The sequence below is a fragment of the Chenopodium album genome, chromosome 8 (genome assembly GCF_948465745.1).
Source record: "Chenopodium album chromosome 8, dcCheAlbu1.1, whole genome shotgun sequence".
Lineage (NCBI taxonomy): Eukaryota > Viridiplantae > Streptophyta > Magnoliopsida > Caryophyllales > Amaranthaceae > Chenopodium > Chenopodium album.
The window spans coordinates 42473229-42545317 of record NC_137841.1 but is presented as its reverse complement, the minus strand read 5'-3'; the positions used below and the strand labels follow the sequence as shown (position 1 = coordinate 42545317).

The 72089-nt window shown below is 40.0% G+C and overlaps 1 long non-coding RNA gene and 2 other non-coding genes across 3 annotated transcripts; all 3 read right to left on the bottom strand.

The window, feature by feature from the left end:
- Positions 1–24162: 24162 nt before the first annotated feature.
- On the bottom strand, positions 24163–33204 carry LOC145556061 (uncharacterized). Its single transcript, XR_014091703.1, has 7 exons — positions 33104–33204; positions 32893–33027; positions 32739–32803; positions 32598–32655; positions 25993–26232; positions 25358–25885; positions 24163–24274 (listed from the first exon to the last, which is right to left on the bottom strand). It is a non-coding gene; the product is annotated as an uncharacterized LOC145556061 (long non-coding RNA).
- A 4471-nt stretch (positions 33205–37675) lies between these two features.
- LOC145556936 (small nucleolar RNA R71) lies at positions 37676–37782 on the bottom strand. The gene has a single exon (XR_014092027.1). It is a non-coding gene; the product is annotated as a small nucleolar RNA R71 (small nucleolar RNA).
- Positions 37783–51594: 13812 nt separating this feature from the next.
- On the bottom strand, positions 51595–51700 carry LOC145556987 (small nucleolar RNA R71). Its single transcript, XR_014092071.1, has one exon. It is a non-coding gene; the product is annotated as a small nucleolar RNA R71 (small nucleolar RNA).
- Positions 51701–72089: the final 20389 nt, after the last annotated feature.

The following is a 72089-nucleotide window of genomic DNA, read 5'->3' as shown; positions in this document are numbered from 1 at the left end:
GTCACTAATTATTCAAGAATTAAATTGGTATGTTTGTTTGATTGAATAATTATTGTTGATTGACTTATTACGCTTTGAGAGTCATCACCAAGTCTAATAATATGTAATTAACGTAAAGTGAAAGAGATTACGCACCAAAACTCTTGGAACGTATATACCTTGAGTATGAACAATGGGGGGAGTTATGGGGTTTTATATTTAACCATACCTTCTAATGGAGTACCAGACGTTGTATATTCCTTTTTTATTTATTATTATGCGCAGGAATTCCGCCACCTTTTAGTGGTTTTGTCGCTGGCACGGTTAGCTCCCGTGTCAGTTAACCTTAAATTTATTTGGGGGAGGTTAGGAGGTGGAAACTCGTTCGATTTGTAATCAACGCAAAATGAATTAATTAGTGTCTAGTCATTGTGTCTTGTTGATTGGCGTGTGTACTTGTGAATAGGTGCAATGAGGTAAGTGTGTGTTGATAGGTGAAAGCATGTTAGTGTGGCTAATTTACGCTTATGTACTCAGCTTTGCTGATTGTGTGTGTTTGTGTATTTGGCCATGTCTTTATCTTGGCCTTATGATGACCCATTTTTAATGGAGAGTAGTGGAAACAAGTAGAGATAAACTTTTCAGGTATTGAAGCTTGATCATGATGGGGCATGAGAGAAGAGTGAATCTTACTAGTTTTCATTAGGTTACAAGGTGTTTTATGCTTTTTTTATTTATGATATATTTTGTGTGGACTAACATAAAGGTTTGGTTTTGGGAACGGTTTTTGAATAAGGGCCTTTAATGGTTCCAAGTTGTAGTTTGATTTTATTTGACTTGTTCGTTTGGTTTTAAACTTCATTTTCGTTTGGTTGACTTTGAGTTGACTTCTTTAATCGGTTTTTAATTTTGAGTCTTCCGCTGTGTATCTTTGAAAATGGCCTTAGCCGTTTTCACGGTGGCGGTAATGTCTTAGTTATTCCTAAATCGTATTTTTAAAAGAGTAGAATAGGTATTTAAAGGAAAGGAATTTCTAGGGTGTTACATGCCGTTACGTTCAGGGTAATTTTACCAAGAGCTTGACGTCGAGTGTTGTCGTAGGACCTTATTCCTTGTGTAGACGGAGTTAAATCTTCATCCCTTATGCCTAGCATCCTCGCAGTTCTAAGTGGACAGACATTGATGGCCGATCCATTGTCTACAAGAGTCATAGGAACATTCATTCTCTTGCAAACTACTGTGAGGTTTAATGCCTTGTAATGTTTGTCACCTTCTGGAGGTAAATCTTTGTCAGAAAAGCTGATCAAATTAATTGGACTAGGAAGATCACTTGTGAGGAAGTTGGCTAACCCCTCAGGAGTAGTGTCAGAATCTATCCCTATTTTGTCCAAGGCATTCGTTACAGCCAACCTATGTTCTCGGGATGTCGCCAAAAGTTTCCATACGTTCATCTCAACTTTTGTCTTCTTAAACTTCTTAACAGTATCATTGTCTTTAATGATAGGTATGGGAACTTGTTGTGCGGTCGGCATAGGTTGTGTTGAAATGGGAGGTTGCATTCTCCCGGATCTTGTGAGTACGTCTATCAATGAGTCTTCTTCGGCCCAAAAGTCATCCATGGCGTATGACATAGAAGGTGGCGATCCTACTATGTCTTTTAGATAGACATCTTCTTCATCACTGTCCCAAACTCCATTAATGGTTGCATCGTCTTCTTGTGGAACTTGGACTAGTTTCTTTTCATCAATCATTTTCTGAACTAAATCCTTAAATTTAAAACAGCTTTCGATAGTGTGACCCCCTGATTGATGATACTGACAGTAATACCTATCTGTTCTTTTCAATGATTCGAATGGTCTTGGTTCGAGAGGTTTGATCTCGCCACTCTCGAAAAGCATTTCGAACATTTGTGCATATGGGATCCCAATTGGAGTGTAAATTCTATTACTCTTCCGGGGTCTTTCAGTGACTTGTAAAGGAAAACGCTTTGCCTCATAAGTCGTTCTCATGGGTGTAAATTCTCTCTTGGGTTCATCTTTCAGGAGTGGAACCTCGTCATATTTCTTTTGAAGTTCCTTTATAGCTTTGAGAGTTTCACGTAGCAAGCGCGACCCTTCAATCATAGACAGTGTGAGCGAATGTATGTCTTCTTTACTCGCCGGTTCTAGAAGGCTATCCATGGCATCGAAGAATATCTTCTCGTCTTCTTCAATGACATGGATTTCTTTGACAGGTTTAATGAGAGACGAGGGGTCAACCTCGTTTTCCTCATCAGAGATAGCCAAGGCATGAGCGAGAGGTGTATTATCAATGCTTGGCTTCTTACTGGCAGGGGGCAATGGCAGCTTGTTGTTATCGATTAAGTCTTGGATAGCTTCTTTAAGCTTCCAACAATTTTCGGTGAGATGGCCCCTACCTTGGTGATACTTACAGTGTGCATTGGGGTTCCAATTTGCTGACCTCTTTTCGACTGGTGGGTCCCCAAATGGTCCAATAGGAGTTATAAGACCTTTTGCATTTAATCGATCAAATGCGGTGTCATAACTCATGCCAATAGGAGTAAAGTTTCTCCTAAATGGTTTCTTTTGTCCTTGATTGTTCATAGCAAGGACTTCTCCTAAATTAAAAGTGCTAACGTTGTTTGAGTGGGTGGTTTTGGAAGAAGAAGGATTGTCGTTCTTCTTCCCTTTCCAGCCAATGTTGGAGTTATTGTTGGCAGCTTTTAACTTAGCCAGGTCGTCTTCAATATTGATCCCAATGTCGTAGACGGCCTTAAAGGTATGGAGATTATTTTGATACTTGAGATGCTTGAAATACTTTTCTTAAAGGTTCTTGATGAACATCCTTACAGACTCTTTTTCACTTGGCACCTCAATCATCTTAGCTGAGATTTCCCTCCATTTGTTAAAGAAAGAGGTGAAGCCTTCGTTCTCTTTCTGCTTGAGGATCTCAAGTTCCCTATGGTCAGTCTCAACTTGAATGTTGCACTTGTATCTATCAACGAAAGCGTTTGCTATGGACTCCCAGGTAGAGGTCTTTTCTTTCTCGAGAGAAAAGAACCATTGTTGGCAAACGGTCTCGAGAGATAGTGAGAACAGAGAGGGGAAAACCTTCTTATTGATACCCTTAATACTCATTATTGTTTCGAATGCTCTTAAATGAAAATAAGGATTATCAGTTGCTCTGAATTTCAGGATGTCGTTGGCATTGAACTTCTGCGGAAGAAGATCTTTGTCCACCGAGACCCCTTGTGAAGTAAGCCCTTGAAACTTGTAGTCGCTAGATAGCTTTCTTAGACTTTCTTGCATGAGGTCCATCTGTTGTTGTTTCACGGGATCATCGATCTTAAGTGTGAGGAGCTTCAGTGTTTCAGTCACGGTAACCAGTTGGTTCCTAAGCTCATTGACTTCTTCTTGTGTTGCCATTATGGTCTTATCTTTCCTCTTACGAGCTATGGGTTTGTCGAAAAGTTGGACTTGTACGAAGAGGTTGTCTTTGATTAACCGTCCTTCCTTTCTTGACCACACGCTGTAATTTAAACCATTTTGCGTTTTAATTACTTGACTCAAATCGACTTGACTTTACAGTTTTTTTTGTAAAAAGAAAATAAAAAATGGGTGCATAATTTTTTTAGGCAAAAATAATGTACATATATTTAGGGAACTAAGTATAGTTTTTAAATTGGAGGATTAATATCTGACTTACCTCCCTAAAAAAATGACGGAAAAAACGTGCATGCAAGACTCCCTTAGACGTGGTTTAAGTGTGTGTATTGGTGTGTGCGTTGAGTGTAAGTGACACGTTTGGACTCTTGTTTAAGACCATGGGACTTAGTGCCTAAACTCGATTAATGACTCAACCAAGTACTATTGACAGCGAAAATTAACCGAATTAATTAGCAAACTGGTTAATTAGACACTAGGTGATGACTTGACCAATAATCCGAACTGTCGGCAAAACGACAGGACTGGCGTCGCACTGTGTAGTGTAGCACCAGAAAACAGAGCTGTCACCAGGCGCCACACTCCACAGAGTGGCGCTACAGTCCAGACTTGGGCGCCAATGCTGGAGCTTCAATCTGGGACTGTTTTCGGTGTTATTAATAAACAGGCGTATGCCTAAAGTCGTACTAGGTCGATTCTGATTAGAAAATTGGACTTTATTGACTCAAATTAATTAATTAATTAATTAGGCAAAGTTCTGTAAGTCATTAATTTATTTAATCTCAACATAAGTCAAACAAATGGTTAAGAAAACATAGAATATATGCACAACAAATAATGCACAATTAGTCAAGTAGGCACAATATGATGCAATGAGTTTGCAACCTAACCATGGCTCTAGTTCTCTAAAGTTCGGGATATGGTTTAGTCAATAGAGGGTCCATGGTTAATTGTCCGGATGCACCGCGCTGAAGCCTAACCGTGAAGGGTTGGCGCGAGTGGATGGGAAACCGCGAGTTTTAGAAAAAAAAACTCGCTTCCATGGTTTGGTGAATTTCAACATTCTCGGATGTACCCTTTGTTGCTCAGAGCGTTCAATCAGGTAGATGGAGCATGAATTCCCAGAGGGTTATTGATGGGCGTTAGAACGGTCGCACATTCCATACTCAATCAAACACATTTATTAACAAATACCTTACAAACCAAGCATAATGACAAGTAAGAGTTCGGTCCACAAGGAACGGGATATGGTTGCTAAAGATCTTAACACTTAAGCTAATTCAAAGTCAATGGTGAATTGGGGTTTGTCAAGAAGACAAAAAAACTATGGTTCTAAATCAATGGATTAAGGACACTAGGGAATGGGATCCACTCAACCAAGGCAATTAGGCAAACGGGGAGCAAAATAGACAAGGTATAGCAAGGACAATATGTAAAATCAACCTCATGCAATTAGAAAACAACTCACACTACTAAACTTAGATTCCTCATTAGTCTAGCAATAGATGATACATAATCAAATTGCAATAAGTAAAGACATACTCAATTTACATTCCCATGTCAAACTAAGCATATCATGCTATCAAGCTCCTAAGTCAAGGGTAGCTAATCCTATCATTGAAGAACTAACAAGCAATCTCATATAATCAATTTAATTGCAATACAAACATCAATGCTTCTCCCACATTTGCATAATTAACCCAAAAGGTTGAGCTTCACCCAACCCCTAGCAAGTAGACTACTCACAACTCATATTTATCAACATGCAAACAAGTATTAGGGTTCTAACTTCTTCAATAATTGGGGAAAAGTGATTAACAATTGAAATAACTATCATCCAATAAAAAATTATCAAGAACTAAGAAGATTTAAATATCATGCAATAACAAATAAAATCAGAAATTGAATGGAGAAAAGTAGAAGGAAGTTACTAATTGAGGCTTGAAATTGTTGAATACAAAGTGCCAATCTTGAGAAACAAACTTGAAACCAACTATTACAATGATTGAATTGATGAAAATTAAGCTAAATTAACTAAAAGGAATGTTTCAAACTAAGAGGAGTCTCTAAAAACTAGGCTATTTCTGTCTCTCCCACAAATGAACTAAAGGGGAAGTATTTATACTCTCCGAAACACATAAGGAAATCCGTCAAATGAAAACGGATTCCCAGCGAAGGAGCGCCCGCTCCATCTGAAGAGCGCCCGCTCCACGGCCAGGAGCGCCCGCTCCAGAATGTTGCGCGCCCTCTCCAGCTGTCTTCAGAATACATACAATTTTAAAAGTTTGGGGAGGAGCACCCGCTCCACGGCCAGGAGCGCCCGCTCCTCACAGGGTGCACTTGACATTAAGTTTGGCAGAAACTTGGCAGAAGGTTTGGAGCGCCCGCTCCTGAGGGGTGCACACCCGCTCCAGCTGGAGCGCCCTCTCCATTCTCAATTTTCCTTGCCTTGAACACAAACCATGCACCGAATGCTTGCCAAATTGAGTCCATAGACCTGCAAAACATGGACAAACTCAAACCAAGAAGGGGAAAGCCGAGACAAAACATTTTCATTCAAAAACGGGTTAGAAAGAGGGGAAATGAATGCAAAATCGGGTCTAAATTGACACATTAAGTGGTCAAATAAACCACTTATCAGTTATGTCCATATGTAGAACACATATGGGTTACAGAAAAGTGAGAAAAAATTCAATCAGGAAGTAGGATCGAGCAAACAATACGAAAAACTGGTCGAAATTAGAACGCATATTTCTGGCTCGATATTGGAAGAATTTGGCGCCAGCAAGCAGAGCTTGGCGCCAAATTTTAGCTGTAGCGCCTGGCGCCAATTCTGGCGTCTGACGCTACAGTTAAAAATATGGCGCCAATCCTCTGGCCGCTGACGCTAATTCCTACATGCCTCAGCAGCTTTCTGTGCTCGATAAAATTTTCCAGTTTCGCACAGTGTTATTTCGGTCCTAGTTGTGAAAGATATTTCTCAAATTTGCTACGTGTAAAATCCTATGTTTTTAACTCATTACGGATGGTCTTTCCAATGAGATCTTTTTTATGCATATGACAATAATGTTAATCAAAATTACGCACATGAAATACTTAGAACGTTTCGAGTCTCATCCACTCATTCTAAATCATTGCCGAAACAAATTCAGGAATTAAAATAGAAATCCTCCCAGGTGGAGTCGCCAAAAACTGTAGGGAATATTTCAAGCATTAATCCCCTAGCTTTAACCCCACTGTGATCATACACTAAAGTACGGTGGCGTCCAAAAGGGAAGAAGATAGAGCAAAAGAGCCGCCAACAAGTTTTAGGAACTTGTAAACCGTTCACAGGGTGAAGGTTACACCCCTTAACGATCCAAGAGATCGTCAACTCCATAAGGTCATGAACCAAATAGGTTCGGGGATGAAGGTACAAATCAAACCTAAAAGAGATTGAACCTTGACAAGGGGAAAACTAGGTCGTTATCTAATATTCCCTCGGTCAAACTAAATTTATAAACACTTAACAAACCTAAATACGGGTATAGAGGCAAGTCAAGGGTCGAACCCAAAGGAACGGTAATGTTCAAGCACTTTAAATTATGCGCCTAAGCTAGGTCGAATACGAAGGTAAGAGAGAATACTAACAACTAACAAAACAAGTAACCAAGGAAATAAAACACTAGGAACGGGGTTCAACAAGTAATCATGTCAATTGCAACAACTTGGGAAGAGCATGCCAATCAAAGGTTGTGAGAACTAAATGATAAGAGCAATCAATAGGAATCAAAGAGCTATCTCCTAATTGTTAAGCTAGGGTTCACTATGAATAACAAACTAAGAGAATAACAATCAAAACCAATTGATAATTGCAATTCCTAAATCAATTGTTCATGTCATTAGCAATTACAATGCAATCTAGCATAATTCTCAAGGCCTAATTGAATTACACACATGCAAACCTTCATTAATCACTTTAATCTCAACAATTAATCAACACAATTCCAAAATTAATCACAATTAATCAATCATACAAGTTTCACCCAATTCCTAGACAACAACTACTCAAACAACATCATCAAATCAACTATCAACTATAGAGAACAAGAATCAACAAAATATCAAGAACAATTACTCTAATCAAACATCCAATATCAAAATCAAACCAAACAAACATCAAATTAAACAAAGAAATTGAATGAGATAGAGTTTAGAAATGCTCGTTGATAATTAAGAAGATCTCCAACACAATTGTCACACTTGCATCTTCAATCTCTCAATCACCATTGAAATTCCTCACTTTCTCTCTCTAAAACTACTCCTAATCTAGCCTAATCTAGAGAGAGAAGCTCTCAACCTAAGACAGAGAAAACTAAGCTAATTCAGAAAATAGAATAATATTTGGTTCTAATTATCCCCAAAAATGGGTATTTAAACTAAGCTAAGAAAAATAATAAAAGAAAGAAAATAAAATAAATAAACTAAGAAAAGGAAAATAGAAATTCAGAAAGGAAAAATAAGTTAAGAAAAGAAATAAGAAAAAGAGAAATAAAATAAAAAGGAAAAGGAAAAGAAATAAATAAAAATAAAAGGAAAAGAAAAAGAAAATAAATCCCCAAAAAAAATGAAAACAAATCAGACCCTCTAACTCCCCTCCTTTTCCTTTCGTGGCTGCTCTGAATTTCATCATTGAAGGCCATCACCATCATCACCGTCCATCAATCATCATCAACTCCAATCATCACCGCTCATCTTCATCATCTATCATCAAGCATCAATCAAGGCCGTTGGTCTTCTTTAAAAAAATCACGTGAGAAGCTTGTGATACGGTTCAAAATTAACCCAGAAAGCCGCGCCCGCGGTGGTCTAAGCCGCACCCTCTCCAGAGCCACCGCGTCCGCGGGAAGACCTCGGGACAACCGCGGCTACTTACTGCCTGATTTGAGGCATCAAGCCCGCGTCCGCTCCTCTCACACCCGAGCCCTCGGGGAATTCCAATTGAATTGGGGGAAATAAAGGAGGTTGCGAGAGGTGGTTCAAGGATGGTGAAGTCGGGGCTGAACTGGTGGCTGTTGTTTACGTGGTTGAGGAGGTAAAGTTGTTGTGGCTTGGATGGTGATTTGTGTGGTGGTGGAGTGCGTGTTGGTGGCTGGTTTGATGGAGGAAATAATGGGGCTGCAGTTGCGGAAGAAGGTGCGTGGTGATAAGGGGGTTGATTTGGTGTTGATGCGGTGTGTAATTGTGATGGCGAGGAGATTAAGAGCTGCACGAATTGGTGATTAAGGTGGCTGATTTGTGTTTGCTGGTGGTGGAGTGTGCGTGAGAGGGGGCAGCAGCTATGGCATTTGATTGGAGGTGATTGGAGTAGAGAAGCAGATTGTGGTGTAGGTGGTAATTTGTTGGAGTGTGTTGCGGGATGTTGGTGGTTGTGGTGTTGGCTGGGAGCAGGGGAGATCGGTGAGTGGTAGTTGTTGTTGTCGTTGGTGATTGACATTAAGGGAGTGATTTGGTGAAGGGGGCAAGGGAAGTAATTGGTGTGGTGAAGGATAAGAAATGGTGGGGTGAAGGAATGTTGGCAGCAGAAGGGATAAGACAATATTGGCTTGTTTTCGTTGCAACACTTAAGTGATTTTGAAGCTAAGACCTCGAAACATCAAGCTTGAACATCGGAACTCCGAATATGACAATGTAACTCGTGTCTTGTCCCGAGCAATCACCTACACAAACAACCGAACATGAGGGAGAAAAAAAGACAAATAAAATAAAATAAATAAAAGAAAAATAAATAAAAGAAATAAAACTAAAACTACGAATTAAGGACTAAAGTAATGAAAAACACATAAAAACTAAACAAAACTCAAAATGAGTTATTAAAATGGAAAACCAAATATAACTAAGAAAAATATAGGAAAATAATGAAAGAAAATAGAGAAAAAGAACCTAAATCTTATTCTTTTGAGCGCCATAAATGACGCTCATCAAATTCCCCCAAGCTAAACTTTGCTCGTCCTCGAGCAAAATAAAATCCAACCCAAGGAAAAATGATGAATTTATTCAAGCAAAGAAAGAAACAAGAAAGATAGAGGATGAGAATATACACTAACTCACTTTCGTAGGAATCACGGTCAATTTTAGCAACTAAAGACAAGCCATTTAAACCCCTAGATCGCCCTAGAGGACGAGTGATGCTCTCGTAAGGGTATCCTAAGAGTTTAACCATAACTCTCATAATAATACAAACAAGGCAAAGCATGAAAAAGAAAACAAAATACAAGAAAAGCAAACAAATGTTCATGAAAGGACTCTTGCAAATGTACAAGCACAAGTGAATGCAAATCTTTCTAAGCAAGTAAGGGAGTGCACGCTATAAGATACCTACGGTTGATTGAAACATAAATATGCTAAGCATAGGAACTAGTTATCACACTCCACTTTCATCCCAAACGATCTTACCGCGTTCCCCCTACTAATCTCATATCTCCCCTTAGTGAGCATCTCATAGATTCCGCGAAGGAACCGGAAAAATATCAAATTTTTGGGCTACTCGACATCTTGACTTCGCATCCCCTTTCCTTAGGCAATGACCCATGATTCCCTCCCCCGAATAGTGACTCAACTTTCTAGGTTGAAAGGTCTTTCCCCAAGGTTGTAACGTAAGGCATAAAGGGTGAAGGTAGGCTAAAATTTAAAATTTGGCGGTTTTCCTAAAAAGTGAAGCAAAAGGGTGATCAATCCTTAACAACACGATCAAGAAATCACCAAACAAATTAAAAGCAACACCCCCAAGCTTATTTGAAGCTATACTCACAAGAAATATATACAAAAAGCGTAAACGCTTCTCCCCTAAGCTTAAATGAAGCATTGTCCTCAATGCTTAGAAGGAGAAAAGAATACATCAAAATATTTTTGAATTTTCATTTTTTTTCAATTTTTTTTTGTTTTATTTTTTTATGAATTGCTTTGTCCTTGCCTTTTTCTAAATTCGAACGGCTTTTTCAAAATTGCAATTATTTGTCCATGCCTTTTAAGAAGTAGGACGGCTTTTACTCATATACACTTGCCATTATTCACAACAAAGAATAAAATCACAAACTTGCATCAAGGGAACCATATATATCAACTACATCACCACAACTCCTTCAAGAATGATCAATTGCTTCACAAAAACTAGAAAAGAAAGAAAATGAAACAAAAGGCCAAAGATCTAAAGATGTGGCTTGAAAAGAAGGAAATAGGCTCAAATGGTTGCAAGAAGGCAAATGGAAACCCAAAAACAAATATGAAACAAACTAACCTAAAAATGAAAAATACCACCTCGAAAAAGGTGCATTTGTCCTCCCTAGATAGCTCGGTCTCGGGTTTAAGAATCATTCATCAAGCTTTATAGATTAGGCTTGCAAAGTCAAGGATCCATGCTGCTCATGCAAGAATATGATGAAAGCTTGAACAAATATAAATCTCACATGGTTGTAGCAAAAACTCACTAAGGTTGTCAAATCGAAGATAGGGAGAAACTACCAAACATGCCACAAACAAGTAGTTACCGGTTTCATGATCCCCCTAGTTCTAGACAACTACCTTAGCATGCTTTATCCTAGAATCAACCAAACGTATCTCAAACCGTGCACACCACTACCATTTAGGAAGAAAAGCATTCAAGTATACAAGTCCAAATGTTATTATGTCCAAAGCAATAACAAAACAAAACACAATGCAATTTTGCCTTGATAGAAACAAAAATCTTTTTGGAGTTTTTCAAAATATGAGAACATGGAAAAGCATATACAAAGGTGCATGACATATATGAATCAACATTCCACCAAACATGATAGAATATCCTCCCCCAAGCTTGAATGAGACAAAATGCTCAAACATAAATCAAATATTCCACGGGAGGGGAAAAACAAGGAGATTAATCCAATCAAAGCAACATATGTCCAACAAGTCATCATCCACTAGAGAAAGAGCAAGGAATGATATTACCGGATATTAGGTGGGTGTAAATACCCGCAAATGACCCAATTTTAACCTTTTAAAGCTAACAACCTCTAATATTGAATCTTGACTTCTATATGTTAGCAAATGTGGTGCCAATCTTCCTTGATTCTTGATCCAAATAGAAGCACCAAAGTATATCAAGTCATGTACCTAGAAAAAGGAACACAAACATTTCCATGAGATAAAATCTATTTTAAAAAGAAAAGAAAATGAAAGCAATAAAACACGGGTTACTTCCCGAGAAAGGCTTGCTTAAGGTCCAAGCTTGACCGCTCTAGAAAATAATAATTCAACGCGCGCAAGAGCTTGTCAAATGCACTACTACACATTTCATAGGAGAGAAGGTAGGCAAATGACGCGAAGAGTATGTGCAACAAGGATAGTGCACGCAAATGAGGAGAGAGATGCCAAGAAAAGGAAGAGGAAGAATCAAAAGAAAATTCAACAAAATATGAAGAAAAAGAAAAAGAAGAACAAGAAGAAAAAGAAGGCAAACTCTCCTCAAAATATTTTTGGGTGGCAACATTACCCTTTTCCTCAATTTGGGACGAATGAGCTTCATACAAATCATCATAGACAAAAGGGTCCCCAATAGGCTCATTGACAAAAGAAGGGAGGGAAATAGGAGTGTAAGGGATATGGTTGAATCTTCTTGAAAAAGGGGTATGAGAAAAGAGAAAAAGGGCTATGGTCTCACAAATGAGCTTTTTCTCACCACCATGCCTCAAATCACCAATAAGAGCATGGAAATCAATCATAGATTCCTCAAAAGAAGAACACTCATGAGATCCGTCTCCCTCAAACATCCAACCTCCAAGAGGAACAACATAATCCCCTCCATCACAACTATGAACAACAACTCCCTCAACAACTTTAAAGCCTAAGGTCTCAAAACCATGCATGAATGGATGCAAATTCATTTCAAACTCATCTCTCTCCCATGAAGCATCTTCAATGAACTCATTTAAAAGACTATGGGTTTTCTTTTGACTCTCAAAGAATGCATTGGTCATAACCTCAATCGAGTCGAAATACTCATGGATAGAAGAGTCACAAACATGCACATGAGACTCATCAAGATGGGAAAGAGGGTTAGAAATTTCAATATCAACACTCTCTTCATTCTCAACTCCTTCACCATCACTCAAATGCTCACCAATGGGATCCTCACACTCTCTTGGTTGCTCAAAATCATCATCATCATCCTCAACACACACATTAAATTGGGATTTATCACAAACAAGCATTAAGGACGACAATTGGCTTTCTAACTCTTCTCCTCTTCTCTTTTCCTCCTCAATACGCTCCTCATTCTTTTTCATTATCTCTAATTGACCTCTCATATAATTAAGAATCATCTCCTTACTAGGCCCAAACTCATTATCAAGCTCAATGCGCCTAATTTGAGACTCAAATGTATCAACAAGAGATTCAAAAGATGTAGAAGGTTGAGGCTCAACAAGAGAAGAAGAAGTACAACCAATATTGGAAGAATCAACATTAAGATCATGAGCATATACATCACATTGGGGAGTGGGGGCACAATTTATAACATGAGATTCATCATTAAGGGAATGAAGCACATCACAAGAAGGCATGGTAAATAATGAAGAATATTGAAACACACCATTAGCATCAACTTGAGCTTGCACTTCATTATCATGAACAAAAGGAGAAATAAGGTTGAAATCATGTGTTCTAGGTTCACTTAAGGGATCATGTGACAAATCATGGGAATTCATGCTAATATTAGAAGAATCAAGACATTGCATATCAATATTAGACTCATGATTACCCCTATCATAAACATCCCTAGCAAACCAAACATAAAAATCCCAAGCATCATCAATTGACAATGCTCTAAATTCACCATTATGCATACATTCAACTTCATCCCTAGTTTGCTCATTCAAACCAAAATAACAAATCTCACAAGCCTCCCAAATATTACAACAATTATAGTCCAAAAATCCCTCAAGTCTAATGAAATATTCACAAAAAGGCTCATTGCTATATTGAGGAAATGATAGACATGCCATTTTTTTTTTCACAAAACAAACAAAAATCAAAGAAAAGTAAAAATATACACAAAGACCTAGACTCTAGCAATCAAAAACACTCAAACATAGACACCGTTCCCCGGCAACGACACCATTTTGACGAGGGGAAAACTAGGTCGTTATCTAATATTCCCTCGGTCAAACTAAATTTATAAACACTTAACAAACCTAAATACGGGTATAGAGGCAAGTCAAGGGTCGAACCCAAAGGAACAGTAATGTTCAAGCACTTTCAATTATGCGCCTAAGCTAGGTCGAAGACGAAGGTAAGAGAGAATACTAACAACTAACAAAACAAGTAACCAAGGAAATAAAACACTAGGAACAGGGATCAACAAGTAATCATGTCAATTGCAACAACTTAGGAAGAGTATGCCAATCAAAGGTTGTGAGGACTAAATGATAAGAGCAATCAATAGGAATCAAAGAGCTATCTCCTAATTGTTAAGCTAGGGTTCACTATGAATAACAAACTAAGAGAATAACAATCAAAACCAATTGATAATTGCAATTCCTAAATCAATTGTTCATGTCATTAGCAATTACAATGCAATCTAGCATAATTCTCAAGGCCTAATTGAATTACACACATGTAAACCTTCATTAATCACTTTAATCTCAACAATTAATCAACACAATTCCAAAATTAATCACAATTAATCAATCATACAAGTTTCACCCAATTCCTAGACAACAACTACTCAAACAACATCATCAAATCAACTATCAACTATAGAGAACAAGAATCAACAAAATATCAAGAACAATTACTCTAATCAAACATCAAATATCAAAATAAAACCAAACAAACATCAAATTAAACAAAGCAATTGAATGAGATAGAGTTTAGAAATGCTCATTGATAATTAAGAAGATCTCCAACACAATTGTCACACTTGCATCTTCAATCTCTCAATCACCATTGAAATTCCTCACTTTATCTCTCTAAAACTACTCCTAATCTAGCCTAATCTAGAGAGAGAAGCTCTCAACCTAAGACAGAGAAAACTAAGCTAATTCAGAAAATAGAATAATAGTTGGTTCTAATTATCCCCAAAAATGGGTATTTAAACTAAGCTAAGAAAAATAATAAAAGAAAGAAAATAAAATAAATAAACTAAGAAAAGGAAAATAGAAATTCAGAAAGGAAAAATAAGTTAAGAAAATAAATAAGAAAAAGAGAAATAAAATAAAAAGGAAAAGGAAAAGAAATAAATAAAAATAAAAGGAAAAGAAAAAGAAAATAAATCCCCAAAAAAAAATGAAAACAAATCAGACCCTCTAACTCCCCTCCTTCTCCTTTCGTGGCTGCTCTGAATTTCATCATTGAAGGCCATCACCATCATCACCGTCCATCAATCATCATCAACTCCAATCATCACCGCTCATCTTCATCATCTATCATCAAGCATCAATCAAGGCCGTTGGTCTTCTTTAAAAAAATCACGTGAGAAGCTTGTGATACGGTTCAAAATTAACCCAGAAAGCCGCGCCCACGGTGGTCTAAGCCGCACCCTCTCCAGAGCCGCCGCGTCCGCGAGAAGGCCTCGGGACAACCGCGGCTACTTACTGCCTGATTTGAGGCATCGATCCCGCGTCCGCTCCTCTCACACCCGCGCCCTCGGGGAATTCCAATTGAATTGGGGGAAATAAAGGAGGTTGCGAGAGGTGGTTCAAGGATGGTGAAGTCGGGGCTGAACTGGTGGCTGTTGTTTGCGTGGTTGAGGAGGTAAAGTTGTTGTGGCTTGGATGGTGATTTGTGTGGTGGTGGAGTGCGTGTTGGTGGCTGGTTTGATGGAGGAAATAAAGGGGCTGCAGTTGCGGAAGAAGGTGCGTGGTGATAAGGGGGTTGATTTGGTGTTGATGCGGTGTGTAATTGTGATGGCGAGGAGATTAAGAGCTGCACGAATTGGTGATTAAGGTGGCTGATTTGTGTTTGCTGGTGGTGGAGTGTGCGTGAGAGGGGGCAGCAACTATGGCATTTGATTGGAGGTGATTGGAGTGGAGAAGCAGATTGTGGTGTAGGTGGTAATTTGCTGGAGTGTGTTGTGGGATGTTGGTGGTTGTGGTGTTGGCTGGGAGCAGGGGAGATCGGTGAGTGGTAGTTGTTGTTGTTGTTGGTGATTGCAATTAAGGGAGTGATTTGGTGAAGGGGGCAGGGGAATTAATTGGTGTGGTGAAGGATAAGAAATGGTGGGGTGAAGGAATGTTGGCAGCAAAAGGGATAAGACAATGTTGGCTTGTTTTCGTTGCAACACTTAAGGGATTTTGAAGCTAAGACCTCGAAACATCAAGCTTGAACATCGGAACTCCGAATATGACAATATAACTCGTGTCTTGTCCCGAGCAATCACCTACACAAACAACCGAACATGAGGGAGAAAAAAAGACAAATAAAATAAAATAAATTAAAGAAATAAAACTAAAACTACGAATTAAGGACTAAGAAAAATATAGGAAAATAATGAAAGAAAATAGAGAAAAAGAACCTAAATCTTATTCTTTTGAGCGCCATAAATGACGCTCATCAAACCTGCCCTAATAATAGGCCTCTACTTTATTCTAATCGTATTCATGTGCGCTTTTTGACTAACATACAATCAATAGGATTAGCCCTAAACCTGTTTATCTATGTTGGTTGAATTTAATGCACAAATAAATCTATTATCGGCGATCACTTGAATTAGAATCATATTAACCCTAACAAGATTATTAATTATCTTATTAAGCGTGATTACAAGTACCAATTCCCTTTAAACATGCATAAAAGGCGTGATCAAGCAATAACAATATATAATCAAGCAACATAATAAAATTATAAAATTATAATAATAATATCATAACAATCATAATTAAAAATAATCATCATAACAATAATTATAACAATTATAATCATAAATCATAAAAATAATCATAATAATAATCATGTTAAAGCATAGCAAGATCATAGGTATGATACTAACAAGATTAATAACAAACCCTAGCATGTCACTAAACAATAAAAATCAAATCTTTAACCCTAACATGATACTAACAATCATAAACATTTGGAAGAACATAGGAAGCATCATACTTTTAATCATACTTGATATTAAAGTTACCCAAGACATGATACTAGGAATCATAATAACAATCTAAGCATGATTTCTATATCGCAACATCAATAAGAACCATTAAAGTACTTACTTTGATGCCTCGTACCTCTTTCTAATATCAAAATACACACGTTAGTAACTTCAAGGAAAATAATAAACAACAATCAAATTAAATAATGGAAATTGAGATTTGGGACCAAACCCTCAGAAATTAAACCTTTCACGTCTAGGGAAAAGGCAACTTCGAATATGGCTAGGTGTTTCTAGATCTAATGAATGCGGAATTTTGTATGTAAAAGGCTAGTTTAGAAAAGAGAGAGAGAAAGTAATCAAGAAAATCTTGATAAGAGTTGGTGAATGATTATAGATGAAAACTGGTTATTGATGAAGACTGGTTATTGAAAACGGAGTTTTTACGACATTATTTATAAAGAAAATCAGCCAAAAAGATAAAATATCAAAACAGAGTCTGGCGCAAATAAAACTGAACTAGCGCCAACACTAGCGCCAGGCGCTACAGCTAGCGTTTGGCGCTGATTCAGAAAATCGCTGTACAGTAGGATAAAATCGTATTTCCCTCAAAAAATGCTCTTTGATTTTAATTAAAACTCTGAAAAGTCAACAAAAGTCAATTTATCAATGTTAATTGAATTAGGAATGAAAAGAACCTTCTAGAAGAATCTAGAAGACTAAAACAATTCCTAATTGCATTAGGAATGATAAATCTATATTAGGCCCTCCCCTAGATCATTGGGCCGCATATAAGGCTCAAACCGGGCCCAGTTTAGTAAATTGGCCATAACTTCCTCAATATTCATCGGAATTGGGCTTATAATATATCGTTCGAAAGCTCTTGTCAAGCCCCATCCAACTACACTACTATTGGACCCATATCATGGACCAACCAAACTGGATTGGCTGTTTTCTTAAAATAATTTTTCAAAAAAACAGAGAGAAGAGAAAAGAAATTAAAAATATCCGCAACACTAAACTTTCCACACTTTCACTTCATTCGATTATGATTCGACGTGAAAGGTATTCATCACTGGATTTGGTTTTGGGGAGACACAAATGGGTGTCTACAATCATGCCTAGGATCTTGCTAATATTATTATGCTTTAAGATTGGGATTGTTATGATGATGATTTGTTGTTATCATGTTGCTTGATATTATAATATTATTGTTATTGCTTGATCACAACCTCTCTTGAAGGATTAAAGATAATTAATAATTTTATTTAGGCTAATATTATTTTAATTCAAGTGATCACCAATAATTGATTTGTTTGTGCATTAATATTCAACCAACATAGATTAAACATGTTTAGGATTAATATATTGATTGTGTGTTAGTCAGATTGAGCACATGAATATGAGAAGAATAAAGTAGAGGCATTTTTTTAACGCGGGTTCAATCTCTTTTGGGTTGGATTTGTACCTTCATCCCTGAATATCTAGTCTTGGTTCCAAACTACTATGGATTTAGCGATCTCATTGATCGTGAAGGGGTGTAACCTTGACCCTTTGAACGGTTAACAAGTTCCTAGAACATGTTGGTGACTCTTTTGCTCTATCTTCCTTCCCTTTTTGACGCCACCGTACTTAAGTGTATGATCAGAATAGGGCTCAAGTGTGGTATTCTTGAAATATTCTCTACACAAACCAAGAAAGGTAGTGAAGGGTCAGGCATTTGCCGACTTCATTGTCGAAATGACAAGGCTGGTTGCACCAGATAATACTGATCAGGGTTGGAAAGTGTATGTAGACGGGAACTCAACAATGAACTGTTGTGGTGCAGGCGTTATCTGTCAGTCCCCTTAAGGGGATAAGTATGAGTATGCACTACGGTTCAAGTTCCAGGCCTCGAATAATGAGGCAGAGTATGAAGCACTACTAGTCGGCATCCGTATGTGTAAGGTAGCAGGGGCAACCAAAATTGACGCCTACTAAGATTCACAGTTAGTCATTAGCCAATACCATGGTGACTATGAGCCACCCATCCGCCTATGATCAAATAATTTCATGCGGTCAAATCTGAAATTGGGATACTTGAAAATTTTCATCTGAGTCAATTGCCCAGGTAGGAGAACAATCAGGCGGATGCCTTGTTTAAATTGGCATCATTCGCCTCTAGTGATATGCCTCGATCAGTCTTTTGGAGAGGTATGGAAAAACGAAGTATTGTTGAAGAAGAGCCCATCGGAGTACTGGACCGAAGCCCTACCTGGTTGGATGGAATCTGGGCGTACTTGCAAGACTGCATGCTACTTGACTCACCCTAAGAAGTGGCTATCATGAAAAAGCGCTGCAAACTTTGAGATGTTAAACGGAGAACTCTTCAAAGCGGGTTTCTGAAAGCCTCTACTAAAGTGTGATAGCCTAGAAAAAGGGTAGGAAGTTCTCGAAGAATTGCATACGGGATACTGCACCTCTCATATTGGCAGCAGGATCACTAGCAGTGAGGGCAAGGCGGCAGGGCTATTTCTGGCCCACTCTTGAGTTAGACGCCATGCAGATGGTTGAAAATATGACAAGTGCAAAAGGTTTGGCAAGCTCATCCTTCAACCGGCTACTCACCTAATGGAAATCCATAGCCCAGTCCCGTTTGCTAAACGGGACATGGGCATTCAGGGTCTGTGTATGCCTGCGCCAGGCAGAAAATGGTACATCCTCGTGGCTGTGGATAACTTCACGTAGTGGGTGGAGGCGGAGGCGATCAAAAACATCAAAGAAAAGGATATCATCTCTTTCATTTGGAAGAACATCATCACCCGGTATGGGGTACCTATGTCTATGGTTTTTTATAATGGCCCTCAGTTCAAGACGCCTTAGCTTAAAAATTGGTTGGGAGATCAAGGGATCTCACATTGCTTTGCATCAATCGGTCGACCACAAGAAAACAAACTCATCTCAGACAGCATCAAAAAGAAAATTAAAAGGGTCGATGGCTTATGGGCAGAAGAATTAGCTCATGTCCTATGGACCATCAGGACAACTGAAAAAGGGGCAAACGGTGAAACCCTGTTTCTCATGGTATATGCTGCTGAAGTCGTCCTGCCCCTCGAGCATTATGAGTTGACTCTACGAGTAATGTTATATGATGAAAAGGCAAATTAGGAGGTTATGCGGTTAGCATTGGACTCACTCCTGGAACGCAGGGGGAATGCTGCCTTGTGTCATGAGATTTACCGTCCGAGAATGACCAGAGCCTATAATAAAAGAGTACACAAACAGCCTATGAAAGAGGGGGACTTTGTGTTACGGAAAATGGAGGCAACCAGTAAAGCCAATGAGCAGGACAAGCTAACCCCTAATTGGGAAGGCCACTACCGGATCTACGAGGAAGTAAGCAGCGGCACCTACCGCCTGAAACTACAGACGGCAGGCGGCTGCCCAGAACTTGGAATGTAAGCAATCTTAAAAATTGTAAATATTAATCTATCAATGAGAAATTCGCCTTTTATTTTCAATTATGTATTTTTTACTTCAAGTACAAACGTCCCTAATGGGAATACCACATGTGCACACTACCGTTGTCTAACGTAAAAAACGAAGCTAAGCTAAGAATCTTAGCGACTAAACAACAAAAAGAGGCCAATGGCCAGATGATATTAAAGTTTATAAATTCGCCTACTCCAACATGAGTACGGTGTCCGATGACGCCCAATTGGATGAATTCGTCGCAGAGAGCATCCACCATTTGGGTCTCACATTGCTCTATAAACATATACGGACAACAAACATTGAATGATTTTATTGGTCAACTCATAGCTATCTGACACAAGTAACCTAAAAGGAACACAACCGAACTTGGAATGAAGTTGTATACCAAGAAAAACAGCCGGAATTCAAGTGAAGTTCTTACTTAGGTTATGGCTAGAAGTTATTAATCTCTAAAAGTCTCTCTAATGGAATATACGAATGAGTTTGTAGTTATAAAGTAAACATCTTAGACGACCAAGATTGATTAGCCCAGTTGGCCTACTCTTAGTCGTCTGGATCAAAAATTCTAAAAGGAATTGTTAAGCTCTTAGAGCCCATTTGAAATAGGGAAAGCGGCTACTATTTCCCTTGGGGTAATGAAGTGCAATAAGTTCTCATGCTGTTGCAAGTAGGTAATACAGGCGCATGAAAGTAGGACGTGCATTCTAATAGCCATCTAGGGAAAAATGGCCAGCATAAGGGTAAAAGAGTTGGTTTAAACTCAGGCTCTAATAGCCATCTGCTACCTAAAAAGAGGTCAATGACCGCTTGTGTTCTTCTCCGGCTGCTCTGTGTCCGGCTGCACACTTTGTTGTTGATACTTAGAAATTTTTTATACTTAAAAACAAGGGCATAGCCGACCAAGGGCTAAAACACCCGGTATACTGCTTGTATAAAACAGATGCAAATATTAAAAAATAAAAACACAACTATTAAAACCAACCTAATGGTCGAATGTTTCTTCATTAAAAAAGTTGATCCGTTGGCCAGCCAAAATAAGAATTAAATTGCTAACCAGTTATATAACTGGTGAAAGAGGTGACATTGTTGGATAAACTCAACTCCATAGTTAGTAACTCTGCGTGCAGGCCAAGGAAAGTACTTGGCATATTGTCGCTGAAAATCAAGGTTGGTAAGGTGGTTGAGCGGGAGGCACCGTCTGGCTTGTGCTAGGCTGTAGGTTAGCCGTAGTTAGTTCATGTTGAACTTGGTTAGGGTCAATTGGGGCCTGGCCATCTTGTCCTTACCCTTCCTCTTCATGCTCCTCATTAGAAGCAATTTGGATGCCATTAAGGGAGGCCCATTTCTTGAAAGGAGGCGGCGCCACCTGGCTTAGCTATTGGGCATCATACACCTCAATGGCATATTGGTACCTCAGGTTGAAGTACTCCTTGTCGGCGCTAGGGTGGACCAGATCCCACGCCAGCTTCAGGAGAGCCTCTGTTGCCTTCTCGTTCTCAGCCATCAGCCGGTTTTTCTCATTAGAAATCTCCTCTTGGTGTTTGCTCCTCATCTTAACGATTTCATTCTTGGGCTGATTGTTCTCGTCCCAAAGCTGGGTGTTCTCCTTGTCCGCCTCCTCCAAAGCCTTTAGATTAGATTTGGCATTTTTTAACTCCAACGCTAGGTTGGTGGCTTTGGTGTTGGCCTCCTCCACTACAGGCGTCAGAGTCTTGAACAACTCCCGCTATTTCAACTCTTGAGCTTTAATTTCAATTTCACTCATTGTATTTTTGTATTGAGCAAAGTTAAGAGCATCGTAGGCCCTCTATTTAGCGTTATTTACACCTTCCTACTTTTTCCGAAACGGATTCTTGAGCCCCTGTACCCTCAGCTTCGCATGTAGAATACAGACGCCAAATTAGATGTTAGATGAGAAATCTTTTCAAAAAAAAGTTCTTTAGAAAAATCCTAAGTTACCTCAGCCAGCGGGGTAAGTATCTCATTGAAGTTGACCACCTGTAGTCTAGGCACCTTGTCCTTCACTGACCTGGTAAGGGTCCTCAACTTCCGCTTGGCGAACTGTTGGATGTTAGGCCGGCTTGTAGAGGCATCTACACCATAAGAAGTACGTGGTGAGAAAGCAGCATAGGCAGCACCTATATTGTACCGGCTGCTGAGCAAATCCCTAGAAGGGCTGACTCGAGTTTTGACTTGCATAAAGTCAAGCGGCCAAGGAAGTTTAAATCAATTAGTCTTACCTTGGTCTCTAGGATGGGAAGTTTCCCTTTCCCTAGCCACTGCAATGCTAGTTACAGCATTGAGTGACACGCCACTCTTCGACGCCGTACAGGCAGCTGGCAATTTTCCAGCCATTTCTGAGTTTTCGCTCAAAGCCTTTAGCAAAACAGGGCATTTGCAACCAATTGTACGGTGTTTAGGGTTTGGATAGGTAAAAGAAGTTGACTGGGAAAGGTTTTTGCTTCCCTACCTCAGCTAGGTTTTTCTTTAGCTCATCCTAGGCTGCTTGAGAATTTTGGAGATAAAGCGGGGAATGGTTCTATTGCCACTCTGCAAATCAAGTGAAAGGGTTACAGCCGGCAAATAAAATTAATACACTACTAAAAAACCAATGAATTGTGACCGCCTAAAACGGTCGTTGAAATTAAGAAAAACGGTCATAAAACGTAATTGCAACCGTCAACCATCGCAACTCACAGGTTGTAATTCTATTGGTCGCAAAAAAGAGATTTTACAACCAATTGGTGGTTGCAAAAAATATTACGACCGTTTTCTGTATTTTCAACGACCGTTTTCTTACCTATTGTTATTAGATATTTACAACAGGTTCAACGGTCGCAATATTCTGAAATTGCAACCGTCAAGGGTGGTCGTAAAACATAACAAATTGCGACAGGTTATATACGGTTGTAATATTCTGAAACGATAGGGAAGGGACGATCGCAATTTTTCTACAAATTGCGACCGGCATGGACGGTCGCAATACAGTACCACTGCAACAGTTTTTGACGATCTTGATTTTTCTATAATTGCGACAGGTGATGGCGGTCGCAATTTTTCTCATATTTTGCGACATGTTGGGGCGGTCGTAAATCTTATGCAAAAGTACCAATTTTCATAATATTACCTTTTGCTTTTACTATTAAACAATGTCATCCTAACATGAACCTATAACTTGTTATTGTAATACTTAAATTAAGTAATAATAAAAATTAAAAATAAAATGCACAATTCATATTAATAAGGGCATGTTCTCATTGACTGAACTCAACTAAACTGAACTGAATTGAGCTGAACTGATATGAACTGAACTGAACTAAACTAAACTAAACTGAAATGAAATAAACTGAACTGAAATGAATATTTTATAAGAGAAGGAAATTAGGAGCTGAACTGAACTGAACTGAACTGAACTGAAATGAACTGAGCTGAACTGAACTGAACTGAACTGAACTGAACTTAATTGAGCTGAGCTTAACTGAACTAAACTGAATTTCAACGTAAGAGAACAGGCCTTAAGTCCAACTTTGAACAATACTTACAATATCAATGTTCAAGTTAATAATAATGTAATACTACTGTTATAGTTATTAATAGTTTTATAAGCTAAATTTAAAAAGTGAGTTAGGCCTATATGAATTATACTAAGTAATGGCCTATGTTCTTTCAAAAATAGATAAGGCCTATATGAGCAATATAATACTAAGTTAAGGATTATATTCCCCAAAAGCTAAGGCCTATATTCCCCCAAAAAAAAACTAAGGCCTATATGAACAATACTAAACTAAGAGCTATATGAACAAATAAACTATGACACCGGAGTCTGGTGACCAACCCTACCACCACTCTTGTCCGCGTCATCTTACTTACGAAGCTGAAATGAAGGACCACCTAAACAGTTACAGAACAAGTTCTGCAACATCATCTCCGTCATACGCTTAATCTTAATTGCCACCTCCTACCGCTCCTTCTTTAACGCTTCCTGCAATTGTTTAGAAAATTATGCCTCCATCTATGCCTGCATCTGCACTTTTTCCTCCTCTATTCGCTCGGCAACCTCAGCTTGCACACGTTCCTCCAACTGTGAATCTATGGAAGGATTGTACGATTACAAGCCTTTCTCAAAAGACGGGCTATAAAACAAACTAGCAATTGCACCAAGGCCCTTCACTACACCCTTTTTCCTACCACCAACTACCTCCCAGTATAGCGGCTTAGGGTCCAATTGTGACCCTTGAGTGGAAAACTCGTCAAGATTCTTTTGGTACGCATCCTGTAATCATGAAAAATCATATTCAGTATAGTTGTTTAGGGTCTAGTTGTAACCCTTGAGTGGAAGACTCGTTAAGGCAACACATACATAATTTGGCTATTATGGCTTAAATGAGCTTCTAACTTATCCATTTCCTTTGTTTTTGCTATAAACTAAGACATTATCAATCAAACAACTCATATTCACCACATTAAACATGTTTATAGGTTGAAATGGCTTGATAGTAGACATTTTCAGGCAAATACAAGGCTATAGGGTCATAACTAGGCTAAAATTGCTTAAGTGACTTTCTAACTTACCCATTATCTTGGTTTTCTCTATATTCTAAGATTTTATCAATAAAACAACTAATATTCACCATATTTAAAATGTTTAAAGGCTGAAATTGCTTAATAATAATCATTTTCATGAAAAGACAAGGCTACAGGGTCATAAATAGGCTAAAATGACTTAAATGACTTTCTAACTTACCTGTTTTCTTTGTTTTCGCTATATTCTAAGATTTTATCAATCAAACAACTCATATTCACCATATTACATGATTGTAGGGTCATACATAGGAGAAAATAGAAAAATTGAGGTTTTATATTTACCATTTTCTTTGTTCTGTTTATAAACTAAAATTGAACCTAACATACCAATATTGAAAAGTATTAGGTTCCTAAAGTTTCAAATCAAGTATAAGTGCCTATGTTATACTTTCTTCCTTAAAAAAGTATTGGGTTTTTCTATATAATAACCCTACTGTTAATTAATTTTACTTTTCTACGTTGTGCCCTAACATATATCACTTTTCGCACTGTAATCCCAATACACAATTTGTTTCAATACGGTAACCTTGCCGCTATCCCGCCGTTAAAAATTCCATTAGTGGGGCTCACTCTCAATTTATTAATATTTTTTTATCGATTTTCTCGTTGAAAAATGTTCCATTGAAGATTTTCGGGGCTATTTTAGCCCTTAAGGGTCCAAATTGAGCTCAGATTTGGCAAAAAAAAACTAAAATGCCATTAGTTAAATTCTTAGTATATGTAACTCCTTAAATTCTTAGTATATGTATCATTATATACCATTAGTTATTACCGTTTTCTTTGCATGCTTTGATGCAGAGATAGAGTCTTGGAAGTGTGACGGCTCAATTGGATTAGACAGGGAGCCGCCCCTCTTGTTCTTCTTAGCTTTTTCTGACCTCTCCAGAAATTCCTTGTCCTTTCTTTTCTCCATCATTTGCTGAAACATACACTGTCCCATCCATTTAGGAATTGACTTGTTTCTGACAAAAGCATTGTATGTAATCTCTTTCAACCTCTTATGGGCCTTCTTCTCATACTCCTTCACAAGGGTATCAAGATCAAAATTCCAAAGGTATTGTTTTTGCAAAAAAATTTAAGAAAAAATAAAAATTATATGTTTAATAAGTTATTATAATAAGTAACCAACACACACCAAAGTTAGACAAGTTAACTAAACTTGGTTGTTATATAATGCCGTGAATTGGTTCCACCAATGGGTCTTAGTACCATTGTCAACCTCTTCATAGTTAAGCCATTGTTTGCGCCGATGTGCTTGAAAATACTTGTAATGGTGGTGCTCACGGTGTTATCATCGAACCTTAGTATCAATAAGCAAACAAATGAAGTCATTACATACATAAAATACAAATCTAACAAAGATTGTTCAAGTTCAAATGCAAATTAAGCTAACCATGATTAACTTACCATAACCCTGTAAGGTGCAAAGTTCTTCTCGCAACGAGGGTAGCTACCTCACCCATGGGAGAGTTATCGTCTTGCATCTCACGAACCTCAATAAATGTCCCAAAACTTTGTACATGTGACTCTGGGGATGGGGTAACCTTCGAAGAAGTTTTCGTATTTGCATGGCCGGCTTGTCGGCAGAAATAATTCTCTCGGGGTTACATGTCCCAGTATCCGACGACTAACACAAACCATGACAACCTATATTAAGAAAAACATTACGAACATCATTAAAAATCATATAGTCATGTTATCGCGATCTATAAGGTAAAGTCACACATAACCTTAGCTTTGCAAAATATCAATAATACACAAGTATATTAAATTAAAACCAGGATGGTCTTTTAAAATAAATTGAAATCCATTATGATTACATAATTAAAAATGTAAAACAAGGTTATAATCAATCTCCTAAATCTCAGTTGAATCACCCTCCCCATCAACACTAAGATCATCATCAGTATCGTTATCCAAAAATCCGTCATCCTCATCCTCGTCCTCACTATCAGTAGAATCAAAATTGGACTCATTTGGAGGGGCATCGAGCATCACTTCATCATAAGTATCCGAATCTCTAAATCCATCTTCATCACCTTCATAGTCTAGAATGTCATCCGGAGCACAAAGAGTTGGAATGTCAGCAGCGGTTTCTTGTTGAAAGTCTTGGTCAACTGGTGCATCAACAACAAACCTAACCTTTGTCTTGAACACTGCCCACCATTGAGCCTTATCTCTTTTCAGAGTTGGGTAAGGAGCATAGTAGACTTGGTTAGCTTGGTAAGAAAGCACAAATGGATCGTACTTGGGTTTTTTTTTTTTTTTTTTTTTTTTTTTTTGTATGATTGACTTTTATAAGCTTGTATTAATCAATTTTCATACCCCTAGTGGAATCCATCCAACTGCACTTGAAGAGAACAGTCTTATAAGTCCGTAGGGCACCAGTGAACTCCAACTCGATTATATCCTCTAAAATACCAAAATAATCTCCACCGTCTTCATTAGATACGCTTACTCCATAATTCATGGTTGACTTCTGTTTTCCATTGCCATAAGTTTGGAATTTAAATTCGTTCACATAGAAATGGCTCCAAGTACGCACTCGCTTAGATCGGCCCATTGCCAAAGAAAATATTATTACATCATTTGGCTTGTCTTGAATCACTTGCCCATATGGCATAATTATATTAAATTGATATATTTTGTGAAGTTATAGCAACAAATTAAGAAAACATGTTGATGTCAGATGCGTAACACACTCACTTTTAACCTAAAACACACAAGGAATTCAGCTTCATGTTTAATCCACACATCATCTTTGCGAATAGTAGGTTGCATTAGAACAATGTGGTCCTCAAATCCACTTCCATATAACTAGAGAAATAGTATTAATGATGGTGGTAAACATTGGATACGTTGAGAAATTCAATGAAATCTTAGTGAGTGTGATAAAGACAAATTTAATACCTCTCATATGGTTCCAGAATGTCGTTATTTCCCAAAATACATAAATGAGCACGTTGTAGTTCTTTCTCATCCAAAAAGTGGCGCACACCACCGGTGAAAGCATGTCCATGATCAACCCTAAATAGTTCCGGAACACTATCCTCCATAGTGCTTTTAACATCATCATGAACATTACGACCTAAGTCACGAGTTTTAGTATCCACTCCTTGTTGGAAGTAGTTAGAGCAAAAGTATCCTATCTCTTCCGTTAGATATGCATTGTAGATTGAACCTTCAACATGAGCCTTATTACCAATTTTACATTTCAAATGATTGAGGAAACTATAATTTAAAATATTGAATAAGTTATATGTTATGCAAACAACTATAGGTGTATCAACAAAAATGGCAGCGATGAGTTTGTTGGAAATAAAACCTTTCAAACTGATACATCCAACGATATTTGACAGGACCACATAACCTAGCTTCATATGGCAGGTTAACTGGTAAGTGTTCCATAGAGTTGAAGAACGCTGGTGGAAATATCTTCTCGGGCTAACAAAGAATTTTTGCAATGTTGTGTTCTAATCTTTCTATATCGCTCAATTTGATAGTGGAACAACAAAGGTCACTGAAGAAAATACTAATCTCATTTATAGCTTTTCAAACATGGACCGGGAGCAATTCCTTCAAAGCAATTGGCAACAATCTCTCCATGAATACATGACAGTCGTGGCTCTTTAAACCATGAAGCTTGCATGTTTGTAAATCTACACATCTAGTAAATTTAGAAGCATAACCATCGGGAAATTTCAAGTTCCTTACCCACTCACATAACACTTTCTTTTGAGCCTTGTCTAGTGAGAATGGGGCTTTCGGCAAAGTGTTTTTCCCTCTCGCATCCTCCGCCACATGTAGTTGTGGTCGTTTGCAATGTTTGGCAATGTCATTTCTAGATGCAACTGTGTCAGAAGTATTTTTTTCACATCCATCACTGTGTGAATTAGTTGGTCAAAGAATTCTTTTCAATATGCATGACATCGAGGTTGTGGCGGAGGAGAAGAGTCTTCCAATATGGTAGCTTTGTTTAAACCAACCTAATTTCTTCTTTTTTAAGCTTGCAAGTGCTTCATGTCCATCTGTTGCCTTAGCCAATTGTTGAACTTGTTGTCATACAACTTCCTCTGCATATTTGTGAGCCAGTGCCCACATGCCATACTCCTTGTTTGGATACAAGGCGTTCCAGGCAATCTTCATTCGGGTGTCGTTGTCAGCCTCATTCTCAGCAACCAGGCGCTCTTGTTCCGCCTTCAAAGTTGCTTTAAAGTTCAGCTGCGCCAGGGCCGCCGCCTCTTCCAGCCCCTTGACTTTGGCCTTGAGGTCGCTGTTCTCCTGGGAGATTCCCTTTAGAGAGTCCAGCTCCGTCTTGGTTTTGTCAAGCTCCTCTCAGGCCTTTTTAAGCGTCGTCTCAGCATCCCCGGCTTTCTTCTTGAACGCCTCCAGGTCTTTCTCCAGCTGATCAATCTTCGACGCCTGTGTCATCATTGTGGCTTCAGTCTCAAGTTCATTTATTGTGCAAGAGTATAAAGCAACGTTTTCAGCGTCTCTGGCTGATTTGTTGGTTCTCTTTACCTCTTCCCGGTTGCGGGATTATAGACGTTTGAGACCGTCTACCCGCAACAGAGCCTGCATAGAAGGAATGAGGTTAGACATGCAGGCAGGATAATACTTGAAGTTCACTTGTTATTTTCTTACACCTTACCCAGCCAGAAGGGATAGAATGCGTTCCAAATTGAACGTCTCTATCCCAGGGATGTTGTCCTTGTCCCTCTTCCGGACGGCGTCAAGCATGGACTTGGCATGCTTCTAGACGTCTGGCAGCGGGGAGAGACATCTGCACCACAATCAACACTTAATGAGTGCGAAATATAGGCGGCACCAATCTGTTGCCGATCGTCTAAGGAAGAAGTCTGTTGGGAGTGGGATTTCACTCGCAAAGGCCACCCTAACTCAGGCGGGGACTCAAATGGGTTAGCCTTACCTTTGGAGACGGCCTGGCGAGAGCCGCCTGCAGCCGTTGTAACCCCTCTTCCAATGGATAAGGGCTTGACGAGATCTAGACCAAAATCGCCGTCTACCTCCGTCATCCTGCCCCCAAGGCGCATTACGGTTTCTTTGGAGCCACTCTTTTTCTTGGAGGGGGTAGAGCCAGTCTGGGAGGAGCCAGTCTTTTTCTTGGAGGGGGTAGAGGCGGAGTTGTTTCCCCGATTGACAAGGTAGCATCTTCAAGACCAAAAAAGTTGGTCTCAATTATTTTGTCGTAATCCTCTTCTAGAATCCGAGGAAGACAACACTTCCGACCCAGAAGGTCGGGCTTATTATTGTACCGGCGCAGTTCAAAATTTTTGCGCCGGCTGGGCGCAGACAGCAAGTAGAAGCGGTGCTTCCAGCCGTCGAACTTGGACACCTTGTCCGAGGTCATCATATACTAAGGGAGGGGGGACAGTGTATACCACGCCCTCCAGCCGCCTGGGTTGCGACTTAAGTAATGCATGTGGACAAAGGCCTCCCAGCCGGGATGCAGCCCTTGGAACTCACAGGCGGCAACGTACCCCAGAATGTTAGCCCAAGAATTGGGGGTAAGTTGCCAGACTCCAAGGTCATAGCCTCTCATAATCGCCTTCACCGCCTCGTAAAGTGGAAATCGGAGCCCAACCAAGGACGCCGCCTCATAGCAGCCTAAGTAGGCGTTAGTGTTCCTCTCGTCGTTTTTCCAAGAGACGGTTCCTTATGCAGGCGGAACCCGGATGGCATAATTGCCGCCTAGGGGGCGCATGAGCTTGAAGTTCTCCAAGTCTCTATCCATGTTTGCCCTATCTTTGGCAGAGACGTGGATTTGGAAAGGGTCATCCTTCTCACTCCATTTTTTCCTCTCCTCCACCTCACTATCCTCAAGCGGTGACATAGGCTCGTCACTGCTCTCGGAGCTGGAGGCGGAGCTTTCCCCGGATAAGTGCTCATCTTGCGAGCAGGGCTAGAGACGACCTCCTCACCGTCTCCCTGATCGCACTCATCAAGGAATGAATCCCCAGGGGTTGAAGGGGCACCCAGGGGAGATCTCTCAGCAACCGTCTGGTTTTTCGTACCTGACGTCTCCCCCTCAGGCTGCCCGCCTGAGCCCTTGCTCCTATAATTGGGATCTCTGGCCGTCTGCATTGTCCGAGCCATTATGTCCTGCTCAGAAACATAGAAGGTCGGATTCCAAGCATAAGGGTGGTCCCAACACCCCGAGGCGACACTCCCAGTCCTAGACTCAGCCGTACCAAGTGACCGGTTGGACTCTAACCTAGGATGTGCCGTGTGTGTTGGTGATGCATCCATTTATTGCAAAGAGTATATACAAGCAGGAAAAACTGAAAGGAGCTGAGAGAGACAGAGGCGGTACCTTTAAAAAGTTGATAACTGAAGGTTAGGCAGAACCGTCTGGGGCAGGCGAAAACGAGCTTGATTGCTTGCGCTTGACTCAGACGTGAAAGCAGACTCTCTCTCTCTCTCTAAAAGTTTATCACTCTTAAAATTTTTTGTAAAAAGTACAAAAAATGAGGGTAAACGGCTACATATAGGGGGTAAATTCAGGGGTACCCCCGTAATTTCCGCAGAAGGTGAACAGTAAAAAAATTGGCGGTAAAATCACCCCCAATGGAAGAGTGACACCTGTCACAGATGCCACGTCACATCTGTGAGGGACAAATGTTTGGGGTAATTTTACCCTGACACGTGGTCCAGTCAGAGAGTGACACGTGTCACCTTAGGGTTAGTCCATATAGGACCAATCCCTGATTGACACGTGTCCTCCCAAGGAAATGGAAAAATGGCGGCTTTCATGGCCCAAATCCCGAGAAAGCCGCAATGCGGCGCATCCCATCAATGATTAGGGCTTGATGACCTAATCAGGGGCACAATTCCCAAGGACCCTATAAATAGGGAGATTTCCTCCTTTTGAAGGCACGTTTTACCATTTATTACACAGTTCACTCTTTGATAGAGACATCTTGAGCATGGAATCCGAGCAGATACCCTCCTAAATTTCCGCACTTTTTTACTCCTATTCAAGTTACTAACTTGACCGTCGGAGGCTGAGCTCCAACCACCTGGAGTCTCCGTTATTTTGCAGGTACAGCTCACGCCGGACCAGACTTTGTGACGTAACTCTCCCGAGGGACTAAAACACCCAAAACACTAAGTTTACGACAATTGTATCTATCATACATCCACTAACGCTCTTTCATTTTCATGGTGACAAATTCTACAACACTATGAAAGACAAATCACATTAATCATTCATACTGAACTTGTATTCATTATAATCATGGCATAAGATACAATTAGAATTAAAATGATATCTGAAAGTCCTTATCATGACTTGAACGGGAAAGTTGATATCACAAGTATTGTTCTTTATTAAGAGATTTAAACAAATGTTGATTTCACAGGCTTCTAACTTTTTACTCATCAAAATTAATGTTGGTCTCACAAGTAATGTAGACCATTAACTATAAAAACTAGTATTTATCCCGATCAATTGCAAGGGTGAAAATCATAAAGCTTATTATTAATAATCTATGCATTTACATTATTAAAATAATTATATTGATCATTCTTAATTAACAATTAAGAATTTCACTTAAACAATTAAACACTGTTAATAAATGAAAATCATAAAGCTTTTTATTATAAAATTATGCAACATATATCTAAGGAAACTTTCCACATTCCTGCCATCAATTTCACAAAAAAAAGGAAATCCAAGCCACAAAAAAGCCACCAACTACAAGTGATAACAAAATGAATTTCATAAAGCTTATTATTAACAATCTTTGCATTTACACTTTGAAATACCACCGACTACAAGTGATAACAAAATGAAACAGACAATAGTTTTAGCCCAAACAATCTATGACTTTCAAAAATAAAAACTTAAAATCTAAGATCTAAATCCATATTTTTATAAACTAGCAATGAACATAACCCAAAACAGAAAATTAAACAAGTATTAAATTAAATGGAAATTATGGTTTGTAGAGAACTTAAAAAAATAAAAATAAATAATTGAGATGACATACGTAGGATGCAACAAAAAAATAAGGAGGGTCGGGAGTATGGATTGTCGGCGTCGGTGGTCTGCAAATATGTTGAATTTCGACCAAGATTTAGGCATTTTCGCCCTAAAAAATTTATAAAAAAGGAGGAATTCAACAACTTACCTGGGTGGCGGCGACAAAACACGGAGGAGTGACGGTAGGAAACGCCGGCAACGGTGATCGATGGTCTGCAAACGTGTTGAATTTTGACATAAAATTAGGGATTTTTTCCCACATTAACCAAATTATACAAAATAAAAGGAATTCAACCAATAACCTGGGTGGCGGCGACGAAAAACGGAGGAGTGCCGGGCAACAGCAAATGCGGGCGACGGTTGTTAGCGAAACGCCTAATATGCGACCCAAAATCCGGTACATTCCGTTTTGTTTCCCATCCCAGTCTTTCGCAACACTTCAGGTTTACTAGTTAGGGTTTTCGCACTACTTCGATAAATTTTGATTAAAATACAAGAATTCAAAGGGCTTACCGACGAAAACAGACGCTGGTCGGAGGATGTTGCGTCGGTGGGAGGAGGTCATGGTTGTGCGACCACTATTCGCCTACTTTGTCTTCTTCATTTTCCCTCCCTCCTATTCTTCAAACAAAATGAAAATGATTGTATTATGTTCTTATTAAGTTTTTGAAAAACAACGACCGAAATTGCGACCGCATCTGCGACCATTTACACGGCCGTAGCTATTTTCTTAAAAAAATAAATTAAATCTTAATTACGTCTGTTACAATAGTCGCAGAAAGGTATCTAACGATTGCGATTACTAAAATCTACAAATGGTATTTCAACTGTCGCAATTGCTAACTATTACAACCGTATTTCTGACGGTCGTAAATAAACGATCGTAAATTTGCCAAATTTTAGTAGTGTAATTTGAATCAAAAGCAAGAAATCACGACAAGCGAGCCTTACCCGTTCATTATTTGCGTCTAGAGCCGCCTTTTTCTTTTCAAACTGCTCTTTTCTTAGTTGATCATCCAATTTGGCAGGTATCTTATTGGCGTCCACCATACTTTTAGCTTCTTCTGCAAAAAGAAAATCGGCTAGTAAGATACCTTATAACAAGTTTGTTTAAAACAACAATTAAGACAATGATAGCTGGGATAAACAACATACGTCTCTCAAACATGGTGCTTAGACCACAGGCAGAGAGAAACGCCTCATCATTCAGAAAATCCGCGTAAGGTACTCAATTCTTGGGTACGATTATTTGAGTCCCATCATCCAAGGGGGTGGTGATTCTCTCGAAAAACCTCGGCTCTATTATTTTCCCACACCCCTAGATGGAATACGAGGAATGGAGCACTTCTTTCCGAATAAAGCCGAATCCTTATTTTACTGGCGAAGGAACCGATTGTGGCCTAAAGAGGCCGAGGAGATCAAGTAAAATTTCTCCTTCTAGCTGGTCCACTTAGACGGCTTGTAGTGCATATGAGCGAAAGCATCAAAACTTGGCTTAATATTTTGGAACACAAAGGCGGCAATATAGCTCAGTATATCTGTCCATGAGTTGGGGGTAATTTGTCAGACACCTAGCTCATACCCCTTCAAAATCCTTTTAATCCCCTTATGAAGAGGGAAGTGGAGAACGGCTTTGATCATAGCCTCATAGAAGCCAAAATAATTGTCGGCATTCTCAAGGTCATTCTCCCATGCCACAGTCGCTTCCAAAGGCGGGACGCTAATTACCCAATTAGGCCCAATAAGATACTTTTCCTTAAAAGCTCTAAAGGTAGACTTCAGGTTCCGTATGTCCAAGGTGGACATGTGCGCCTCGTTAGGCTTTGAAGTGGATGGGCATTTAGTCGTATGTTAAACCTCATAGCTGGCCTCTGCCTGACGAGAGTTCGGATCCAAAGCGGTTGAAGACTTCTTAGCCATCCTTCGGATCCGAGTCATTTTGAGCAGAGGTGGAGACGGGTCCTTCACCGTCTGCCTCCTCTAAAATTTGTTCACTTGAGGTAAACGGAGTACCACTTGGCGTGGAGCCTTCTTGCTCATCTTATCACTCATACTCCTGATCCGAAGTAATTTCATCGGCAGACACTTTCAGAGCGCGCCTTCTTTTTGGTTTGGTAGGTGTTTGTATAACTCTTTACATCGTGTCCTAGATAGACACGGAGTGGGATTCGGAGATGAGCAAAGCAGGTCCAAATGTCCATAGAGGGAACTCCCAGTTCTAGACTTAGCCGTACCATGAGACCGGCTGATCATCTTAAGTTGTGTCATGTGTGTCAATGGAGAATCCATTTTATTTGAAAAACTATATACACAACTGGAAAAAGTTTTAAAAAGTTGAGAAGAGGAGATACAACTACCTTTGTTAAATTCTGAAAACTGCCTCAAGAGGTGACCGATTGTATCCACAAAAACTGCTGACGTAAACTCAAGAAGTCTACTACAGGCGGGGGCGAAGTCTCTCTCTGTGGAAAAATCTCTCTCTAGACTTGTGAAATGGTCAAAGATGGGAGAGGAGGGGGGGTAAAACTCTATTTATAAGAGGTTTAAAACGGGGGCATCCCCGTCACTCTCCCTGGAGGTGAACATTTTTTACTGTTCACCACTTACAAAGGGGACGCGTGTCACGGGCGCCCCATGGCTTACCACGTCACCCCCTGTGAGGGGAAAATGTTTTGGGTAAAAGTACCCTAGACACATGGCCTAATCAGAGAGTGATATGTCCATTTTATATAGTGTTTTACCCCCGTCCTGTGGTCGTTATTAGTAGTGTTTTTGGCTCTTTCGGGCCACTTTTATTACTAATTTTGTGTGTTCTAGTGTTTTCGTAGTTTTAGTTGTATTTTACAGGAAATTGCACTCTTGGAGCATTTTTCCCGGGCTTTATTGGATCGACTACGGAAGCTAGAAGGACACGACCACTTTTGGAGCCCAAGACCGGTGAGAGTCGGTGATTAAGGGCTCGGTAATCGGGATACCGAGGTATATGGACCGAGTGATCAAGACCCTAAGTGGATATCCGGATTGGGCCGAAGAGATAAGCCCAATCGAAGCTCCGAGCCTCGAGGTGAAGCAAGAGCCCGATCGGGCAGCTTAGCTTGATCGGGCAAGGCGCGCAAGATGTGTGCTGGTGCGTGGCCAAAGGCGCGCCCGGTCGGGTGAGCTGCTAGCTTGATCGGGCGCGGCTGTGAGAAGAGTAGTGCGAGAAAAAAGGCGCGCCCGATCGGGCGGCCTCTAGCCCGATCGGGCGCGTGTTTTTGGAAAGGCTCTTTTGTCGAGCAGTTAGTTTCTAATTAGGAGTTGTTTTAGTTTTGTTTAAGTACGTTTTTAGGACGATTAATTTCAACTTACTTTCTTTCTTAGACTTTCTCTCTCTACTTAGTTTTCTCTCTCTTAATCTCTCTCTAAACCTTTGTTCTTAATTCTTTCATTAATTCCAGATTTATTTTGGTAACGATTTCTCTTCCCTTAATCTTAGTTATTTATTTTATTCCTTTCATCATGATTTATTTTATTACCTTGATTAGTTTAGTTTTTAATATGTGTGAGTAGTTTAATTTCTAGGGTTTATGGGGATCTAATAAATAATATGAAGGGGTAAATTATTGTTGTTGATTATCAATGCTAGATTAATTTCCTATCGATCGATTTAATGCTCTGTGACTAGATTAGGCCTATCTTTTATGCATGAGTTTGACAATATTGATTCAAGAATCGAGAGATGAGAATTGATGTTTAGGTCTAATTTCAATAGGCAAGTTAATTTATAAATGGTTAAGTCAAGATTCGAGAGATGAGATTTAATACCGGTAAATTAATTGTGTGATTGTAATACGTAGCGAGAGCCCTTTACAATCTTGTTAATTGATGCATTGATGATTGACTATTATTGATTATTGGTATTGCATGATGATTTCTTATTGGATTGTTTTAATGTTTTACAATTGCGGCTTGTAAAAGTATAGCAATATTAAATTGATGAATCGAGCAGATGTTAATTTGATATTAAAGGCTATTTTCAATAAGAACTTAGATCTAGTAAATTGCGAGAGCCTGTTAGATCTATGTTGATTAATAGATTGCGAGAGCCTGTTAATCATGTTATTTGTGCAATGTCAATGATTGATTACTATGTTTTACCCTGGAATATTATTTATTGGTGAACCTATGCCCTAGATCCTTTCATATATTGTTTTCTTCCTATTCTCAACCTTAGTAGTTTAGTTTCTTGCTTAATTATAAATATTGGTTACTTAAATAATTTAGATTATAATAATTAATTAGGAGTAAAAAGACTTGTTTCCCTGTGGAGATCGACCCTACTTGCATATCTACCTTAGTTAGTGATTTAGGTAATTATTTTTTATTAGGGGATACGACTTTACCCTGTCAAAATTTGGCGCCGTTGTCGGGGAAACGTTTTATTTTTATTTCTGATTGTTTTTGTAGTCTAGATTATTTCCCTTTTTGTCTCAGAGAGCGTTAGTTCTCTGAGACAAATCTCATATTTGCTTCTAGTTTTTGTTTATGCCCAGGTGTTCCAGATCAGGTTACATCCCATTTGATCCTGAGATCGAACGTTCCTTCCATAGACAGAAAAACTTCTACAAGCAAATCCTGGCGGATTCTGGTGATAATAACAACAATCACCACGATCCTCCAACTGATTATAGCGATTTAGAGGCATCATCAGACGCAGAATCAGAGATGACGGCTCCAAAGAAGCTTAGTGATTATTCACAACCAAAGCTTACGGATTTTCCACATCTCACCCCTACTCCGGCTCTTGATGGGGTTCAATTTGAAATTAAACCTCAATTTATAACGATGATAGAGAGGAAGCAATTTAGTGGAGCAAAGGGTGAAGACCCGAATCTTCACATTGCCGACTATTGTCAATATTGCAACACCATCAGGCAAGCCGGGGTCACTCAAGACCAAATCAGGGAGATTCTCTTTCCCTTCTCTTTAACTGGAAAAGCTAAATTGTGGTTTAATGGCTTAAATAGAACTACACTTGGTATAACTGACTGGGAAAATCTTGTTTTGAATTTCTATAACAAGTATTATCCTGCAGAGAGAACAGCAGTACTACGGAGTGCGATTCAGAACTTTGCCCAAGAAGCCGATGAGTCTTTATATGAGGCTTGGGAGAGGTTCAAGGACTTACAAAGAGAATGCCCTCACCATAATTTAGCACAATGGCAGTTAATCCAAGCCTTTTATAACGACATTGGAAATTCCTCTAGAATAATTTTAGACTCTGCAGCTAGTGGGAGATTTATGAATCTTAATGTTGATGATGCAGGTCAGGTTATTGAAGATATGGCGATACACAATTCCCAATATGGGAATCCCAGAGGATTTGCTAACAAGGGGAAGCATAGTGTCGACTCTGTATCCTTTTTGCAAGCTCAATTAACCTCTATTTGCCAAAAATTAGATAACCTGAGCACTGCTAATGTAGCTAATGTTTCTGCGATTAATAATAACTCTAATGAGGCTTTATGTGAAAATTGTGGTATTGTAGGTCATTGGGAGCAGGATTGCAGGAGTTCCGTGGAGCAAGTTAATGCCTTCCAAGCTTATAGGCAGAATAACCCATACTCCAACACTTACAATCCTGGGTATCGGAATCATCCATACCTTTCCTACCGGAGCACAAATGTTCAAAATCCACCACCACAAGAACCACAGGCGCCACAGCAACAGCAGCAGAAATATTATCATCCTAATGCTAGCCAGAAGAATCAACCACAACAACCCCCCTCATCTTCCGACCCTTCTCTGGCGGAAATTAGAGCAATGTTGGTCAATATGCAAAAGCACATGGAGAGTAGAGATGCGACAATTGATCAAATTCTAGCGCATAATAAAATTGTAGATAATCAAATTGCGCAACTCTCCGCTACTCTACAAGCCCGCCAACAGGGAGCCCTGCCGGCACAGCCGACTAGGCCTACGGATCAAGCATTTGCAATTACTCTAAGGAGTGGTTCAAACTATGAAGGGCCATCTATGCCCAGAGTTGATGAACCTATTTTATTAAATACTGCTAATCTTGATTCAGTTAAACCAAACAATGTAGTTGATAGCCCTGCAGGGCTAAAAGATAATACTAACATATCCAATTCTACATTGCAGGGTACAACTCCAGAGAAGGAGGCTACTCCAGACAAAGATAAGAATGCTCCAAAGCCAATCATCAAACTTCCTTTCCCCAATCGTCAATTGAAGACAAACTTGGATAAGCAGTTTGGTAAGTTCCTGGAGGTGGTAAAAGATTTGAAGGTAACAGTCCCCTTTACTGAATTAATCACACAAATCCCCTCGTATGCAAAATTTATGAAAGAAATATTGACGAGAAAAAGGTCTATTAGTGAGGTAGAGACAGTAGCTTTCACTGCAGAGTGTAGTGCCGTACTTCAAAATAAGTCTCCACCTAAATTAAAAGATCCGGGTAGTTTTTCTATCCCTTGTCATATTGGCAATCTCTTGATTGATAATGCATTATGTGATTTGGGTGCTAGTGTTAGCGTCATGCCATTATCTGTGTGTTCTAAGTTGAATATGGGTAAGTTAAAAGCTACCAATATAACTCTACAAATGGCCGACCATTCTTTCAAATACCCCTTAGGTGTTTTAGAGGATGTCCCCGTTAGAGTAGGTAAATTTTATATACCTGTGGATTTTGTTGTTCTTGATATGGCTGAGGATATGCAAACCCCAATTATTTTGGGTAGACCATTCCTTAACACTGCAGGAGCAGTCATAGATGTAAGAAGTGGTAAGTTAACACTATCAGTAGGGGACGATAAAGTGGTTTTTAATCTGAATAATGCCCCTAAAAGCTCCATGACTGAGGAGAAATGTTTCAGTGTTAATGTGGTTGTGAATTATTCTAACAAGCCCCAAGCTCTTGAAAAAGATCCCTTGGAGGCGGTATCTTGTGTTGCATCCTTTTCAGATGAGATAGACAAATGGCAGAAGGAAGTCGATGCAATAGAAAGAGCACTCTACAATGTTGGTCTTGGTTTCGAGGATGAACAAGTGGAACCGATCGAGCAAGTTGTGCGAATCAAGCATACGGAAAGTGTTCCGCCAGATCAAGTTGCAAGTGTTGAACGCAATGAAAATTTGAAGCAACATTCGATCGAAGAAGGGTTTTTAGTGCGTATAATTGACGATCCCTCAGTCCAAGTCAAGGAGGATCCACCAGATAAGGCGACTTGGCGTCCCACAGGTTATGTCAGGAAGCCGCATCGCAGCCTAAACATCGCTAGACCGGGTGAGAAACCACCCGATCAAGCGTTAGGCCAAGGGTCCTAGAAATTGTACTTGTTAAGAAGGTGGTGCGGGACCTGGATAAACCAGCGCTTTGCGGGAGGCAACCCGTATTTCATGCTTTCTAAGCTAGTTTTTCCCTATTATTTATTTTCTTTTTGAGAGGCGAGGAGAATGTAATTTCACCAGTTTAAAGTGTTGTTGTACAGGTATGAATTTGACAGGTATAAAGACTTAGAAAAATTTGAAGAAGAAAGGAAATCGGAGAAAAAGGGCTGCTCGGGCCCGATTGGGCGAGGCTCGCCCGATCGGGCGCGCAAGCAACCCTGATTTCAGCCTTTAATTCGCCCGATCGGGCGTGGCTTCCCGATCGGGCGCGAGAGGAGAGCTGGAAACGAGCTTTCTTTTCGCCCGATCGGGCGCGCAAGTTCAGTCAGAAAGTCGAGCAAATTCCGCCCGATCGGGCGAGGTCGCCCGATCGGGCGCAAATCGAGTGAGAAGGAAAAGTTATATCGGGCAAAGCTCGCCCGATCGGGCGAGCAAGGGGCGAAAATTCTCTTCGCGTTCGCGCCCGATCGGGCGAAGCTCGCCCGATCGGGCGCGCAACTTCAGTTCTGGAGATTCGCGCATTCGCCCGATCGGGCGAGGCTCGCCCGATCGGGCGCGCCATCAGGCCGTCCCCTTTTTATTTTCTTTTCTCTTCTTTCTTTCCTCATTTATCCTTATTTCATCTTCTTCATTTCACTTTCTCTCTCTAAAACCTCCATTTTCAACCCTTCAACCTACACTTAAATTCAAGAACTCCTCCAATTCTTCCATCAAAACTCAAAATTTTTTACATATTTCTAATCCTTTCACCTTTCTCTTCAATCTAAACCCAATTTCTACCATTTTCTCTCAATTTTTTTCTAAACCCTAAGAGAGAGAAACTACTCAATTCCTATTCTATACACCATCAATGGCTTTCAAGAGGTCCAGAATGGTGAGGGGTGAAGGCTCAAGGAGCCATGAGGCGAGAATTGACCCGGACTTGCAAATTCCGGGATGGGAGAGGGTGGTCATCACCACCCAAGAGCAAAAACAGAGGATGCTTAACCTCATTACGAGGCAGGTAATTCCCACTCGTTTCATTCATCACCCTACTCTTATTAGACTAGGTATTGATAAGCATGTAGAAATATTATTTAAAGGAGTTGGCATGAGCGGTTTCTTTGACATGCATTACGATACTTATGATTATTTAACCTTAGAATTCGTTTCTAGTTTTAATGTCATAAAATCAAATGCCTTAATTTCTCATGTTCAATTTCGGTTATTCAATAATGATATTAGATTGACTTTAAAAGAGTTTGGTAAAATTTTTGAGTTGAAATCGGATAGGCCTCTTGAACCACCCCAAGACAACATTGCCGTTGTCTATCAATCCCTTACGGGGGATCCTAACTTGAACCTCCAACATGCTAAAGGTACTTGGATACAACATCCCGTGCCAAAGATTTGGCAACGGTTTGTTGGCCTTACCCTTTTTGGTAGGCATGAACCCGCCAACGTTAGGCGGGATGAGCTTGAATTACTAGGGTCATAAATGGTCCCTAGGAGTGAAAAGCTCAATATAGTCCACAAAATGGCCAACCACTTCCAACAGGTGGCCAATGCGGCCGAGGCGGGTAGGTCTAGGGTACTCATTTACTTTGGTGGCCTAGTTACACATATAGCGGTCAAACACCTTAGCTTTGTCCCTAACGATGATGGTAAGGTAGCCGGCCCAACTCTTATGGACCTACCCTATCTAGGCAGCCTTAATTGGGTTAATGTCATAGGAGGGGATACTTGGTGGGTGATTCAACGGGAATCGGGTAGGAGGGATAATGCTTTCACTTTACCCCACCCCACCTTGACCAAATTTGAGAAGGGGAAGCCTTCTTACACTTTTGCGCTTGACGGTCAAGGTGAGGTGCAACCACCTCACCCTTCACCCCCAACCCCATCAATCACCAATTGACCACTCACCTCCTCACCATTCACCACACTATCCACCACCTCATCCCTTTACATACGATATCCCCACTTCCTCTACCAACTACAACATAGACCCTAACGCCCCTTATGACTTCTCGGCTTTTAGGAGCCAATTGGATAGGATTGAGACGGGGCAAGGGAGAGTTGAGGGTTTGGTTAGGGATTTGGATGCTAGAGTAGGGTCTCTAGATAGAAGGGTAGGCCATGTGGAGAGGAACCTAGGGAGGGGTTTATACCCCATGTATGATGACTACGCCCGTCGGGGGGCTATTCCCCCCGATTCACTTGTCCCTGATTGGTTCCAATATCCGCAGGGTGGATATACGAACCCAAGTGCCTTTGGTACCTACATCGACTACTCATCGGTCCATGGTTATGGGACCGATGTACCTTTTGGTGGGGTTGGGGGGGAATATGGACCCTAACTACTTTGCAGGTGGTTCGGGGTATGGAGGTGGTGGCTCTAGCCATGGAGGAGCCAGTTCTAGCCACGGCGGGGGCTATTCGAGGATGGATGTGGATGAGGAGTAGGCTACTCTCCCAAGGCAATGAGGGCATTGCTTGATTTGGCTTGGGGGGGTGTTCTTTCACTTGGTAATTCTCTTCTTTTTCTCTCTTTATTTGCTTTCTAGTATAGTTTTTATTTGCTTTTCTAGTGTAGTTTTTATTGCTTTCTTATATATGAAAAATACAAAAAAAATTGAAAAATAAAAAAATCCAAAAATACGTTCCAATGAATTATAAATTATGCTTCCCTGTGCCCCATACTTGAGAAAATTTGTTTTGATTCTTGGTATTTGATGATAAGCATTGTGGATTAGTTGATCATGATTTGATGTTTGATTGCCTTGAAACCTTAACATGCATCAATTTTGTCCAACTACTTGTGAATATAGTGCTTGACTAGTTGATTTGGTTAGGAAATGTGTGATAGTTCCATAGTTCCTGGTATGCCAATGAATTTGAGTATTGGTTTGCAACTATAAGTAATGTTTATATGATTCATTATTATGCGCATTGTGGAGGACGAAGGCATTTGTTCTTTTAGGTAGCCTCCAGATGATTGTAGATGCATTTGTTCCCTTCTTGCTACCCATGTTGTTGCCTTGACTTTTTATTGTTTATTAGCCACATTACAAGCCTATTTTGCCCCATTGGTTACTAGTCCCAAGCTTGGCTTGGGGGAGCTATTAGTGAGTGAGGTGAGGGAGTTTGTAGTGTGCTTATTATTTGCACAATTTGGGTGGGGTTTGAGAAGTTGTTTTGTTGATTGATCATGTTTATTTTTGATGAGTTTGAGAGTTATATTTTCTTGAAAAAATAAAGCATGATGTTATGAAAAAATAGAAGTTCAAAGAAAAAAAATGTAAAAAAATAAGTGAACTTCGAAAGGAAAAAAATGTTCTAATGTTCTATTTGGAGGTAGATCAAAAGGAAAAAAAAAGAGCTTCATTGAAAAAATTCAAGTTGAAAAATAAAGTTTGTTTATTCACTCTATTTCTTCATTATCATATTTTTATGAGTGATTATTGTAAGTGTTGGAATTGTTTATATTGTTTGGAGTATATTTGGTGGATTGTTGTTGGAGTTGGTTACTCTCTAGTCGACACGTGTTGCCCTCAAATAACATCAGGAAAATTGCTACCTTCAAGGCCCAATTCCCAAGAGCATTGTAAAATGGCGCAGCCCATTAGGTTATCCTGACCTAATAAAGGGCGCATTTCCCAACGACCCTATAAATGGGGAGATTTTCTCCATTTTGGAGACATTCATTTATTACAACATACCTACATTCTCTCACATTAGAGAAAACATCTGAACTTGGAATACGAGAATATCTCACATTTACCTTTTCCCCACCATTTTGTATTCTTCGACCGGTACTAACTTGATCGTCGGAGGCGGAGCACCTATCAACCGGAGTCTCCGTGTTTTGCAGGTACAAACCGCGTGGGACCAGTCTTGATGACGTAACTCTCCCGAGGGACAAGAAAACACCCAAAACAGGTTTCATGGCAGATACCTCATGGAAGTGGCAATATTTATTTTTGTTTTGCGACTGGGCAGAACTCTTGATTAGATTCGGCTTCTCAATTGTCACTAGGTCCTTTTACTCCATGAAGAATAAGTGGCAGTCTTTGTTAAACTCGTACTTTGGAGCGTATGGTTTAAATTTTTTCTTCTTTTTCTAGGACGGCTGGTCATAATCATAAACCGCCCATACTTCTTCCCTTTTTGTTCTTTGTTCAACATTGGGAGCCGGCTTAGTAGACCGACTCTCCTTGTTTTTGTCAGACTTCTTAGAGTCTGACTGATTGCTGGACGTGTAGAGGTCGGTTGCTTGTATAAAGCTTTCCGCCTCCATCAATTCCTCTTGGAGGGTGAAAACCGTTTTTCTGACGAGATCAAACTTAAAGGTTGACCCGTCCTTCAGACCTTCAAAGAAGTCTGTGTAAGCAACTTTGTCAGACATCCATTGAATCTGGATTCTCACTAGATTGAACCGCCTGACGTGGGAGCGGATTCCTTCTCACTCTCCCTGCCGGATGGTGCTCAAGTCAAGACTTGTTTTCTTGGCAGGGATGTTTATCGAGAAGTTGGAAGCAAACATGAAAGCAAGCCTCCTGAATCTATTAATACATCCTACTGGAAAGTTTCCAAACCATTGTTAGGCAATGCCCTTTAATGTAGCCGGGAAGCATCTGCACCACATTGCATTATCTAACCCCTGCATGTGCATGAGGTTAGAATAGGCTATAAGGTGATCTTTAGGGTTTGTGGTACAGTCGTAGGCACCAACCAATACATTCTTAACCTTGGTCGGCTTTGCCACCTTAATAATATCCTTGGTGAATGCAGAAGTTTGCTCAACAAGCTTGAGTAGACGGAGCTGCCAATCCAAGGGTTGGACATTGTATGTCGCCTGACCTCCAAAGAGGGTCGGCTGCATGAAAGCAGGGGTATGTTGTTTGTATGGCATCTGAGGCATGTACGGAGATGACCCAATCATCTAAGGGCCAGTGTGGACAGTCTTGCCGTCTTTATGGCTCTCATTCAAGGACTGAAAATTCCTTGTTGAGGTGTTTTAGAAGCTATCTAGAAAGATCCAGGTAGAATCTGACTCAGACAACTGCTTGGTTCCGATTATGCTCGATGATGTGTCGAGCATCAGAAAAAATCTTCTTGCTTCCATCCGGCTGAACTTGCCGAATGACCTTCCTTGTGCCCGTATGGGGCAGAAGGATTTCAGACCAGTCAATTGCAGGCGTGGCCTTCTCCTTTGGATGTAGAGTAGACTAGCTGTCCCTGAGTAGCTTTCTCCTCTCAACTTGAGGAGTCTTCTAGGCCGAATGACCCTTGCTTGAGCCATCCATCTTCTTAGCCGACTGACCATTACTAGAGCCAATCGTCCTTTTGTTGATGAGGTCCTTGATCTCCACCTTGAAACTAGTCATGAACTTCATGAGTTCATCCCTAGTATCGGGAGCAGTCCCTCTAGCCGACTGGGTTTCCCGAGCCGGTGGTCTAGTAGATTTACTTAGGCCAGCCTCATTATTGACCCGCTATAGTTTATCTCTAGAACAGATGTGTTTGGAAAGGAGTGACCCATCAACGCCCACTCGAGTTTCGACTTGTATGTCGTTGTCTGTATTATGGTCTAAATAGACCTCCCCATCAACCTTAGGCTGGTTAGGTTCAGGTGGCAGTACAGACTCTTGAACCATTTTAGAGGTAATCTCCCCACATACGGCGCTAAATTTTTTGGATATTTTATGGTCACTCGGGAGAGTTACGTCACCAAGATTGGTCCCACGCGATCTATACCTGCAAAACATGGAGACTCCGGTTGGTAGGAGCTCCGCCTCTGACGATCAAGTTAGCATCGGTCGAAGAAAGTGAAAAGTGCGAAAAGGTAAAAGTGAGATCTTCTTGGATTCCGAGATTAGGTGAATTTTCTAATGTAAGAGATGTAGGTCAGAAGTAATAAATGAACATGTTCCTAAAAAAGGGGGAATCTCCTTATTTATAGAGTCATCGAGGGTTACAAAAAACCTAGGACTAATAGGCTGCGTTGCATTACAGCATTCCCGGGATTTAGGCCGTAAAGGCAGTCTTTTTCCCAACAATCTGAAAGGGATACGTGCTAAATGGTGATTGGTCCACTTTGGACCTCGCTTAAGGTGACACGTGTCACCTGCTAATTTGTTTTTTCATAACTTTTGATCCATAAATCAGAATGAGATGAATAATATGTATTTGGAAAGCTCTTTAAGTCTAATTTTCTAACCCAATTAGAATCAGATTAAAATCTTTCGTATAATACAAGATATGGCCGAAATAGTGGAACAATGTTAGTTTTGGATAGAGTTTCGTATTTCTTTTATATCTTTTTCATTATAGCTCGGAATTAATATTATATATATCATTAGAAAGATTATATCAAGGGATATCCAATCATATAAGATTTGGACAAAAATTATGAGGCACGAAAATCATATCTGAATATCTTTGAACGTCTTTCAATCAGAATAGAATTAGGACTTTCAAAAAGAGAAGTTTTATTCAATTTCAAACTCTTACTCTTGATCTTTATCTTTAGAAAATGATAGATTAAAACCTTTTAGATACTTCTAGAAAATTGTAATGAATCCTAATGGTTTTAGAAATATAATTAATATTAATGGACCCTCCACATGATTATTGGGTCTGTACATAAAGCTCGGTTTAGGCTGAATTTAGTATTTTGGTCATAACTTCTTCGTTATAACTCAGAATTGAGCATATAATATATCTTTGGAAAGCTCTTTTCAAAATCTAATAAACTATATAGCTATTGGACCCATATTATGGACAAAAAAAACTAGTTTTGATGTTTTTCATAAATAGGAAACGAAATAAATGATTTTCAAAATATGAAATGAATTACTTTTTTTATTAAAAACATTTTAGAAATGAGATATTCAATAGAATCTTAAACATTTCCCCGTGATCGATATTCAATGACGTGAAAGGTATTTGTTTCTGGTGTTTTTGTCACTCGGGAGAGTTACGGCTCAAACACTGGTCCGGCTCGAGTTGTACCTGCAAAAACAACGGAGACTCCTGGTGATAGGAGCTCCGCCTCCGAAGATCAAGTAAGAAATTGAATAAGAGAAAAAGGTGTGGAAATTTAGGTGGGATCTTCTCAAATTCCGAGATTAGGTCATTCTAGAAAAGTGCCCCTCCCTGGGTAACTCAGACGTAGGTTTTGTGAGCTGCACCACAATTGTGGCTTTCTCGGGAATTGGCCCTTGAAGGCCGCAATTCTTCTGATGTATCTGAGGCTGCCATGTGTCAACTGGTGAGTGGCCTATGGCGACCTGTCCAGACTTGACACGTGGACCTCTCTGATTGGTCCACATGTCGAGGATATTTTTACCCTAAACATTTGCCCCTTACAGGGGTGACATGGCGGGCCACGTAACACCTGTGACACGTGTGTCCCCGTGAGTGGTGCATAGTAACAATGGCTATTAACCTTCTGGGGTGTGACAAGGATGCCCTCATTTTACCCCTCTATAAATAGGGTTTTACCCCCCTTCTCTCCACTCATTTACACATCCTTGAAAAGTTTTCTCGAGAGAGAAAGAGAGATTCTAGTGAGAGATACTCTGATCCCGCCTGCATTAGATCTTCAAGATTTATGTGTGATAACTTACAACACCCGGTCAACGTCTGTTGTAGTTTTAAGATAATTTAGAGCTAAAGTAAGGTAACCTACTGTACCCTCTTTCAACTTTCTTCTTCTTTTTCGTCTGTATACATTCTTGTTCCGTCTGTATACATATTGTTTAAAAATAAAAATGGACTCTCAATCCACACACACGGCACTGCCTAGGACATTCAGCTGATTTCCCGGTACGGCTAAATCTAGAATAGGGGATGCCTTTTCTAGACTATCGGAACTGCTATGCTCATCCCCGAATTCCTCCTTCTTTGTGTCTGTGTAGGACACAATGGCAACGGTTAAGCAAACAGCTATTAAGACGAGAAGTCGGCGCGCTAGGGAAGTGCCCGTAGATGAGGTTGTTCCAGATGGGGAACAAGAGGATTCGGAGGAGCAAAGCGGTTCCGAGGACGGGGCTCCCTCTTCCCCAAGTAGCTCAAGTGTAAGGGAGGTAGGCGGTGAGGAGGCCGCCTCCTCTCAAGGTTCAGGAGAGGAATCAAGCGGTAAAGAAGCCGTTAAAAGATTAGGAGCAGAGGCATCTAGCTCCGATCACGACGATTTTGCAGCTGAATAGCAACAGCCGGCTAAAGCATCAACTTTCCCTGACCCTAAAAAGACTAGGATGTTGTCGGGTGACATTGCCCTGCTAAAGAGCGGCTTTGAGTCTTTCAAAGAGAAGTACCCCTTTGGAAAGGGATGGATAATAGAGGTCCTGCCTGAGGATACAGTAATGGCTTGGGACGACGGGATAGAAAACGCTGACAATTACTTCGTCTGCTACAAGGCGGTAATTGCAGCCGCCCTCCTCTTCCCTCTTCATAGAGGGATTAGAAAAATTTTTAAGGGGTATGACGTAGGCGTCTTGCAGCTCACCCTAAACTCGTGGGTCAATATTCTGAGCTATATCGCCGCCTGCAAGTTTTAGGATTTGGAGCCTAGCTTTGCCGCCTTTGCTCACATGCATTATATGAGCAAAGCCACAGGCGGCCATGGGGCGTGGTATACTCTTACCACCCTTCCCGAATATTTGCTGTCTTTGGACAAAGTGTCCAAATGGACCGACTGGAAGTAGAAATTTTATCTGATCTCCTCTCCAAGGCTGAGTCTTAACCGGACCCTACGCCGGTACAATAGAGAACCGACTCTTCTAGGTAGGAAGTGTGCTCTCCCTTGCATCTCTTCCAAAGCTAACGAGCAAATAATGGAGCCGGGATTTTTCGAGACCATGACTGAGCCCTTAGTGGATGGGACTCACATAGTCATGCCAAAGAACTAGATCCCCCATCTAGATTTTTTCAAGGATGAGAGATTCCTGTCTGCCTGCGGACTTAGCATGATGTTCAGTAAGGGTAGAACAACTATACATCCGGCAAATTGACGTCACTACTTAAACACTTCAATTCTTTTAATTGTTTTTCCAAACTGTTTGTTTGCCCCTTGTAGAAGAAGCGCTAAAAATGGTGGACCCAGAGAAAACTCCGGCTAAGTCTGCCATGCTGCTGCGCAAGGAACAGCTACAAGCCAAGAAGGCAGCAGCCGAGGCCAAGAAGGCCAAGGAGGGCGGGATAAGACCACCTGACCTGTTGTTTTTACTTTTGCTTTTTGTCCAACATTCTGCAATTGTTTTTACTTTTGCTTTTTGTCCAACATTCTGCAATGATGAGTGTCATTTATGGCACTCATAGGGTAGTCTTTTAGGATGTTTTCACCCTATTTTTCATGGTTTTCTTTTATCATTTTTGTCTTTTATCCTTAGTTTCTCTATTTCTTCTTTCTTCGTGTTTTACTTTCCTTTTTGTGGTTTTCTTCGTGTTTCCCTTTTATATTACTCTTTTTCTCTTCTATTTTCTCTCTTTGATTACTTTTGTAGGTGCTTAAGGATTTGGATTTGTAAAGGAATCAAGAAGAGCAAAAAGGGCTAAGCAAAGAAGATTCAAGCCTCTTGGAGAGGGCTCGAAGAGGGCGCTCTACATCTATTCATTGCCGCGAGCGCGGGTCTTAAGGGTCGCGGGCGCGGATAAAGTGCATCAAGTTAATGATTTTTGGGAGGAACTCATCGCGCCCTGGCCGCGGTCAAGCTGCGAGCGCGGAGAATCTAGAGAGACCGCTCCCCTTGGAGAGGTCACGACCCCCCTGTTTACTCTTAGAACAGGGCATCTGCCGCGCCTTTAGCCGCGGGCGTGGGTGTATTCTCTGCGGGCGCGGGCTAGTACCTGCGGGCGCGGGTCTTGCCTATATTGTCCGCGGAGTTAGTTATGGGTTCCGTACCAATTTCTCCGCGCCCGCGGGATATTCTTGGAGAGGGCGCGGTCGATCAATTTTTCTTCTTTGTCTGTAAATACTCTTGTGAATCCTTTGGAAGGCTAACTTCTAGATAATATTTCATTTGCTTAGTTTTGAAAGAGAGACAACAAGAGAGAAAGTAGAGATTATAATTCTTGGATTTGATTTGTATTACAACATTGCTTCTTCAATCAAGTTTGGATTTCTTCTTCATATCAATGAAAGTTTGTGAGATTTCTTTCCTTTGAATTTACTTCAATTGCAATTTTCTTTAATGCTTGAATATTTTGTTAGATTTTGATTTACTTTTGAGAATTTGTTGATTAATTGATTTTTCTTTTGATTTAGCTTGAAATGAATATGTTTGTGATTGAATTTGTTTTGTCTTTCAATTTCACCATGATTAGTGAGTAGATTAGTTGCTAGGGAGAAGGGGAAGCATGCTTGATTGATGATTTTTGCTAGTTGATGATCATTGATTGATTGAATTATTGCAATTAAATTGGTTGACATAGTTGTGCATGTGATTAATTAGACTAGGAGTGATCAACCTATAAGATTAATCTAGATTGCATTGCAAATTTCAATGACATGAACCCTCGAGCTGAGAATTTCTTTAATTGATTAAATTTGATTGTGATTCTCCTTATTAGCCATTCATAGTGAACCCTATATTGGTTTATAGGAGATAACCTTTGAATTCCTTTAATTACAACTATTGTTTGTCCCTTGCAATGTTTGAATCAATTGAGTGATCTATGAATTAGCATAATCGTTGAGCTTGCATGTGGAACCTATATCCCTAGTGTTTAGCATATTGATTGAATTCTTTGATTTTTCTACCTTCTTGTTAGTCTAGCTACCAACCTCAACCATTGATATTCTTTGATTTAGCTTGGCAATAGACTATAGCATAGTTCCTATTCATTCCTTTGGGTTCGACCCTTGACTTACTGCATACCCGCATATTTGAATAAGGTTTGTTAAGTGTTTATAAATTTAGTTTGACAAAGGGAGAATTAGATGACGACCTAGTTTTTCCTCTTGTCAAAATGGCGCCGTTGTCGGGGAATGACATTGGTGCTTTGTTATAGTTGTTGAGTCTATTTCATTCTAAAAAAACATAAATATTTTCCTCTTTAAGGCTACACTTGTAGTCGTGCTACTAATCATTTCTTTTGAAGTGTTATGCATAGAGCACGTGGTCATTCACTAGTGCCATTTCATCCGAAGATTGAAAGGACTATTACAAGATTAAGGGTTGTTAGGAGATCTTTGAGCTCTAGCATTTCAAGTGAAGAAGAACCGCAACAAGAAGGACAAGCAAGAATGGGAGAGAATGTGAGAGTGGCATTGAAAGAATTGGGGATTCCCGGTGCGTATATATTTGAAAGTGGAATTGCTCCACCTACAACACCGGCAAATGATTTTGAAATTAGACCGGCTATGATCCATTTTATAGAGAGGCGACAATTTAGTGGAGCCAAGCATGAGAGCCCGCTAAATCATCTCAAGGAGTTTGAAAAATATTGCAGTACTATCAAGGTGAACGGAGTTTCCCAAGAATTCATCCGCCTCAAACTCTTTCCCTTTTCTCTCATTGGGCGTGCTCCGGAATGGATAGACAAGGAGGTTAAGCTGAATTCTCTAACGACATGGGACGAGGGTACAAAAGAATTTTTAACCTGTTTCTATCCACAAAAGAAAACGTCGGAGGCAAGAGCTTTGATTCAAGGCTTCAAACAAAAGCCAAATGAGAGCCTCTATGAAGCGTGGGAGAGATATAAGGAGTATCAAAGGGAGTGTCCTCACCACGGAATTCCAACCTATCAAATTATTCAAATTTTCTATGGTGGCCTAAGTCCCCAAGGAAAGTCATGCCTTGATGGGGGAGCCGGAGGTCCCATCATGAATAGGACGGAAGAAGAAGTGGTAGACATCATTGAGGATTGCTATCCTAGCCCTACTACGACCTCTACTAGCTCTTCCTTTTTTACAATTTCATCACCAAACAATATATGCAACACAATACCTAAAACTAAGTTAGTTGATTTTATTTACACACATTAATTCACGTAGGATTTACATTGCAACGTCGTTATTCTTTATTTAATCAATTTTTTGAAAAGAACAAGAAAATAAACAATATTTGCCTTGGCTTAAGTGATCAACCAACAATTAATTATCCAAATTGAATCTTTATTTAACGCAAGATACTACGTGGAATTAATTAATTAGTCCTATTAAGGTGATCAAACAACAATAATTAATTAATTAAAGTTCTTTTAAACAAGAAAATAAATATGAATAATCTAAGTGCTCAGGAATTTACCACTTCTCTTTGCTAGATCTTCGTTTAGAACACTTATGGACACCTTCTTGTTGGGGAATCTCCACCGTAGTAATAAAATATCAAGGGGTGAGTGTTTAGGACAAGAGGGGTTAGGTAGCACAAGTTCACAAGTATTTCGCCAGAGTTTTAGGTTATTTTTCTGTGTGTTTAAGCCTCGAATTAGGCCCCTATTTATATGGAATGGGTAGGATTAGGGTTTAAAGCATTCTGCCGCAACAAGTGTCGTGCACAACTGGATTAGTTGCGCGCGGCATCCCAGCGCAAGTGATTGGGTTGCGCTGCTATGGGCAACGCAACTGGGTGTCTAATGCGCGGCGTTATGGTAAGATTCAATTCTATATTTTCGTAAAATTCCGAATCTTTCGCGAGCGCATCTTTAGAGGTTGTGCTGAGTGTCGTGCGCAATTGAATTAGTTGCACGCGCCTGCCTAGCGCGACTGATTGAGATTCGCGCGGATTTTCCTGCGGCACCATTAAAATTTCCTAAGCGCTCCTAAATCCGTCATTATTGGGTTTTAAGCACAGGCTTAAGCCTAATATTGATTGGATTTAGTTAATTTGGCCTTGTTTAGCTTTGTTCTTTAGTTAGGGCTAGTTTTTTGTGTTTTGTGGCTTAACCAGTTTTCCATAAGCATTCTCCACTTCAATCCAACACGAAGATGGTTTTATTTAACGTCATTGCACTTCATGTCTGGATAGGAAGCCAAAAGTAGAGGTCTACAATTAGCCCCCACTTTGATCGAGTCTAGAATAGACGATGATAAAAGTAGTCAAGGAAATAAATCCGAGACTCATTCTGCGAAGTTCTCAAAGAGTAGAGAATCTTTCAGATATGTTATGGATGTGGAAACGATCCTTGGTTTGCTAAGTGTTCGAAACAAGTAGCTACTAAGGCTAGAAAAAGTTTTTCCTAGTCTTAACGCGCTAAAGAATCTAGATTGATCCTTTGCGATTGTAGAACTGTAGGTGTAGGCGTCGTTCGAAGTGCGCCTACGTTAAAAGCATGTTTGAATATGCTTGGCACTCATAGGAAGTGGGAATTGACATTACGATTAGGGACAACGATTAGGGACAAATCAAAGTAGGGAGCCGCCAACAAGTTTTTAAGGAACTTGTAAACCGTTCACGGATCATAAAAAGGAAACCACGATAAGGGACAACGTTAATCAACAACGATTGGCCCGTGAAGGTTACAACCCATTCATAATCCATGAGATTACTAACTCCATATGGTTCGGAACCACGAAAGGAGGATTGGGGATGATTGTACGAAGTGAGTCATGGAGTCACATTCGCCCGTATTGGCCTCTACTCGATTCTTATAGTGAAAAGTGATTCCTAAGATCTCAAAGGCATACAAACAAAAATTCAATTTGCTCCAATCTTTTATTAAGCTAAATTGGTTTTATATTAATGCAACACATAATTCTAAAATATTGTTATCACTTGATTTAATAACAAGATTAAAAAGAACCTAAACCGGTTATCCAAATTATCTTATTAGGCGTGATTAATTTTCAATTACATATTCCCTTTAAACATGCAATATAGTGATCAATGAATAATAATAAAATAAGCATTAATATTGGAAGCAATTTAACAATAATTCTAACAATACAAAATCGTTAGAAAAAAAAAATAGAAATAAAAGGAACATAATTCTTACTTTGATTCTGTTTGTTTGCAACTACAAAATAATAAACGAGTTAGTAACTTCAAAGAAATAATAATAAAACAATAATTAAATTAAATTAAATTGAATAGAATTGATTTGGAGCCAAACCCTCAAACAGTTCTACCTTTCACGCCTTGGCTTAAGGACGGAACGAACTACGAGTAAAGTACGGACTCCTTGGAGTGCTTGAAGAAGGAATTTTGAAATAAAAAGGGTAGGCTAGTGTTTAGGCTAGAGCATAGAAGAGAGAAAAAACTAGAGAATTAATTGATGCCCCGTACATCAGAAATGAGGGGGTATTTATAGAAAAAATGTGCTTAGGGAACACACGGAACCCTAAAATGATAAAAACCCTAAAAAAGTATCCCGCGACACGGCAAAGTGTACCGTGACACGGGAAATCCCCCGTTAGACGGGAAACTTTCCCGTGACACGGTACAAATTTGCGTGACGGGGGAAATATTTAGTGAATGGGAGGAGAAAACGCGTTAAGGGTTTACGCGGAAAGGACACGGAAATATCCGTGTCACATCAAATGTCCCGTGTCACGGGAAACCCCACCGTCAGACGGGAAAGTTTCCCGTGACACGGTGGACTGATGCCGTGACGCGGGATATTTCAGTCCGTTTTTCCGTCTAAATTCATTTTAAACCCTAATTTCGTTCAACATTTTAAGTGTCGATTGATAATTTCGGGCCATTTTCCGATTTTATTATTATTTGGGCTAAAATAAATAAAAATTTTGGGCCAAAATAAATAATAAAACAATAAAAAAATAAATAAAAAAAAAGGTTTTGGGCTAAAAATAAGTTTGGGCCGAAATTAAAACTATGCTTTGACCAAACATCAAGACTAATCCATGGGTTATTCAAAAATACGAATTTAATTAAATACGATTTTTTAAGCACTCTCGGGATTAAATACTAAACCCGACCAATAGCGGCGGTGAAAGGTTGTTCATCATCGGGTTTGGTTTTGGGGAGACATTTTTAGGTGTCTACAGAAGCCCCCACTTTGACTGAGTTTGTAGAAACGTCAGTTTCGAAAACGAGAGTCAAAGTAGTCGATAGGGACGGAGAATGATTTAAGACGTTCTGCGATCCTAAATCACTCTGTATACGCCGATACCTGCAGAACAATGTTAATTCTACAGATAAAAGAGTAAAAAGTTAGAATACGTATCTGGCACCAGTGTATCGGTGGCAAATGAGTTTGGCAGCTTCCTATGCTTGAAGGAATCCACCGGATGACGTTTGTTAAAACGCTTTCCATGCCTGAGGAAAGCCGACTAAGGAATTTGGTAGCTTTCTAAGCCCGAAGAAACCTACCGGATGATACTTTCCATGCCTGAGGAAAGTCGAAGTATGAATTTGGTGTCATTCTATGCTTGAAGAAATCTACCGATAATGCTTTCCATGCTTGAAGAAAGACGACTTGGTGGTTTTCTGTACTTGAAGAAAAATCCACCGATAACGCTCTCCATGCTTGAGGAAAGCCGACGACAGTTTTCTATACTTGAAAAAAAATCCACCGATAACGCTTTCCATGCTTGAGGAAAGACGACTTGGCGGTTTTCTATACTTGAAGAAAAATCCACCAATAACGCTTTCCATGCTTGAGGAAAGCCGACAACTACTGTAATCGCTGAAATTTGCAAGTGCATGATGGTTCGATTATCCCTGAACGTGGGCCGCAGATGATTCACACCTTCAAGTCGATTATCCGACCATATTAGGTGTTTAAAATATCGACAAAATTGATTTTGACGCTTCCTAGGGGCAAAATAGTAATTTTGATACCCTTCAACCGCCAGTTAAAATTTTCCGCGTAATTTTACTGAAAAATTAACTATCCAATTTGCGCGGAAAATCATGCAATTTTGGTCAAAATGCCAGGAATATTCGCTAATAGCTTCAAGGGACGTGCAGGGATCGCGCGGGACCACGGTGTCACGAAGCAAGATTCCCGTGACACGACAGGGATCCCCCTCACGCGTAACAAATTCCCGTGACACGGGAAATCTGTTGGCTGCAAATCAGTCAACTGGCATCTTTGACCAGTCCAGACCACGTGCGCCATGCCAATATTTTACCGTTACATGGTAACAGAAACCGTCGCACGGGAAACGGGATGTAATGGGATGCTTTTTTTTTTGCTTTAAATTCGAGCTACTCTTAAGCATTTCTGCCATTTTCTTGCTACTTCCGCTCTTCCTCTTTTCCATTTTTTTTATTTTAAGCTGTCAAATCACCGAGCCACGGCAAGTGATCACCGGCGCACGGTTTCTCTTCCCGTCGAACGGAGTTTTGCCCCATGATGCGGCGTTTCTGCTGGTTTATGTTTCTCTTTTTTTTTTCTTCGCTGAAAATTCGTTGCTGTGCTGCTGTTCAGAGCTCGCTGCTGTTAATTGGAGCTCCGTCGACTCTTGGAATCACCGTGACACGGGATGTGGTCACCGTGACACGGTATCTGTTCACCCTGTCGTGGCGTAAGGTCACCGTGTCGCGGCGGCCTACTCTGCTCTCTTCACGTTTTTGCGGATTTTGGAGCTCAAATTTTCATCAATTTGCTCTAATTTTTTGCTACTTTCTTCATTTTTGGTTCTCCACAAGGATCTATGTAAGTTTCCCTTGATTTTGTCTCGAATTTACTTCAAATGAGTAATTTCATGAAAAACCCTTAAAAATCAATTTGGGGATTTTTTTTTTATTTTGGAGTTTATGTTGAAATTCTTACTATGAATTTACTTGTATATGTATGTATGCGTGTTTGTGAGCGATTTGAGTCAAAAATTGCATGATTTGGTGAAGAATTGAGCAAATCACCATTTTTGGTACTACTTATGGTAAATGGTGTTCTTTGTTGTTCATGTTGTTCTTTTGCACTTGAAATGATGACACATGCCATGATGCGTCGTCGATCTATTATTTTTGAGCAATTTTGAGACATGTTTCGTGTTGTGTATGTACTACATTGTCATGGAGAACATAGTATCATGCAATTAGGAGAACATAGTATAAGTTCGTCATGGAGAAACTAAATACTATTAATAATTCCATTATTTTGCCAATTTTTAGCCTTGAGGTAAAAATTTAGCGTATAATGCAATAAATAACTAAGGAAATTATGCTAAGCATTTAGATTTTTTATTAAAATGCAACTCGATATACATAAATAAATGTCTTAGGAAATGATGCTAAGCGTTTAGATTTTTTATTAGAATGCAACTCGACATATATAACTAAATGTCTTAGGAAATGATGCTAAGCATTTAAATTTTTATTTTTTATTATAGCATGCCTAGACGACGGGATCGCGATCTTTCCACTCATGGTCGACGTCAGGCTTTTCGGGAGGACACTCCCACGATTCCCGAGGGTATGGATTATGACGTCTTAGAGTCCGAGCCTCAGGCCTCTACGGGTAGACTAGTTGGTTTTCTGTCGTGAGAACCACGTTTCTCATCGTCCACTTGCCGGCATAGTTGACGGCACGCTTCCCCATCACGGTTCTTGAGCCAGAGATTTGATTCCTCGACTTCATCGGATTATCACGAGGGATCCTGCTACGAACGCCTTATGGGAATCAGCTGGTTTAGTGGACTTTTATTCGGCGATCGTAGGGTTTCGCAGCCCTTGGGGTTGTGGTGCGACAGTCGTTCGCGCGTTGTTGGAGTATTTTTGGTATACTACCAACACCTTTCACTTTGCTTGGGGGGAGATGACAGTGACCCCTCTGGACTTTAGCATGATTAGCGGTCTACGCTTCACTAACCGGGCCGTAGCATAGATGTGTGATATTTCTTGGGGAGCGGCTGAGGCAACTGATTTGTTAGGTCCGATCGATCAGCATATCAGGAACCAACTAGTGTCTCGAGGTGGTCCTAGGAGCGGGCAATCAGAGTTGGCTTCGGTTCTAGCCCGTGGTTTTGACATGGAGGAGACATCACCTGAGCAACGAGTGCGGGTCTTCATTTTGATTCTCATTTCCATGACTCTTTCTCCTGATAGGAGTTCACGTGCACTCCTTCGCTACCTTCCTTCTTTAGTCAGGATCAGTGAGATAGGATCCTTTAGCTAGGCCAGCCTCGGATATGCCGACCTTCTCTTGTCGTTACGTCATGGTTGTAGGTAGCTGAACGACGAGTCCCTTGTCACTGTCTACGGTTTATGAAGAGTCGTAGAGGTGACGATCCTTTCCTCTTCTTGTTTTACTTTAATTTGTTTGACTCATGTGCTCAAAGATTAATTTTCATTGTAGCTATGGTTCTACGAGTACTTCCCAGGATTGGCTCCTCGACGGCGTCGTGGAGCGGTTCATGACTTCCCTGTCGGGGCCAGCTGTCGTGACCGAGGAGAGTTGATAAGTGACTTTTATGCCACTTTTTAGGGTGTTTATTGAGTCGTTTTTCGGCTTATTTTTCCAATAATTTAACCCTTTTTGTCCTTTATTTCTTTATTTACTTATTCTCGTCTTTTATCTTGTTTTTGAGTATTTAAGTAGTTTTTAATAGTTTTTAGCTTATTTTCTTAATTTATTTAATTTATCTTATTTTCTTTGTTTTTATTTTGATCTCCATGCTTTGGTTTTGTAGGAATTATGCGCCGAAAGAAAGAGGATATCAAGAAGCCAAGTTATCTGTTGTGCGCGGGGTACTGTGCGGCTTATGCGCGGGCGCACATGTGAGGCTGTGCGGGCGCGCAGCCCTGTCAGAACCCGCACAGCCAGACTGAAGAAACAGAGCAAAACCAGAGAGTTTGCGCGACCCTATGCGCGACCGCTGTGCGGGCGCACACACCTTTGCGCGGGCGCGCATGACTTATGTGCGGGCGCACTTATTTTCCCCGTACCCACAAAGTTGCGGCCGCACACTACGATGAGAGGGCGCACACACCTGTGTGCGGGCGCACAGGACTCATGTGCGGGCGCGCACGACTGGGTTTACGATTTATTTGCGCCTTGTTGTCCAAGTCTCTTTTTTTTGGGGGAGCCACATATATATAGACGGGACTCTTTGTAAAAAGGGGGGGGGGGATCTATTATGCTATTTTCTTAGTTAGTTTAGGAGAGCTTCTCTCTCTTAGGGTTAGATTAGGAGTTTCTCTCTCTAGTTTAGGAGTAGTTTAGAGAGAGAAAGCTTGGAGTTTTCATGGAGTTTTTGGGATTTTGAAGAAGCAAATTTGTGGATTTTTCCTCTCATAAATTCAATGAGTCTTCCTAACTTTCTCTCACCTTTATTGCTTTCATTTATTATTGTTTTTGCTTATTTATTTGTTTATTTGAGTAGATTAATTAGTTTAGTGGTTGATTCTTGCTTTTATTATTATTTTACCTTGTTTTCCTTGTTTTTGTTCACCATGTTAGTTTAGGTTTTGTTCTAGGGAAATGGATGAAGGTCATGTTAATAAATTGAATGATTGATTGTGATTAGTGTGGAATTGTTTCTTGATTATTGTGTATGGATGATGCTTTTATGTATTAGAATCTTTCTAGCTAATTGATTCTATGCTTTTAATTGTGTTTTCAATCGATTGTGCGAGAGTGAGTTGGTTGAGAGCCCTAAATTCTTCCATACCTTTGCTAGGCTAGTTGCACGAGAGTGAATTAGTTTAGTAGGATAATTAACATGCTTAATTGTGCGAGAGTGAGTTAAATGTGTTAATTGTTCCTAATCAAGGGTCATTTTCATCTAATTGTATGATGTTATTGAATGTATTGATGTAATTGGATTCCACTTTCCCTAGTTTTAGTTATTTGCTCTTAGTAGTGTTTAGTTGAACCTTTCTTTACCTCACAAGCTTTCCTAGTAGTCTAATTAGCATAGATTGATACACTTAGTCCTTTTGGGTTCGACCCTTTACTTACCCCTATACTCGTATTAGGGTAGTTTAGGTATTATAAATTGTTAATTTGATTAGGGTTAGTAGACTAACGACACTATCTAACCTTCGATCAAATTTTGGCGCCGTTGCCGGGGACTAAGGCGTTCATTAGTTTGTGTTGATTAGATTAGCTAGGTTCTTGTATATAATTTGATTTGTGTTTGCTTTTCTTTGTTCTTTGTATAAAAATGGCATGCTTATCTTTTCCTCAATTTGATGGTGAACCCTTTTATGCTTACTTTGAAAGACTAGATGGTTTTCTTAGTTACCATGGGTGTTCTCTTAGTGATGCTTGTGATATAGCTTATTGGGGCATGAATGAGTATACTAGGGGAATGGTTGAGGACATGAATAATGGTAGATTTTGTCATTTGTCTATGCATGATGCGTGGGATTTCTTCACATGGATTGCTAAGGATTCTTTAGATAGAGAATCTCATGTTTCTTACTTTGATTCTCAATGCCAAGATTCTTTTAATTTTTGCATGAATTCTCTTGATACTTCTTATGTGCCTAGTGATAATCCAAGTATGCAAATTGACACCTTTCCCCCTTATGCTCATTTTGATGAGGTTTGTGCTAATTTTGATGATGTGCAATTTGAATTTGATCATGAACCTCAACCCAATAACATTGAAACCCAAATTCTTTCTCAAATGCAATATCTCACCCAACAACTCCAAGAGCTTCAAGAGGAACAAAAATTGAGAGAAGTGAGGCTTGCCCAAGTGATGAGTGCTTTGGTTGATGTAAATGGATGTGAGGCACCTCATTTGGAGTGTGAGAGTGTTTTTGAGAATGATGTGGGCCAAGGGTGTGAAGTTGAGGGGAGATTTTCTTGTGATGAGGGGATTTTTGAGGATTTTGATCCTTTTCATTCCCCATTTGAGCTTGAATGCCATCCTTCCCCTTATTTACCCCCTTTGAGAGCTTCCCTTGGTGAGGATGTGAGTGAGCCATCTTCAATTTTGAATGAGGGATTTCATGAGGATGATGATGATGAGTTTGAGCAATCAAGAGAGATTGAGAGTCCCTTGAGTGATGGTGGAAGAGTTGTGAATGAAGAAATTGTCGATTTCGAGGTTTCCAACCCTCTTCCCCATCTTGATGAGTCTACCTTGCATGTTTGTGACCCTTCTATCCATGAGTCTTTGGACTCATTTGAGGTTATGGCTAGTATGTTCATTGAAGGTGTAACAAATCATTATAGCCTCTTGAAAGAGTTCATTGGCAATGCTTCATGGGAAAGGGATGAATTTGAGAGAAACCTTTATCCTTTCATGCATGGTTTAGAGACTCTAGGCTTTGAGGATCTTGAGGGAGTTGTTGTTCATCGTTGTGATAAAGAGGAGGATGAGGTTGTTTCTATTGGAGAGTTTTTGTTTGAGGGAGATGAGAGTCAAGAGTGTTCTTTTGAGGATTCTATGATTGATTTTCATGCCCTCATTGGTGATGTGAGGCTTTGTGAGTCCATTGTTTCTCCTCCCCTTCCTCATGTCCCTTTCTCAAGGAAATTTGACCACATCTCCTACTATCCCATGTTCCTCCCTTCTTTTGTCAAAGAGCCTATTGAGGACCCTCTCTTGTTTGATGAGACTTTTCCTTTTCATCCTCCTATTATTGAGGAAATGGTTGATTATGCCACCCAAAAATATTTTGAGGAGGTTTTGCCTTTTTATTCTTTTCCTTATTTTTCTTCTTCTTTCTCTTCTTATTTTCTTGATTTTTCTTTTGTTTTTTCTTCTTTCTTTTGGCATCTTCCTCCTCATTTACGTGCAATAATCTTGTTGCACGTCCTCCTCTCGTCATTTGCCTACTTGTTATCATATGAGATGTGTAGTAGTGCATTTGATAAGCTCTTGCGTTCATTGCAATTTTATTTACTAGAGCGGTCTCGCTTGGACGTTAAACAAGCCTTTCTCGGGAAGTAACCCGAGGTTTTTATTGCTTTCATTTTCTTTCCTTTTTAGATTAGATTTTCTCTCATGGAAATGTTTGTGTGCCTTTTGCTAGGTACATGGCTTGATATACTCTTATGCATTGGTTTGGATCAAGAACCAAGGAAGTTTGACGCCTATTTTTGCTAGCATAAGGAAATCGAGATTCAATTCAAGAGGAAATCGGCTTTGAAAGGTTAAATTGGTTCATTTGCGGGTAATTACACCCACCAATATCCGGTAATATCTTTCCTAGATCTTTCTCTAATGGTTGGTGACTCGTTGGACTTGTGTTGGTTTGTTGGATTGATTTCTTTCTTTTCCCCTCCCATGGATTATTTGGTTTATGTTTGAGTATATTGTCTCATTCAAGCTTGGGGGAGGGTATCCTATCATGTTTGGTGGGATGTTGATTCGTTTATGCCATGCACTTGAGTATATGCATTTTCATGTCTTTTCTTATATTTTGAAAAGTCCAAAAAGATTTTTGTTTACTTTCAAGGTAATTTTGGCAAAATGTGTTTTGTTTGTTCTTATTTTGGACATTTTGTTTTGGAATTGCATTCTTGAATGTTTTTCTTCCTAAGTGGTAAATGTATGCACGGTTTGATAGTGTCATTGGTTGACTCTAGGATACTATATGCTAAGGTAGCTGGTTTAAGAACTTTTAGGGGTCCATGAAGCCTTAGTTCACGGGAATGTGGTAAGATGGAGTTGCTCTCTATAGTGGATTTGAAACCCTTGGTTGGTATTTGTTTGGTTATAATCCCTTGTGAGCTTCATTTGTTCTAGCCTTCATCACCTTGTTGAGCGGCTATTTAGGATCCTTGACTATGCATGTCTTAATCCTTGTTTTGACCTCTAGCTCCCAAGATCGTGACCGAGCCACTCTAGGGGAGGAAAATGGCACCTTTTCTCATTTTTCTTTATCTTCTTTTTATTTTGTTACAAATTTGATTTTCTATTTTGCATCAACCTACTTATTAACCAATTTGAGCCTAATGTTTCCCGCTCTTGTTTAAACCGCATTACAAACCCAATGGCCTATGTTTACCAACCCTTTTAGTTAGTGAAGCATAGGCATGTGAGGTTTGAGTGTTGAGAGTGTTGATCATGAGCAAGAAAACTTTGTGAATTGGTTTAAGTACGGTATTTGAAAGTTGAGCTTGAAAAGAATATGCAAAAAGTTCGAGAAGAAAGATGCAATTCAAGAAAATCAAATGAAGTTTCAAGAAAAAGCCGTCCATGGTTAGAAAAAGGCAAGGACACATAAAAAAAATAAAAAGAAACAAATAAACACAAATAATATATTTTAGTTTGGTTTCGTTTTCTTCCCTTGTTTAAGCATTGAGGACAATGCTTCGTTCAAGCTTGGGGGGGAGCGTTCCTTCATTTTTTTTTGTATATATTGTGTGTTAGTGTTGAGTAAGCTTGTGGGAGATGGCATTATTGGTATTTTTGTTTGATATTTTGCGATTTCTTGAGTTTGTTTTTGAGAGTAGGCCACTCTTTTGCTTCACTTAGGAAATATCACCAAAATTTTCAAATTTTTACCCTGCCTTAACCATTAGCCTTACGTTACAACCTAATAAAAGTCCCTTAGACTTTAGTGGGGTTAGGTCAAAGAACGGTGGAGGGAGATAGATTTCAAACCTATGGAGAGAGTATGCATAGTTGAGATGTCGGGATTACCTTCTCAAAGTTTTTCATTTCTTTATCTTTTTTCGATTCCTTCGTGGAATCATGAGAAGCTAGCTTAAGGGTTGATTTGAAGCTAGTGGAGAGAACGCGGCCCGATTGGTTGGGGCTAGGGTGGATTGAGTCCTCATTAGTTCTCTATGCTTAGCATATGTTATGTTTCAATCAACCATTGACATCTTGGAACGTGCATACATTTATCTATTTAGAAAGGTTTGCATCCATCGGTGTTTGTTCCAATCTCTTGTCCAAATATGAACTTGTGTTTTTCTTTCTCGTTTTATGTTTCTTTTTCTTTTCTTTTTATTGCCTTGCCTTGGTTTTTATTTAGAGTTGTGGGTTAAACTCTTAGGACACCCTCACGAGAGCACACTCGTCCTCTAGGGCGATCTAGGGGTTTAAAGGGCTTGTCATTAGTTGCTAAAAGTGACCGTGATTCCTACGAAAGTGAGTTAGTGTACATTCTTGTCTCCTTTAGTGTCTTAGATTTTCTTGAATAAATCACTCTCCTTCTCTCGTGTTTCATGTTAATTTGCTCGAGGACGAGCAAAAGGTTAGCTTGGGGGAGTTTGATAAGTGACTTTTATGCCACTTTTTAGGGTGTTTATTGAGTCGTTTTTCGGCTTATTTTTCCAATAATTTAACCCTTTTTGTCCTTTATTTCTTTATTTACTTATTCTCGTCTTTTATCTTGTTTTTGAGTATTTAAGTAGTTTTTAATAGTTTTTAGCTTATTTTCTTAATTTATTTAATTTATCTTATTTTCTTTGTTTTTATTTTGATCTCCATGCTTTGGTTTTGTAGGAATTATGCGCCGAAAGAAAGAGGATATCAAGAAGCCAAGTTATCTGTTGTGCGCGGGGTGCTGTGCGGCTTATGCGCGGGCGCACATGTGAGGCTGTGCGGGCGCGTAGCCCTGTCAGAACCCGCACAGCCAGACTGAAGAAACAGAGCAAAACCAGAGAGTTTGCGCGACCCTATGCGCGACCGCTGTGCGGGCGCACACACCTTTGCGCGGGCGCGCATGACTTATGTGCGGGCGCACTTATTTTCCCCGTACCCACAAAGTTGCGGCCGCACACTACGATGAGAGGGCGCACACACCTGTGTGCGGGCGCACAAGACTCATGTGCGGGCGCGCACGACTGGGTTTACGATTTATTTGCGCCTTGTTGTCCAAGTCTCTTTTTTTTGGGGGAGCCACATATATATAGACGGGACTCTTTGTAAAAAGGGGGGGGATCTATTATGCTATTTTCTTAGTTAGTTTAGGAGAGCTTCTCTCTCTTAGGGTTAGATTAGGAGTTTCTCTCTCTAGTTTAGGAGTAGTTTAGAGAGAGAAAGCTTGGATTTTTCATGGAGTTTTTGGGATTTTGAAGAAGCAAATTTGTGGATTTTTCCTCTCATAAATTCAATGAGTCTTCCTAACTTTCTCTCACCTTTATTGCTTTCATTTATTATTGTTTTTGCTTATTTATTTGTTTATTTGAGTAGATTAATTAGTTTAGTGGTTGATTCTTGCTTTTATTATTATTTTACCTTGTTTTCCTTGTTTTTGTTCACCATGTTAGTTTAGGTTTTGTTCTAGGGAAATGGATGAAGGTCATGTTAATAAATTGAATGATTGATTGTGATTAGTGTGGAATTGTTTCTTGATTATTGTGTATGGATGATGCTTTTATGTATTAGAATCTTTCTAGCTAATTGATTCTATGCTTTTAATTGTGTTTTCAATCGATTGTGCGAGAGTGAGTTGGTTGAGAGCCCTAAATTCTTCCATACCTTTGCTAGGCTAGTTGCACGAGAGTGAATTAGTTTAGTAGGATAATTAACATGCTTAATTGTGCGAGAGTGAGTTAAATGTGTTAATTGTTCCTAATCAAGGGTCATTTTCATCTAATTGTATGATGTTATTGAATGTATTGATGTAATTGGATTCCACTTTCCCTAGTTTTAGTTATTTGCTCTTAGTAGTGTTTAGTTGAACCTTTCTTTACCTCACAAGCTTTCCTAGTAGTCTAATTAGCATAGATTGATACACTTAGTCCTTTTGGGTTCGACCCTTTACTTACCCCTATACTCGTATTAGGGTAGTTTAGGTATTATAAATTGTTAATTTGATTAGGGTTAGTAGACTAACGACACTATCTAACCTTCGATCAAGAGTCACGGGTGGACTCTGTCTCTGCGCTGCGCGGACTGCTACGCCGAGGCACCTCTTCTGTTGGCGTAAGAATTACTTTTGTAGCCTGTTATTTTCTCTCTTGACGTTATTTCCGATGCTTCATTGCAACTTTTTATGGTTTTCAGGTTGCTATTGATGCCCAGTATCGTCCTTGGGCTGGGATTACTAATCTTCCTGAGTCCTTGTAGCTTTCAGCGTACCGCACTGTTTTGGTTGGTACTGGACGCTTTGTCTGGTATCTGGGGGAGCGTGTCGTTCGTCAGCATAGTGGTGATTGCTTTGTGGTGCCCTTATCTCCACCGGAGTCGATGCTGGACTCGCGCTTGCTTAGGGAGTTGATAAACAGGGGAGAGCGCTACACTTTTCCTTGGCAAGAGCTTGTGCGCATGGAGGGTGATTATGCGCAGAACTTGCTTCCCTCTCTGGCTCCTCCACCCCGCCTTCCTGAGGTATGATCTCTTTTGAGGAGTTTTGTCGCTAGTCTCTGTTTAAATAGTCGAATAACTTGATTATTCGATCGTATTTTCAGACGATTGTTCGCCGTGTGGGGAGGATTGAGATTCCGCCTCAATCTGTCCGCTACCAAGGGCCGATTGGTATTACTGAGGACCATATTGATGACGCGCCAGAGGGTTTCAGACAGGCGCAGGAGTCTCTGCCTGAGGTTTTTGAGCCGGTAAGTTTTTGATGCGTTATCCATCCCTTTTAATCCCGCTTGTTACTGATTTTTATCTATTTTATTCTCAGTCTACCCGCCCGGAGATGATGGGATTCATGAAGCTGGTTGACGCTCTGAAGTACTGCATCATCAAGCTTTGGCATGGTGCGAGTTGTCGGAGCAGTTCTGGCGATGTTCTTGAGGTATGCTCACTTTCCTCCATTTCTACCATTTCTTTTATTTTGCATTGTTGACGTCTTTTGATTTTGTATCCTTCAGGAGCAACGGAGGTCCCACTTGCGCTCGAGGCATAGAGGCTCGGACGAGGGAGAGCCTAGTTGTGGTAGACGATCTGCCGAGGTTCATCGGCATTCTCAGTCTCAGCGGGAGCCTCAGATTTCTCATCCGTTTCAGGAGGCTCAGTGGCAGCGATAGTCGTTTTCACAGCCTTAACAGCTTGAATTTAGGCCAGTTTTGACTCCCGTGGATCCTAGCTTATTTTCAGCTCCATCGTCTGGGCTTCCTCCGCCGGCGTCGGGCTTGTTTTAAGTTCCAGTGTATGGGACGATGCCTCCACCGACGATTCCCATTTCTTTGATTCAGCCTACACCATTTTCCAGTTGGACGGGTCCTGCTTTGAGTTTGACTGCTACTGGAGTTACAGGGACTAGTAGGGATACTACTCCTCGTACTCGGATGATGGCGGGACACTTTGGCTCACCGTTCCCATATTCACAGGCTTGAGATGACACTGATCCTAACTCTTCTAGTTCTGCAGATTTTTGACCGAGGGTCTTTATTTGTACATACTTGTGATAACACTTGACGCTGTTTATTTATTATGACTCATTTTATACATTATTCACAGTTTATGTATTTATCGGTGTGTGTTAGTGTGTGCTTGAGACTCATTGTGTGTGATTGTGTAGTTATTACTGACGCGACAAAAAGACGTAAGTGGAGTAAGTGGAGGGTACCGACCTTCCCCAAAAGAAAAAGAAATAAAAAGAAAAGAAAAATCTGAATAAGTTTTACAACTACTCAAAATAAATATGTTTGGAAATGGGACGAGGTTTATAACTTCCCCAAAGAAAAATAAAATAATAAATAATAACGATGAATAAAATAATAAAAAAATAAAAATAAAAAAAATAAAAAAATAAAATGATAAAAATAAAATAAAAAAAATATAAAAAACAAAAGTTTAGAATTTTATTAGGAATGAAACTCTCGAAAAACAGAAGAAAAAAAAATAAAAAAAAATAAACGGTGAAGATAAAACAATAAAAAAATCCGGATAGATACAAGAAAAGATAAAAAAAGAAAACGCGTGGGCACCGCGACACGGCACCGTACACCGTGTCACGGCAAGATCTGCCGTGTCGCGGCACAAATTCCCGTGACACGGTGGGACTTCCCGTGTCACGGTGCGCGTATTCTACAACGGTGTGGTTTACGCGTATAGAAAGATAATTTCTGAGTAATTCCGAGCGTTTTTGCTATAAAATAGGACCAGTATATTCATGATATGTATAATTACGAAACAAAAAATAATTAGAATTTCATATTTCAATAATAATGTCTCAGAATTTCGATAATACATTGCGCGACTGGTCTTATTCTTTGACCAATGCTGACAAAAGATAGTTGGAATTGTACCATGTCAGGGGCTTACTAGCCCTGAGGCATGTAGCGATTGAACATGATTTTCTTAGGGCTGCATTAAACTATTGGAGTCCAGAAACACATTGTTTTAAATTTGATTACGATGAAATCTGTCCCCTGCCGGAGGAATTTAGTGCCATCTTTGGATTTCCTGCCAGAAATCTTATTGCCATGCCTACCCTACGTGAGTATTATTACCAAGACTTTGAACGCCATCTGAATCTAACAGATCCAGATTTAAATAGAATTGTGTGTGGTAATAAGGTAGACTTAGAAAAACTTGCAAATTTATATTTCAATCGCCCTGTCTTTAAGTCTTATCATGTATACCGTAGAAGGGCATATATTTTTTGCATGTTTAGCAAGCTTTTATTTGCAAACGATAGGGTAGGACATGCTTGTCTAGCATCCGTGCTTGAACATGTAGAATCTGGGAGGTCTCATATGCCTACGTGCCTTGGAGAAACATTTCGTGGCCTTGACGAAGCAAAAGCTGATCGGAAAGCCATCAAGAAGGGCTCTCTAGTACTGCAGCAGGTAAAAACATGCTCCGAACAGCCCCCGTGACACAAAACAGCACCGTGTCACGGTGGCCTTCTGCCGTGACACGATGAAATCTGTCGTGTCAAGGTGGAATCTGCACATTTTTTTTTCGACTAATTTTTTTTTCTTTTTTTTTTTTTTTTTTTTTTTTTTTTTTTTTTGCAGATTTGGTTGATGGAGCGTTTAGAAATTTTTGAAGCCCCTGACGATATTGAAAAATATGGCCCTAACGATCTAGTCCGCAGGAAGAAGAATTACTCTGTGAACATGTCGTATGAGGACTGGAAAAATTTCTTTGCAAAGAGAGAATTTTCCATTCGTTAGGTGGTGCCTTGGTGGAGGCTTACTAGGATGGTTAGTACGAATGATACTCCGTATTGCCGTGTTCCTAGTATCTCAAGAATGACTTTTTATTGTCCTTCTCGACTGATGCGGCAGTATGGACTTGAACAAGTAGTTCCACGCTATAACGATAGTCCTCGTGAAGTATCGTTGCATGAAAGTAACGTTCACAAATACGAGACTTATTGGATTAGAAGACCTTTGTGGACCGTTTATGCAAGTAACCAAGATCCTCCTCCCTTATCTAGGGCATACAAGGCATGGTTGAATCCTAGAAGTAGGAGGGAACGAGTCGGATCACACAAATCTGATGTGAAGAGCCGTCATGGAAATAAGAAAGCTCCTCCTAAGGATCGTCTAGGTCCAGGAACACAAGGGATTGAGTTTAAGACTCCTATAATGCCGAAAAGGAAGAATTATGTGAAAGGGAAGGGTAAGGGAAGATGGTTTATAGAGAGAAACAACCAAAGAACTTTAAGAAAGGTGAAAGGGGTAAAAGTTCGACTAGGGGTGTGACGGTTCGGGCTACAAAAGACACATTAATGGTGAAGGCCGACCTAGTTGAAAAAGAGGAGGTTCCTAAAGTGAAGAGGGATTAAATCAGTATTGCTTTGCTTTTATGATTTATAATTTTTTAAAATAAGGCGCATGATGCCAATAATTGTAGTCACATTTATTTCAATAATAATAGCATATTTATTTTCGCCTTAAATAAAAAAATTACGATGATTCTATTTTTTTTTTAATATCCGAGTCAAGGAGTCGGACGCAATGGAATAATGAAAATAAAAAACATCGAACAAATAACTGAATTCGCAAAGAACGCGTCACTAAAAAAATTGGAAAAATTTGAAATTCCACCGTGCCACGGTGAAAAATTCCATGACATGTTGGAAATTCCCGCGTCACGGCATTTTTTTAATTTTTTTTTAGGTCCACTGCACCACGGTGGAAATTCGCCGTGACACGGTAAAGTTTCCCGTGGCGCGGAAAATCCCTTTTTTTTTCAGGTCCCCGCACCACGGTGGAAATTCGCCGTGACACGGTACAGTTTCCCGTGGCGCGGTAAATCCCCTTTTTTTTGTCTTGTTGTGACGCATTGTTGAACTGGCGTGTGTACTTGATCGACGGAGGAAGAATTTTTATTTTAAGTGGTCGGTCCCCCTTGAGGGGTTGCCTACGTATCCTTAGAAAGGAATCAGGCCAAATGTAGCTCTATTGGGTCATGAACCCATGCGACTAGGCATAGAATTTCTTGAGTTGATCCAAGTTGGTTAAATTGTGGAAACCGTTACCGTCCATGTCTACAAATTGTGCCGCTCCGCCGGACAAGATGGCTTTAACAATGTACGGGCCTGACCAATTTGGTCTGAATTTTCCTCTTGGATCCAACACATTTTTGCGAAGTGCCTTAAGCACCAGGTCACCTTCTTTGATGTTCACAGTCTTGAATTTTTTATTAAAATGTCGCGCCATACGCTGTTGGTAGGTTTGGACATGATGCAAAGCTTCCAAGCGTTTTTCATCGAGTAAGACTAATTCATCATATCTTGCTCTAATCCAGTCGACTTCATCTAGTTGACTTTCCAACGCGATTCAGAGAGAAGGGATTTCGAGCTCTATTGGTTGTACAGCTTCAACTCCATAGACCAAAGAGAAAGCGGTAGCCCCCTTTGATGTAAGAACAGAGGTTCGATAACCCCAAAGGGCGAAATGTAGCTTACTTGGCCAATCCTTGTAATTTTCTGTCATCTTTTCGATGATAGTTTTCACATTTTTGTTGGCCGATTCGACCGCATCATTTGTTTGTGGTCTGTAAGGTGATGATCTGTGATGTTTGATATGATATTTCTGTAATAATTCTGCGCATTCGGCTTGGAAATGCGTTCCATTATCACTAAACATCTCATGAGGTACCCCATAGCGGCATATGATATTTTTCTCAATGAATTGAGCTACATGTTTTTCCGTTAGCTTAGCATATGAGGCAGCTTCGACCCATTTGGTGAAATAGTCAATTGCTACGAGGATGAATTCATGCCCCCCTTGTCCTGGTGGCGTTATCTTTCCAATGATGTCGATGCCCCAAGTAGAGAAAGGCCATGGAGAAGTATATGTGTAGAGAAGCGAAGGTGGAACGTGCTGTAAATTTGCATAGACTTGACACTTCATACATTTCTTGACGTATTCGTGACAATCTCTCTCCATAGTAGTCCTATAATAACCTTGTCGTTGAATCTTTTGGACTAAAATCTTCGCATTCATGTGCGTTCCACATATACCGGCATGAAGGTTTTCCAGTGTTCTGTGTGCTTCTTTCTTGGCTATGCATAAGAGATTTCTCCCCATTGCAGTCCTCTTGTGGAGTTCTCCCTTGATGAGCACATACTGTGAGGCCAGGAGCCTCAAAGAACGACATGCCCTTTTATCAGTATTAGGAGGGTATTCTCCTCTTGTCACATAATTAAGGATATCTGTATACCATGGCTCTTCATCTTCTTCTTGTGATTCCTGTTCATCGTCGAGTGTGTGAACATAAGCCAGTTCATATCTTCTTTCTATGGTCAACGACATTCTGATTGTGTCCGTTGGAATTCGCACCATTGATGCTAATTTAGCTAGTGCGTCAGCGAACTGGTTTTCTTCTCTAGGCAAGTACGTATATTCCACTTCATCTAGTTGCTCCGTGAGAGTTTCTAAATGAGCTTGATACGTAGCGAGACTTTCACTTCTCACCTTCCATCTCTTGGAGATTAGGTTAATAATTAGTGAAGAATCACCGTAGATTCTGAGCTTCTTAATTCCCAAGGCGACAGCTGTTTCTAACCCCAAAATACATGCTTCATATTCTGCGGCATTGTTGGTGACATCAAAGTCGAGCTTCATGGAAATTGGGATATGCTCTTCATTGGGTGATACAAGCAAGACTCCTACACCACAACCTTTTTGGTTCGAAGCTCCATCGAAATAGAGCGTCCAACTATCATCTTCGGTCATGAGTATATCTTCGTCAGGGAAATCGTACTCATCTTCTTCTTTCTCAACTTCTTCTAGCGGAAAGTCTGCTAAGAAGTTAGAAACCACAGAACCTTTGATGGCTTTTTGTGGTACAAAATTCAAGTCGAACTGAGCAAGATTGACTATCCACCTTGATAATCTTCCATTGAGTGTTGCTTTTTCGAACAAGTATTTGAGAGGATCCATCTTGGACACGACATGCACTGTATGAGTAAGCATGTAAGTCTTAGTTTCTGCGCAGCCCACACAAGTG